The sequence below is a fragment of the Syngnathoides biaculeatus genome, chromosome 20 (assembly GCF_019802595.1).
Source record: "Syngnathoides biaculeatus isolate LvHL_M chromosome 20, ASM1980259v1, whole genome shotgun sequence".
Taxonomy (NCBI): Eukaryota; Metazoa; Chordata; class Actinopteri; order Syngnathiformes; family Syngnathidae; genus Syngnathoides; species Syngnathoides biaculeatus.
The window spans coordinates 1,357,827-1,429,915 of NC_084659.1; the positions used below are offsets into that span (position 1 = coordinate 1,357,827).

The following is a 72,089-nucleotide window of genomic DNA, read 5'->3' on the forward strand; positions in this document are numbered from 1 at the left end:
CAGTAAAATGCAATGCCTGGGAGATCCATGAGGGAACACCAAGACCCCATCACCTTCATTGACACCGGGAGTGCTCTGCTGCATTACTGAGAACCACAAGAAAGCGCCAGGGCACGATCACCTTGACTACCACTGGGGAGGTCTTTGGCGCAGCACCTTGAGCTGTGGCACGGCAGTAGAAGAGTAAAATGCTGGGAGCTAAGTGAGAAGCCACTTTGAAGGAAAAGTTGAATGAAGCGCATGTCCACACTTGTATTACTGTTATTTGCTTTGTTTGAACTACCTTTATATTTTTTGGTCTACTGATTTGTCAGTACTACAACCATTCCAAGTGCCAAACAGACTGGACAGATGGTCAAATTTTGTTAGCACATTATCTTTTATGTATTGTTTTTGAAGCGGTTTCTCTCTAGTATCAAATTATTTTTCTTTTCGGGTAGTTGTGGTCAAAGAATCTATTCTCTGCAGAGAGTACAACAGGCTGGCCTGTGGCTGAAATGTACACTGACGTTATGAGGACCACTTCTGTTAACAACAGGACAGCCTTCTTTGCACCCTCCTGTTTCATAGCCTTGACAGAAACTAATTACCTGCATATATTTTGTCAATGTAGGTCAGTGGTGTAAAACATTTATTTTTTTGGGTCACAGGCCACATTTGGTTAATGCTTGTAATAGTGCAACGTTATGATTAATGATAATTGAAAATTACGGGACAGATTTTTAACAAAAATCGTGGAGGTTAATACACATTTTCCCCGCATCCTCATAAAAGCAGGCTGCATCCTGATCTGGCCCTGGGCCTTGAGTTATGACACCAGTGCTTTGGGTGGTGTAATTTCAACAGTTAATGTCTATCCACAAGGACCATTAACTGTTTGTTGAGGGAACTCAGCTGTTGCTGTTGTTGCCACTGGTGTTGTTGATGGTCATCTGGACTGGTCATCTTGGTCTCGTGGCAAGATAACAGCTACATAACAGGCATCATCTTGGTTGAGTCTCAAGATGACGTCTCTTGCATGGGCGTCGTCTTGGTCATTGCCGTGGCTGTTTGGGTTGACCGCTGGCTTTCTGCGATCTGCATGTGAGGGTTGCGCCACACGCTGAGAGCCAACGTATTACTGCACTTTCGGTTGATGGGGCCGTTTTTTTCTTAGGCATGCATTGGTTTATCTTTAGGTCAATAATCTGAACATGCTGTCTTGGATTGGTTCTTTTCCTCTATTACACACCACGAAGACTAATTGTACTAAAACTTTGGCAGAGTATTACTATGAGGCTTCCAGAGGTGGTGTCTTCTCCCCCCCCCCCCCCCCTTGCATCTGGCTCAGCCTATTATGCCTTGTTTGTAGATTTTCCTTCACAGTGTCAGGTTGACGCTGTCGCGAAGACTAATATAAGTGTTTGGCAAAGTGTTACTGTCAGGCTTCCAGGTTTGCTATCCCCTACCCTTGTGCATCCGGCTCTGGCGCTTATACCCTGGCTGTTAGGTTTCATTGATGATGGCAGGATGAGTCTGTCACGAAGACTTCTTCCTCTTTTTTTTCTCTCAGTATGCCAATTGTACTAAATGTTTGGCAGAGTGTTACTGGCAGGCTTCCAGGTTTGCTGTCCCCTGCCCTTGTGAATCCGGCTCAGGCGATTATGCCTTGGCTGTCAGGATGTGTTTGTCATGAAGACTAATCATACTAAATGTAGGTTAGCATCATTGAGGATCAATGCTTTGGGATACTTTACATTTATGATTTTAGACACACAGCAGAACCTCCATCTCCACAAAGGCTGTCCGTTCTTGTAGAAAACTTCATTACTAGTCATATTTTTCTCTTTGAGCGACCTCTGTCTAAAGCATTTCCAATATACTTGTTCCAATACAATTGGGTTTTGACCATGCGCCTGTGGACATCAACAAGCACACTGAACTACGGCAACCCAAACTAAGACAAACTTTCTCTCCGTCATTAGCATAGCCCGCACGGCAGAAATCAGATGTACAGTATGTTATGAGGGCTCCACGAGACATATGCAAGCACCAAAAGAGGCACATAGGTGGGCGAGTCATAGGGTTCGTGACTGCTGCTGTAAACCTTTCAGTAAGCAGTCGTTAATGTCCCTGCCAGCATTTTTTGGCGAGTTGGATGTCTTTGCCTAATGTTTTGGGTTGTGGAAGACTGTCCTTTGTTGTAAAATCTGAGCAGAGGGTCTCAAATGTCGTGACTCTGCTAAGGCGTCCAGGCAGTGTTCATCTGCGTTCTCCCTAGGTGGGCTCTGTTTATTTTGTGGAGTTCATCTCGGAGAATATTGATGAATGCTGTCGCTTTTACAGCCAGCTCAACATTCACTACCTGACAAAATGTCCAAAATCTGCTTCTGTAAATACTTCATCTTTGCCATAGCTCGAGATGAGGGGAGCTGTTGTCATCACTGGTGCCATCGTGGTTCCCCAGTCCCATGACGCCCCTCTAGTGTGTTGGGCTGTAGAAGGCGATACTGTTGGTCTTGAGGCTGGCCCTGAAGTGCTTATCAAAGGGCGTAAGCGGGTTCGCGAATAACTGTTGTGCCAAGGCGAGCTCGCACTTAAAACACTTCTGGCTGTCTGCGTAATGCTGCAGTGCCTGGCGGTGGTGCATCAATCCGCAAGTCACGAACATGCCACCGACCGGTTGTTTTGGATGTCTGTGTGTGGTAAACGTGGCAAGAGTTCTTGTAAATCTGTGGAAATTTTACAAGACCTCTGTCATGAAATACTTGGCGCAGAGCCTGGTCAACCTCAAGCCGCGTGGTCCTAAGGTTTGACTGGACTTAATGCATCTCCAAACAGGTCAAGAACTGTCCACGCAATTAGACCAAGTTCATGACTCCATACCTGACTATTACTATGTGACTGTTGGGGTTAATCTGGTTCTGTAAATTTTTTTTTTTTTTTTTTTTCCATAGCTCGAGAGGGGGCGAGCCGGTGTCAACACTGGCGGTGTCGTTGTTCACCAGTCCAATGATGCCCCTCTCGTGTTAGGCTGTAGAAGGCGATACGGTTGGTCTCGGGGATGGCCCTCAAGTACTTATCGAAGGGTGTAAGCGGGTTCCCGAAAAACAGTTGTTCCATCAGTGATGAAAGTCCTCCGGATTTTCCCGGATCCGGATTTTCAAGTTTTCACAAATTCCTCCGGTAAATTGAGGAAAGTTTTCCTAAAATTAATCCGTATATGAGTAGACAACATTGAATGAACATACGTTTGAATTTTTCACAAGCGTGGCCACGTTGAGGCACTCACACGAGTAACAATAACGCCCCTCGCATTCTCAAGAAATGGCTTATTTTGTGTAGTCTTGGCATTAATTTACGTGTTTATTTCATAAATGTTAACTAAACAAGTGTTCTCCAAACCAACCGGTATTCACCCTGCAACAGGAAATGCAAGTTAACCGTACTGAGCATGTAAGGAAGTTAGGCCGAACGCTCATGTTCAGAGCTGTTTCACGTACTGCAAGCGCATTTACGTCGAAAGTCAACATCATGAGCCATGTCAAGGGAAATTCAATTACACCAGTGGTTCTTTGTGTCGATCGCGAGGCAGTGTGACGACGTACCCCCCCAAAAAAGAAAAGACGTTTGACTATCACCCACCTCATCGCTTGATTCAAGTGTGGCCAATACGTCGAGCACATGCACATAAAGGCGCGTTCTAGCAAGCCGGGCTATTCACAGCAATCGCAGTGATGTGTGCCCCCCCCCCCCCACACACACACACACACACACACACAACAACACATCACAATTGGCGACAGGAATGTTTGTTCCAATGTATCAGTAGCTTGTTGCCACAAACGCTGATTATGTTGAACTAAACTTTCAGCATTTTCAAAACATTGCGGGTATAGACTGTTCGTGTTTATTCCTTGACAGGCCAGTGCATTTAACTTTTCTTCAGGTAAAGTTTGTCAGATCAATAATTTTTATTGATGAAAAATTTTAAATTCCGTTTTATAACATGTTCTACTAATATCAGTTGAAATTAGAATGATCATTTATGAGTTTTAAATTTTAGTTTTCTATTTTAGTTGTGTATTTTTTATTTTTGTTTTACAGTTGTGTTATATTAATCCAGTAAATTATTTTAAAGCCATCCCTAATCACACCCGCAACTTTATCTTTATCTGTGAGCATGACTGACCACACCTGTATAAATGCAACCAACTATTAGTATTACTAGATCTATAGCTAAGATAGTGAGCAATGTGGTTGAGTGTATAAGTACAACGCAACGTAACAAGTTTGGGACTTAATCGTTAATAGTGATTACTACAGATCAACTTTTTTTTAACATGTTTTGCTTTACGGTGGAGAAATTCTAGGATATATTTCCGTGTATATTCTATATCTATACGATAATATGTGTAATGTGGGGAAAATGACATCTTTTTACTGAATCGTTCACTTAATTCATTTGTCTTGCAGTGATTTAAAGTCCTCCTGTTTTTCCCGGAATTCCGGATTTTTAAATTTTCATGAAAATTCCTCCTGAAAAATTAGGATAAAAAGCCTAAAATTAATCCGGATATTAGTTGACAACATTGAGGGAACATGCGTTTGAGTTAGTTGTTTTGCTTTCACGAGCGTAGCCATGTTGAGGCACTAACACTCGTAACAGTAACGCCCCTCCCCTCGCATTCTCTCAAGACGTAGCTTATTTTGTGTGGTCTTGACATTAATTTTCGTGTTTATTTCATAAACAACTAAACGAGCCTCCTCCGAAACAACTGGTATTCACCCGCAAACAGGAAATTTAAGTTAACCGTACTGAGCATGTACAGAAGCGCATGTTCATAATTGCTTCACGTAATGCAAGCGCATATACATCGAAAGTCATCAACATCATGAGCCATGTCAAAGGAAATTCAGTTACACCAGGGGTTCTCTTTGCGTCGATCGCGAGGCAGTGTGACGGCGCTTCCCCCCTCCCCCTTCCCAAAAAAAAAGAGACACTCAAGACTATCATCCACCTCGTCGCTTGATTTGGGTGTGGCCAATCCATTGAACACATGCACATAAAGGCGCGTTCTAGCAAGCCGGCCTCCTATTTACGCCAGTCCCATGGTGCGTGCCCCCCCCCCCCCCCCCCCCCCCCCACACAACAACAATACCTCAGGCTTGCCGACAAAAATGTTTGTTTGTTCCAATGTATTGCTAGCTTGTTGCCACGAACGCCGATTATGTCTAACTAAACTTTCAGCATTTTCAAAACATTGCGAGTATAGACCGTTCGTGTTTATTCCTTGACAGGCCAATGCATTCAGCTTTTCTTCAGATAGTTTCAAATTAAGAATTTTTATTGATGAAAAATTTTAAATCAATTTTACGTCATGTTTTACTAATATCAGTTGAAATTGGAAATTATCTTTTCTGAGTTATAAATTTAATTTTCTATTTTAGTTCTGTATTTGTTTATTTTTAATTTACAGTTTTGTTATATTAATCCAGTAAGTTATTTTAAGGCAATCCATAATCACACCCGCAACTTTATCTGTGAGCATGATTGACCATACCCGTATATTTTTCAAATGTGAGTGACTGTGTGTGTGTGTGTGTGTGTGTGTGTGTGTGTATATATATATATATATATATATATATATATATATAAAAGGCAACTGATTATACTATTAGTATTACTAGATCTATATCTATGATAGTGAGCAATGTGGTCGAGTGTATCAGTACAACGCGATGTAAGTAGTACTTAAACGTTAATAGTAATTACTACAGATCAACTTCTTTAACATGTTTTGCTGAACGGTGTAGAAATTCTAGGATATATTTTTGTGTATATTCTACATCTATACTATAATGTGGGGAAAAAGGACAATTTTAGATGTCTTTTTACTGAATAGTTCACTTAATTCATTTGTCTTGAGATAAACTGGCATATTTTAAAAATTCTGGGCTTGGCCCTTGGGGAACTTCTGCCCTTTTTTTTTTTTTTTTTTTTTTTTTTTTTTGTCAGGACTTGGAAATTTTATTATTAATTTTTGTCTGAGTTTTGTCCACAGATATCGCCAGAATGCACCACAGCCATCCATTTTTTCAAAAATATCCTGGGGGGGGCATGCCCCCGGACCCCCTTCATGCTTGCATTTGTATTTTCAGGAATTTTCACAACATTCCACTTTCATCTCTCGTCTTGAGATAAGATGGCACATTTTAATGACGAATTTGATTTCGTGCTATCCAGTGATTGGCGAATGGGGGACAAAAAAATCTGGGCTAGCCCAGTTATTTTTTTTTTTTGGTCAGGACTTAGAAATTTTACTTTCAATTTTTGTCTGAATTTTGTTCACAGATATTGCCAGAATGCACCACAGCCATCCATTTTTTCAAAAGTTTCCGGGGGGGGCGGACCCCCCTTGCAGGACTTAACACATTCAGTGCTTGCATTTATATTTTCAGGAATTTTCAAGAAAGTCCACTTTCATCTCTACATGCTGCATCGACAGTTAATGTCCATCCACAAGGGCCATTAGCTGTTTGTTGACGGAGCTCAGCTCTTGTTGTTGCTACTGGTGTTGTTGATGGTCATCTGTTTGAGCATAAATGATCTAATCACACCCTAACGGAAGTCTACCATCATGCATGTAGTCAAAGCAGCTGTGTGGATTTTGTCTGATAAATGCGTGCGTCCATGGGGGTTTGTGATGGTTTCCATGTGTTAACTCTAGAGTTGTGATAGGTTAGTATTTGCCTTTGCGACTGCCCCTGTGTTAGGACAGCTATGTAGGGCTGGTCATCTTGGTCTTGTGGCAAGATGACAGCTACATAACAGGCATCATCTTGGTCAAGTCTCTAGATGACTCCTACGTAAGAGGCGTTGTCTTGGTCATTGTTCCTACATACTGCATCGACAGTTAACGTCCATCCACAAGGACCATTAGCTGTTTGTTGAGGGAGCTCAGCTTTTGTTGGGACTGGTGTGGTTGATGGTCATCTGTTTGAGCATAAATGATCTAACAACACCCTGGTGAAAGTCTACCATCAAGCTATACGTGCAGTCAGAGCAGCTGTGTGGATTTTGTCTAATAAATGCGTGCATCCATCGGTGTTTGTGATGGTTTGCACGTGTTAACTCTAGAGTTGTGATAGGTTAGTAATTGCCTATGCGACTGCCCCTGTGTGAGGACAGCTACGATGACCGCTACATAACAGGTAACATCTTGGTCAAGTCTCTAGATGACTCCTACGTAGGAGGCGTCGTCTTGGTCATTGTTCCTACATACTGCATTGACAGTTAATGTCCATCCACAAGGACCATTAGCTGTTTGTTCAGGGAGCTCAGCTGTTGCTTTTGTTGCTACTGGTGTTGTTAATGGTCATTTGTTTGAGCAAAAATGATCTCACCACACCCTGGCAAAAGTCCAACATAAGGCTATTCGTGCAGTCACAGTAGCGGTGTGTATTTTGTGTCTGATAAATGCGTGCGTCCATTTTGGTTTGCGTGTATTAACTCTAGAGTTGTGATAGGTTAGTATTTGCCTATGCGACTGCCCCTGTTTGCGGACAGTTATGTAGGACTGGTCATCTTGGTCTTGTGGCAAGATGACAGCAACGTAACAGGTATCATCTTGATCGAGTCTCAAGATGACTCCTCTTACGTAGGTGTCGTCTTGGTCATTACCGTGGTTGTTTGGGTTGACCGCTGGTTTTCTTGCGATCCATGTGGGTGAGCGTTGCACCACATAAGGAGAGCCAACATATTACTGCACTTTCGATTGAATGGGCCCTGTTTTCTTAGGCATGCATTGCTTAATCTTTGTGACAAGCATGCATTGGTTTATTTTTACGTCATGAATCTGAACATGCTGTCTTGGATTGGTTCTTTTCCTCTATCACACATCACGAAGACTAATCGTACTATATATATATATATATATTAGCAGGTTCCATTTTTCATACATTTCGTAACCATTCAGGGTCTCAGCTCCTGGGTTACGGTTAGAAGTTAGGATAAGGTTTTTGAATTAAAAATAATGAAATAAATAATGTACTAAAATATATGCTTAAATATAAAAAAATAGGAATGGGATGGGAAAACAAAGTTAAGGGTTTAAAAAGTTTTAAATTTAGGAAAGCAGGGAATTTCTTGATTACCATGGAAAGAAATGTTGCCTTTTCCATGTCTTGGAAAGTCCAGTAAATAAAAAATATTTGGCTTGGGTCAGGGAATGTCATGGGATTTTCAGTCAATCCAATATTAGTCATGGAATTTTGTATATAATACTTGGAAAGTCATGGAAAATTCATGGAATTTTGATTCTCTGGAAGTTTATGAAACCTGGGAAGGGGTTTAGGGAAGGTGATAGTATAAGTAGGATTTAGGGGAAACTAAAGATTGGGTGAGAGGCCTAGGGTTAGGGTTTAAAAGAAATGTTAAGTTTGGGGAAGGTGATAGTATAACTAGGATTTAGGGGAAACTAAAGATGGAATATGAGGCCTAGGGTTAGGGCTTTAAAAGAAGTTTTGAGTTTAGGAAGGAGTTTGGGGAAGGTGATAGTTTAACTAGGATGCAGGAGAAACTAAGGGTGAGGTGAAGGGAAACGAGCACTTCCTCTTCTGGAGTGTTAAATAATCCCTCTCAGGGATTGGGGTGGCGGCGTGCACAGTCCGCCACCCACCTTGCTCCTCTCTCCTTTGTTGTTGGCGGTCTGTTTGGGCACACCGGCCATAACTGCCAACTGTCCACTCGCCACTCATTTCAGAAAAAGTCCCGAAAGTGAATGTGGAAAACAAATTTTTATTGTTGCAGTTGGTTATTTTTTAGCTTGAATAAATAAAAGTACAAACTAGATTAAAAAAAAAAAAAAAATCAAAGCGGTGGCGTCAGTTGGTGTGCCCTTTGCAACATTTTTGACCTATGTTCGGTCTTCCTCAGGCTGAAGCACACTCAAAAATTCTAATCAAAAACATTAAAAAATTAGTAAGTGAACAAAAACATCCAAAATCAAAACAAATTTGCACTCACATGCGACTTAGTGTTTCCCACCTGGAATTATGTCGGTTTGACAATCAAACTCATTCCAAAGACAAGAAGAAACATCCATCCATTATCTCCCGCTTTTCTGGGTAGGTCGCTGGGGAAGTAGCTTCAGCAGGGATACCCAGACTTCCCTTTCCCCAGCCACTTCTTCCAGCTCTTCCGGAGGGATCCCGAGGTGTTCCAGTGTCAGCCGAGACGGTCTCTCAAGCGTGTCCTGGATCGTCCTCGGGGTCTCTTTCCGGTGGGACATGCCCGGGACACCTCACCAGGGAGGCGTCCAGGAGGCATCTAAATCAGATGCCCCAGCCACTTGATCTGGCTCCTCTCAATGCGGAGGAGTAGCGGCTCGACACTGAGCCCCTCCCGGATGACCAAGCTTCTCACCCTATCTCTAATGGAGAGCCCGGACGCTCTGCGGAGGAAACCCATTTGGCCACTTGTATCGGGGATCTTGTTCTTTCGGTCAGGACCCACAGCTCATGCCCATTGGTGAGGGTAGGAATATAGATCGACTGGTAAAATGAGAGCTTCACCTTTCGACTTAGCTCCCACTTTACCACAACAGACCAATACAAAGTCCGCATCACTGAATACGCTTCACCGATCTGTCTGTCTGTCTCCCGCTCCATTCGTGCCTCACTCGTGAACAGGACCCAAGATACTTTAACTCCTCCACTTGGGGAAGGATCTCATCCCAGACCTGGAGAGGGCACGCCACCATTTTCCGACTGAGGACCATAGTCTCTAATTTGGAGGTGCTGATTCTCATCCCAGCTGCTTCATACTCTGATGCGAATCGCTCCAGTGAGAGCTGGAGATCACGGCTTGATGAGGCCAACAGAACCACATCATCCACAAAGAGCAGAGATGCGATGCCGAGGCCACCAAACCGGACACCCTCTATGCCTTGTCTGCGCCAAGAAATTCTGTGCCTAAAAGTTATGAACAAAATTGGTGACAAAGGGCAGCCTTGGTGGAGTCCAACTCTCACCGGAAACTAGTCCGATTTATTGCCGGCAATGCAGACCAAACTCTGACAGCGGTCGTGCAGGGACCGAAAAGCTCGTATCAGGGGATTCGGTACCCCATACTCCTGAGGAACTCCCTATAGAACTCCCTGAAGGACATGGTCGAATGCACCCTTGAGGATCCTGCCGAGGGTGTAGAGCTGGTCCACTGTTCCACAGCCAGGACAAAAACCACATTGCTCTTCCTGAATCAGAGACTCGATTTCCCAATGGACTCTCCTCTCCAGTACCCCTGTGTATGCCTTACCAGGGAGGCTGAGGTGTGATCCCTCTCGCGTTGGAACACACCCTCTGGTCACCCTTCTTGAAAAGGGGGACAACCACCCTAGTCTGCCAATCCAGTGGCTCTGTCCCAGACATGTGATGTTGCAGAGGCGTGTCAGCCAGGACAGGCCCACAACATCGAGAGCCTTTAGGAACTCTTATCTCATCCACTCCCGGGGCTCTCCACCAAGGAGCTTTTTAACTACTTCGGTGACCTCAACCCCAGAGATAAAAGAGCCCGGCTCAGAGGACTGAGACTCAGCTTCCTCGTGGGAAGGCATGTTGGTGGAATTGAGGAGGTCTTCGAAGTATTCTCCCCACTGACTCACAACATCCCTAGTTGAGGTCAGTGATGCCTTGTCCCAACTATGTACAGTCTTGACAGTGCACTGCTTCCCCTTCCTGAGATGCTGGACGGTGGACCAGAATGTTAGGTCCAAAGCACAGACTTCTCGCTCAATGTGGACTCAGAGGCTCCGGCACCAGGATAAAATGATGAGAAAGAGGCAGAGTTGTTTTTTACCAAACTGCAGTTTGGGGGAAGAAGAACATATCCTCCACGCCCGCCCGTAAGACTCTCTCCGAGTTTCCCCAAAACCACACATTTTATTGAGCTTCACACATAGGGTGGGGAAGAGCAGGTTTCACAAGACAAGTAAAGTTGTTTTGCAGAGACAGTTAATCTTCTCAAGGCCGGGTGTCCTCTGATTAGACACAGTTCTTCCTGTTACAAAAACCCACAAGAATGCAGCTATCATAAATTTGCAGTCACTTTGAGCTCTTAAGCTTACAAGAATGCAGCTATCATAAGTTTGCGGTCACTTTGAGCTCTTAAACTTCCCATAGACAAACAGTACACACACGCATCTTTGCACAGTAACAGAGTTATTAAGAGATTTATGACACATGAGGTGATACATTTCACAGGCCTCTGTGAAATGTGTAAGCTTATCTTACACAGAATTTCCTCGAAGCAGTCCTGAAGTTGTTCTCCATGGCCTCATCGAACTCCTCCCTTGCCTGGGTTTTTGCCTCAGTGACCACCAAAGGTGGATTCCGCTTGGCCAGCCGATACCTATCAGCTGCCTCAGGAGTCCCATTGCCCAGAAATGCCTGATAGGACTCCTTCTTCAGCTTGACAGCATCCCTCACTCTTGGTGTCAACCAACGTGATCGTGGGTTGCCGCCACAACAGGCACCGACCACCTTATGGCCACAGCTCCAGTCGGCCGCCCCAGCAATGGAGGCGCGGAACATCGTCCACTTGGATTCAATGTTCCCCGCCTCCTCTGGAACGTGAGCAAAGTTCTTTCAGAGGTGGGAGTTGAAATTCCTTCTGACAGGGAAATCTGCCAGCCGTTCCCAGCAGACCCTCACAATACATTTGGGCCTGCCACGTCGGACTGGCATCTTCCCCCACCATCAGAGCCAACTCGCCACCAAGTTATGGTCAGTTGACAGCTCCGCCCCTCTCTTCACCTGAATGTCCAAAACGTGGTCGCAAGTCCGATGACATGACCACAGTCGATCATCGAACTCCAACCTAGTTTGTCCTGGTGCCAAGTAGACATGTGAATACCCTTATGCCTGTTTTTTATGGACAATCCGTGATGAGCACAGAAGTCCAGAAACAAAACAGCACTCGAGTTCTGATCGGGGAGGCCCTACTTCCCAATCATGCCCTTCCAGGTCTCACTGGCATTGTCCACGTGGACATTGAAGTCCCCCAGCAGAATGATGAAGTCGCCAGAGGGTGCGCTCTCCAGCACTCCCTCTAAGGACTCCAAAAAGGGTGGGTAATCTGCACTGCTGTTTAGTGCATAAGTTCAAACAAAACTCAGGACCCATCCCCTTACCTGCAGGCGGAGAGGCTACCCTCTCATCCACTGGGGTAACCCCCAACGTACAAGAGCCGGGGGGCAATAAATATACCCACACCTGCTCAGCGTCTCTCCCTGTGGGTAACTCCAGAGTGGAACAGAGTCCAACCCCTTTCAAGAGGAGTGGTCCCAGAGCCCAAGTGGTGCGTAGAGGAAAGTCCGACTATATCTAGTTGGAACTTCTCGACCTTACGCACCAACACGGGCTCCTTCCCTCCCAAAGAGGTGACATTCCATGTCCCTAGAGCTAGTTTCTGTAGTAGGGGATCGGATCGCCAAGTTCACCGCCTTTGGCCACCGTCCAGCTCACATTGCATCTGAATCTTATCGCCCCTCTCACAGGTGGTGAGCCCATGGGAAGGGGGGACCCATGTTACCCTTTTGGGCTGTTCCTGGCCGAGCGCCATGGGCAGGCCTGGCCACCAGGCGCTCGCCTTCGAGCCCCACCTCCAGTCCTGGCTCCAGAGGGGGTCCCCGGTGACCTGCGTCCGGGCAAAGGAAACCAATATCCAATATTTGTAGTCATCATAGGGGTTTTGGAGTTGTGCTTTGTCTGGTCCCTCACCTAGGACCTGTTTGCTATGGGTGACCCTAGCAGGGGCATGAAGCGCTGCCATTTTTGCTAATTGTTTGTCTGAGTTTAGCACACGTGGGGTGACATAACTTCAGGAGGTGTGGTTAAGTGCCCTGTATGGAGGGGTCAATTATAGCCTCCCCCTGGTGAAATTGGTTAGGGTTAGACTGTGGAGGATGAACCCTCCCTCGCCGCTGGTTATAGGTGCTTAGCCAGCCGTTGGAGCGGAAGACAGGTGAACTGACCCTCTGACCAAAGGCCCCCCCCCACAAAAAAAAAAAAATTCCACCTCCGCTCTCCTTGTCCATCGTGTTGTCCATCATGAGCCGGTCTCCTTTCGTATTGTGCCATTGTTCATAAAAAAATAAGTTCGAGCCCAAAATTGTATTTGTATCATTCAAAAACAAACAGTTCAGTGGGTGTGTGTGCCCATCGCGACGTTTCGATCCCTTTTGGACCTCTCTCAAGCAGAGCGCACGAAAGATAAAAAAAGCAGAGTAGAGCAAAAAAGTAACAGGTAACTTACAGCACTCGGAAGTCGTGTCTAACCGACAGTCCAGTAGTTGAAAAAAAGGAAATAGAATTGTCCATTTGTTATAAGAAAAGTAATCCGAGTCTGCAGGTGTGTTTCGGTCACCAGCTCCCTCCATTATGGCTCTTCTCTGTGACGATTCGGTCCTTTTCTTACTGTTTCTCTCTCTCAGGGTGACTAGTCATGTTAAAAAAAAAAAATGCATCTTAATTGTATTTTTTGTTTAGGCCATGAGGTTGTTTGGTGGCCAGTTTGTAAATCCATTCTTTGCATTTTGTTCCTTTTTGAGTCCAGTCCAAGTTTTTTTGTTGTCCTGCCATTCTTAATAAGTCATAGCCATGTTTTATGAAATGTTGGAATAAGGGTGTGTCTATTTCTTTATCATTTTTTATATTGTACTGTGTTGTGTAATCCGTAGAGACTGAGCTTTTTGCTTCACCTACATATTTTATTCCACATTTAATGCAAAAAAGTAAATAAACACTTTTCTGATCTGGGTGGAAAGGTTTGTTGAATTTGAATAATGGTTCCATCTTGTTTTTTGAATAAATTTTAAACTAATAAATTGTTTACCAATTAATAATCGTCTTTGTGTGGTTAATTTGGGTAATTTAGCCTTGACTAGTAGATCCTGTAAATTTTATTTCACTATATGCTGAGATTATTCTCAAATTTGGTACCACGTTATTGTTTAAGTGTTTCTTGATAGTTTTGTTTCAATTTATTTTTGTAGCATTCTTCCTGTCGAGTAGTTGATAAGGGGTACAAAACTCTTTTTGATGTTTTTTGTGCTGGAATGTTTTCAGGTAGTTTCTAAGGTATGTTTTACTATAACCTCTTGTACTCAATGAACTTAAATAGGATTTTAATAGTTTCTTGGAAGTCTTCTTGTCTCGTACAGATTCTGTGAAAACGAAGGATTTGTGATTTAACTATACCTTTGTAGTAGTTCTAAATCAGGCCTCTCTGGGTTTGGGTACGTTTCAAAAATTTGTTTTACACAGTCTATGCCAGTCTGTATGGATATATTTGTGTATAGATTATTGATGTCCATTGAAAAAAAATATATTTAAGGTGATTTTAATATTTTTTTACAATTTCTACAAAATGATATGTCTCTAACAAAAGAAGGGTGTTTTCTGGCCAATGGATTTAAATAGTAATCTAGATATTCCGCGGTAAAATATGTCTTGCTCATGCAGTCAGAAACAATAGGTCTGCCAGGTGGAATTTCAAATGGGATCATCCATGTATCAGGACTTATGTATTTTTGGAAGAATATAAAATCATCTTTCAATTCAGTGGATCCAATCAGGTATTGTTTTTGCCATTTATAAATGTTTTGTTTTTTAAGTTTTCTACTATTTCTTTGATCATCGGTATTGTTTCCCTATATATTGGTTTGTCCAATTTTTTTTTTTTTAAATTCCGCTTCATTTAATTGCCTTTCTACTTCCGTAATGTATTGTTCTCTCCTGAGAATCACGATTGCTGAACCTTTGTCAGATGGTTTGACTGTGTTTTGCTTTGAGATTTCTAAGGGCTTTTATTTCTTCCTTTGAGATATTGATTTTTCTGTGTTATGTGTGTAATGTGTTTTTATGGTTTCTTGATCTTTTTGTATTCATCCTTTCATTTGAATTGGTATTTTTTTCCAAAGGAGGTGTCCAAGTTGAGGGTTGGGTGAAGTGGGTGTCTATCTGTGTCAATGGGATCATTAAAGTAAGTTCTCAACATTAATTTACATTTAATTTGAATTGCATTTTTTGTTCCTTGTTTATGCTAACTGAAGGAATAAAGGATAGACCCCTCCTTAAGTTTGTTTTATACTGGAGTTAATTTAAAGTTTTTTGCGAAGACTATTATCTTGGGCCGTTATTGATTGTTGTTGAACCCTCTCCGTATTGGGATTTGGACGGTTTAAAAGTTTAACTGTTGGACCCAGTGTTCTAGTATTGTTCCAGCAGTTTCATTTGTCCAGTGGATTTGGTCTTCCTTATCTACATGAAATTGGTGTTGAGGTATAGGAGGAATGATAAAATGCTGCGGCTCATTGCCTCGAGTACTTTGATCCACACGTCCCGCCTCTGGATGGCAACAGCTGTGGTCACACGAGCCGGGGCGGTCACGGTTGCCGTGCTACTCATAATAGCCTTGCCCAGTTTCTCCGTGACCGCCCTCCCTGGCTTCTCCCGGGCTGAGAATCCTCTCCACATACAGTCTTGGAGGATCATGCTGTTAGGGTTTGTTTCCAAAGCAGAACCGAACAGATCCAAATCATTGGACGCCCCCCAGATATCGTCTTCAGGCAAGAAGAGCAGCTCCGAGGCCCGGTCGAGTGGGTACCCTGAGCCGAAACCCAGGAGGTCCTCCTCCGGCTCCCCAGGAAAGTGTAGCTCTGGTCGGGAGAGGAGTGGAGTGGGCAGTAACTCAAATTTTTCAAATATGGACCATGAAGACCCATACTTCCAACACTATGTATTTTGTCCAATGTTTTAGTGATGGAAACATGAAATCTGCAAATAATTGATTGAAATAAGACTGGAATTTGGAGTAGTAGAATGTCAATTCTATTTATGATCTTTAATAAATGACATTTGTTAAAACAATGAATATGACTCAATTTGCTTGTACAGTATATTAAATCCATTTTCCCCTTTAAAAGAAATGAATGTCTTTCAACCATTGAGAACCTTCTATTAACAAAATGGTCTCAACTCCAAGCAAATGTGGCCCGACCCAAATGGCCAAAGTGAAAAACTGCAAAGCTGAGTGACTGTGGAGGATCACGAGAAGCTCCAATATCAGATAGTGATGACATGATGTCACACTCTCCTCATTGATGACGACATGAAAAAAGTCTAAATATGATATAACATGTCACAGTGACGTCAATGATGGAAATTTTCTCTGTGAGGGAGAACTTAAAAAAAAGCAAATGAAATGAGAAGACTTATTGAAGAGAAACTTCTTCTTCCCTGCTCAGTTTGTGGTCAGATTCTCTCCTCTATATAGTTCTGATAAACACAACATGGGGTGTTTGGCCCACACACACTCACATACAGTATAGACTTGTATCACATATTGTTTTCAAGTATCTGTTTGTGCATCATCCTGTGTTGTGTATTGTTTTGTATTGTGGGTTTTTTTTTTATAAGGCTGGATTGTCAGATTGTCCCTGATCATCTTGTCTCGATCGTGCCTTGTATCAACTCTAGATCGTCTTTGAATCAATTTGTATCGTCTTATACCATCAGGTTTGCTTGAATCAACTTTTATTGCTGGGTAGTCTTGTACTTTACATTGATTTATTATCATTATAGTGGTGTGTATTGTTCTAGATTGAGTTGTTTTGTCAGATTCTCTTGTAAAGTTTTTATTGTCTTGCATATTCTTGTTGGTGCGTTTTCTTCTAATGTTTGATTGTCTGGTACTGTCACTGGATTGTGTTGTTTTGCCTTGATGCTGCTGTATTTCTATTTATAGTTGCTGCATTTTATATCTCCCTCTCAGATACAGAAGAGCCGACAGAGGTTACGGAGGTCCAATTTCGTGATCATCTGGGCACCACAGAGTGGTTCAAATGAGGGATCAGTGAAGGGAAGCATAGATGAATTTTTTTTTTTTTTTTATTGTGATCTCTTTTAGTCTTCTGTAATCGATACGTAGACCGGTCATAAGGAGGGGCACATGAGAATGTAATAGTCCCATCGCTTTTTTTTCCTCACACACACGCACACACACACGCATGCACAAACACACAAAAGTTTCAGAATTTTCGTGTGAAAATAATTGCCCAGGTCTGCACTAACTCTATGATGAATTTTTATGTTTCTAGAATTGTTAGCTGTTACCATTGAAATAAAAATGCAACGGACATTGTTATGATTTGGGAAACACCTGAACTGGGCTGCAGGTCTTTGATAATGAGACATTAAATGCAGTCAGCATTCAATTAAATTTTGCCTCTCATATAGGCCCAAGATAATAAAAGTAAATAAAATCTTACAAAGTTATAACCAGCAATAAAATTGACTGCATTCATTTAGTCTAATCAAGTTTATTTGCAATATTTTTTTGAATGGTGTTATACATAATCCTTAAAACTTCAATTGTTAAGTTAAAATATCTTTTAAGTATAGGCGACACAGTGGCTCAGTTGTAGAGCGTTGGCCCCAAGGGCAGGGGGTTCAAATTCCAGCCACCTGTGTGGAGTTTGCATGTTCTCCCTGTTCCTGCATGTGGTTTCTCCAGGTATTCAGGTTTCCTCTCATCTCCCCAAAACATGCATTAAATGGAGACTCTAAATTGCCCCTATAGGTGTGATTGTGAGCGCAACTGTTGCTCAACCCCATGTGCCCTGTGATTGGCTGGCAACCAGATCTGGGTGTACCCCGCCTCCTGCCTATTGATAGCTACAATAGGCCCCAGCAATCCTATGACCCTTGTGAGGATAATCGGCTTAGAAAGTGGAGAGATGTATCATGTTTGTTAAGTTGTCTAGGGGCATAATTCTTCCTTTGGATGCAAGAGGTACTGGATTCCAATCCAACGCAAAACCTGATATAACTTAGATAACCATTATCAATTGTCATGTGGTCCAACATGTGGCAAAAAGATCAATCCATTGGCTTGTTGGTCTTTTTGAGTGCTTATCATTTTTTCCTGTTACAAGTCCCCAACACCCACCCCCCACCGCAAAAAAAGGAATAAAATGAGAACCCCCCCCCACCTGCAGCCCCGAGAGAACATCTCTATATAACATTATATATAAATGATAATCTAATTTTATCCTTATAAAATACTGACATAAATACATCCATCCATTCATTTTCTTTGCCGCGTATCCACACGAGGGCCATGGGGTGTGCTGGAGCCTATCGCAGCTGTCAACGGGGAGGAGGCGGGGTACATACTGAACTGGTTGCCAGCGAATCGCAGGGCACATGGAGACAAACAGTCACACTCACAAACCCACTTAGGGGCAATTTAAAGTGTCCAATTAATGTTGCATCTCTTTGGAATGTGGGAGGAAACTGGAGTGGCCGGAAAAAACCCACGCAGGCATGGGGAGAACATGCAAACTCCACACAAGCCGGTCCGGGATTGAACCTGGACTTCGCAAAAGGGATGGAATTGGCAGTGGTGAACACTTATTTCCAGAAGAGACAGGAACATAGCATGACCTACAAGAGCGGAAGTAGCAGCACGCAGGTGGATTACATTTTGTGCAGATGATGTAATTTCAAGGAGGTTACTGATTGTAAGGTTGTGGTGGAAGAGAGTGTAGCTCAACAGCATAGGATGGTGGTGTGTAGGATGACTGGTTGCGCGTAGGAAGATTAAGAAGACAAAGGTGGAGCAGAGAATCAGGTGGTGGAAGTTGAGGAAGGAAGAATGCCGTGAGGCCTTTCGGAAAGAGGTGGGACAGGCTCTTGATGGACAGGAAGAGCTCCCGGAAGACTGGAACACTACTGCCAAGGTACTCAGAGAGGCAGGCAGGAGAGTACTTGGGGTACCTTCTGGTAGGAAAGGGGAGAAGGAGACTTGGTGGTGGAACCCCAAAATACAATAAGTCATCCAAGGAAAGAGATTAGCGAAGAAGAAATGGGACATGGAGAGGACTGAGGAAAGGCGGAAGGAATCCATTGAGATGCGACGTACAGCAAATTTAGAGGTGGCGAAGGCCAGAGGCAAGAGGGATATGACGACATGTACACCAGGTTGGATACGAAAGAGGGAGAAAAGGGTCTCTACAGGTTGGCCAGACAGAGGAATAGAAATGGAAAGGATGTGCAGAAAGTAAAGGTGATTAAGGATAGCGATGGAAATGTATTGACTGGTGCCAGTAGTGTGCTAAATAGATGGAAAGAATACTTTGAGAAGTTGATGAATGAAGAAAATGAGAGAGAAGGGAGAGTTGTAGAGGCAACTGTGAAGGACAAGGAAGTGGCAATGATTACTAAGGGGGAAGTCAGAAAGACACTCCAAAGGATGAAAAATGGAAAGGCAGTTGGTCCTGATGACATACCGGTAGAGGTATGGAAGCAATTTGGAGAGATGGGTGTGGTGTTTTTGACCAATTTATTCAACAGAATACTAGCGGGCGAAAAGATGCCTGAAGAATGGAGGAAAAGTGTTCTAGTTCCCATTTTTAAGAACAAAGGGGATGTTCAGAGCTGTGGGAACTATAGAGGAATAAAGTTGATGAGCCACACAATGAAGTTATGGGAAAGAGTAGTGGAGGCTAGACTCAGGACAGAAGTAAGTATCTGCGAGCAACAGTATGGTTTCATGCCTAGAAAGAGTACCACAGATGAATTATTTGCCTTGAGGATGCTCGTGGAAAAGTACAGAGAAGGTCAGAAGGAGCAACATTGTGTCTTTGTGGATCTAGAGAAAGCCCATGACAGAGTACCAAGAGAGGAACTGTGGTACTGCATGCGCAAGTCCTGTGTGGCATAGGAATATGTTAGAATGGTACAGGACATGTACAGTATGAGGGCAACAGAACAGCGGTGAGGTGTGCCGTTGGGGTGTCAGAAGAATTTAAGGTGGAGGTAGGACTGCATTAGGGATCCGCACTAAGCCCCTTCCTGTTTGCAGTAGTAATGGATAGGCTGACAGATGAGGTTAGACTGGAATCCCCTTGGACTATGATGTTTGCAGATGATATTGTGATCTGCCGTGAAAACAGAGAGCAGGCGGAGGAACAATTAGATAGATGGAGGCATGCACTGGAAAGGAGAAATAAATAAAGATTGGCCGAAGTAAAACAGAATATATGTGCATGAATGTGAAGAGCGGAGGAGGAGGAGTGAAGCTCCAGGGAGAAGAGATAGCGAGAGTGGATGACTTCAAATACTTGGGGTCAACAATACAGAGCAATGGAGAGTGTGGTAAAGAAGTGGGGTGGAACAGTTGGCAGAAGGTGTCTGGTCTTCTATGCAACAGAAGAGTCTCCACTAGGATGAAGGGCAAAGTTTATAAAAGTGGATGTCACTGAAATGAAGATGCTGAGGTTCTCGCTTGGACTGAACAGGTTGGATAGGATTAGAAACAAGCTCATTAGAGGGACAGCAAAAGTTGGATGTTTTGGAGACAAGGTTAGAGAGAGCAGACTTCAATGGTTTGGACATGTTCAGAGACAAGAGGGTGAATATATTGGTAGAAGGGTGCTGAGGATGGAGCTGCCAGGCAAAAGAGCGAGACGAAGACCAAAAAAAAGGTTGATGGATGTTGTGAGGGAGGGCATGAGGACAGTGGGTGTTAGAGAAAATAAACGAGATTTGCTTGGAAGGAAAAAGATGAAATGCTGTGGCAACCCCCTAACGGGACAAGCCGAAAGGAAAAGAAGCCCACAGGAGGCTTTTTGAATAGAGTTTGTGCACATGAAATCATAGTTTGCACAGCGCCATATTGCCGGTCAAACCGAGTTGCTCTGCACTGCGTCAGTCGTTGAACCAAAGCAGATTTTTCAAATTGCCGGAGACCTGTTGTGCTATTGGCTGTCACTGTCACGACCTATCGGAACGGAGGTAGGACCCAAATGCAGGAGTACACGGGAGACGCAGAGGTAATTCGGGAAAAACGTTTATTGTTCCACGGTCGGGGATCGGGCAGGCAGTCAGGTGCAGCAGCGGTAGTCAAGACGTCGAGCGTAGAGAGCAGGTCAGTGGGCAGGCAGGAGTCGGTACACGGGAGATCGATCAAGGAAGGCAGAAGTGTCAAAGGAGTCAGGCTTACGGGGTTGGTCGGTACACACGGGAATACGATCAGAGATACGGGAATGGTGGAATGGGGCATGAACCGCAACGATATGGCGCCGGACCAGTCGTCCCCATGGTCCTATATACACTGGGGCCAATCAGCCAGGATGACACGCAGGTGTGTGCCTCCCAATCAGCGCGACCGCGTGGGCACCCGCACAGTCAGGACTGGACCGGCAGGATCATGACAGTCACAACGGGCGAGACAGATATTCAAAGAGATCATTCTATGGAATTCCAGCTGAAAAGACGAGAAAAGATCGATGTCAATTAAACTTGATGGATGGTGCCAAACGAAATACACACGCCTGTGTAGCGATTATTTCATTTAAGGTAGGAATTATTCTTCTCGATCTTGAATTATCAAGAAGTACTTATCATGCCAAGTTGACTCATTTGAGAACAATGCGTATTGCAAAAAAATGATGTGATGTCTATCACAGAGAGGTTTACGGACGTTACTGTGTGGCAACAATATGCTTGCGTGTATGGAGCAGACGACTCCCTGTCCTCATTTTTTTCCCAATCATAGCTAATGAATGTGAGTTTAAATATTGGTATTTGTATTGAAAAACATTTGAATGGGCCCAACACTATGTGGGATTTATTCTTGATTGAGAACAGATCCAGCAACCAAGTATTTGTATGCGTCCAGACTTTCATACGTTTTTACGCTTTTCTGTGTAAATCTCGATGACTTACTCATGCGATACATAGATACAGTTGTCCAAGACAAGCGGGAGCCAATTAACAGTCCAACTTCTTATCGCCGAAAACATCGACTTCGGCATTAAATATGGTTCCTCTATGCCAAGTGTGTCTCATTTTTCCATGTACCTTCATTTATTATCACCTTCTAAATGTTTAACGCTATCGGACAAAACTGTGGGTGACATATTTTCGTTTCCTCTCAACTTAACTTGCAACAATGCTCTGTTTGACCATCAATATAGCGATGTCACATGATTTTATGACATACGTGCACGAGCTCAATAGACAAAGACGTATTGAAGATAAATGTGGTAGATAAAATGCGCAGACATAGAGTTTTGTTAATTAGTATGTCATGACTTTTGATATCAAACATTAACATGTAAGAAAAGCTTCTTGACGACTACAATTCTCACCGGCAAACTTGTTTCTGAGCCCAATACTTCAAGAATTTCAAACTGAGCAGGAAAATGGTTTCTCAACAGTGTGTTTTCTCATGAGTCATTTGCTCGTACTCGCAAAAGTTTTCTCACGCAGAACATTTCCATTGATTTTTATCAGTGTGACATCACGTTTGAACTTTTTTTTTTTTTTTATCATATCATCATCAGAGTGAGGAGAAAATGACCTAATGTCATCACTATCTGATAGTGGAGTGAAGAGGCCGTCTGCTTGTGATCCTCCACAGTGCCCAAATTTGAAATTTTTCAGATTTGCCCTGTCGCTTGGGTCCTTTCTTGTTTTGTTTTGGGGTGGGGGGTTCCAATGGATAAAAGACATTTTAATTCTTTTTAATGGGGAAAATGGATTTGACGTATAAGCAAATGGAGCCAGCCTCACTGCTGGATGTACATTTTATTCACAATCACAAATAGATTTTACCACCAAATGTCAGATTCTTCCCAATCTGTTTCAAACAATCACTTTATTGATTTTGACACCAAGCATGCATGTTCAAGAAAATTTATAGTAACAGAACATTTTGTCATCAACAAAGTCAAAGATGGAAAAAGCACTGTTATAGCTGGTCTGGGAAAAGGAATGTACCATCTTATGAAATGGCAGTAATTCGTCATTTTATACATCATTGCTCTCAGATGGAATTCCCTCACCTTCAAAATTAAAACGTTTCAAGAAATTAGATGAAAAAAAAACACCTTCTTAAGCTCAGCTTTCTAAACACCACTTTGTTAAAGTTGGTTGTAAAGTTGTATCATATATTGTTGCATCACATGAGCAACAGCTAATACTCCAAAATGATCTTTCCTCACACATTTACTGTGCTTATTTGTTTCAAACAAATTTATGGAATGGAATGGATCAGGATGTCATAAAATGACACAAACACTGCAGGGTAAGGATCCCATCCTCGCAAGCCTCGCAAAAAAAAATGTCATCACTAAAATATATTGCAGACATTTCTTCTCAAGGTAACGTAATATTGTGAAAAGGAGCCGGCTGCACATAGAGAAAAACAGCCCCAATCACGATCACACCCAGGGGCAATTTAGAGTGCCCAATTAATGTTGCATGTTTTGGGGATGTGGGAGGAAACCGGAGTGCCCGGAGAAAACCCACGCAGGCACGGTGAGAACATGTAAACTCCACACTGGTGGTGGCAGGATCAAACCCCGGTCCTCAGAACTGTGAGGCCAGCGCTTTACCAACTGATCCACCCTTCCACCTACACACCATCCTGGAACAGAAGTCTATATTTTTCAAGTTCAACTCATCACATTCTTTTTCACTCACTTCTATTAGCAGTGTTTTAGATCCCGAGGTCTTTGAACTTGGGACCTCTCTCACCCTAAGCAAGAATGTTGCCCCCCGACCAACGAACCACAAGATGACACCTTTGCTTTCATGTTGCATGCAACTTTTGAGCACCTTCCAAGTGAAAATGATGAACACAAATAAATGTTTTCTTTATTGTAAATGGATCAATATCTTTCTTTTGTACCTTCTTCAATATTTATAAGGTTACATTAGACTATCTCTTATGTACAATGTTACTTCAAGATGTACTGTGGAGGCTACGGGTGAGGAGGTTTGCAGTTTATTTTTATTTTTCCTGTGGGGGCTTGTAACAGAAAACCACTGAGAATCACTGCACAAGACCAAGGAGCCAAAGTATCAACCTTTTTGGCAAATAGTATACCACATAACAATTGGAAATTGTCAAGGAAGACCTTTTGTCAGAGGTCGTCTGAGATTTTAACCCAGGACCTTGCGCATCCTAAGGGAAAATTATACCTCTAGAACATGGGTGTCAAACTCATTTTTCTCGTGGGCCACATTGTAGTTCCACCTTCCCTCAAAGGGCTGTTTTGACTATGAAACAATAAAAATATTGAATCGTCTCATCCACATGATCAATTTATGAACTAGTTTTGGAATCAGAAAACAAGGGTAATGTGTTTTTCAACTGGTAACACAAAAATGCTTGTAATATCTCAACTTCATTTATGATAATGTCAATTTGAAATTTTGGTACAGATTTCGCAAGAATCGTGTAAATTGACACTATAGATTTGGCTCTGCGGGCCACATAAAATCATCGCCCCCGGGCCTTGAGTTTGACACCTATGCTCAACGAGGCACAAAAGTTGACTGACCAGGAGCAGGTAAAATTTGTGAAATTGGAAAAAGATGGGGGAGAAAAATAGATTTTTGGTTATAATGCGATTTCTGTGGAAGAAGAAATATTACACAAAATTCTTCTCTTCTCCTTAGTTGCATGCCTGATGGTTGAGGTCTGCATGATGGGACTTGAGATGTGAGGTGGGGAGCCTAAGATATGAGGTTTGCAGCCAGACTCTCTCGAATGCAAGAGGACCAAGAAAGAGAGAAAGAAAAGATGCAAACTGGGCATGTGGGGAGCTGTTTGCCAGGGCATTTCAGTTTTAGTTATTGGTAGGTTTTTTAGAATATAGATTCTACTGTGTGGCACGGTGGTTCAGCTGTATAAGAGTTGGCCTCACAGTTCTGAAGTCCTGGGTTCAATCCCGGATCTGCCTGTGTGGTGTTTGCATGATCGCCCTATATCTTCATGGATTTTCTCTGGGGATTCCGGTTTCCTCCCACACCCCAAAAACATGCAACATTAATTTGAGACTAAATTGTCCCCAGGTGTATTATGTAGCACTAGATGTTAATGTACTTCTGTTCATACATATTTCGGCTCCGATGAGGCTCTGTGGGATGTCCAAATAAGTGATGGCACCCTGCGGGTTATTAAGTGGGCTTCCTTCCATCATCAAGTGTTTTGCTGATAGGCCCACGACACTCTCGAGAGGGTTCAGCAGTGAATCCCAGCGTCCCAGGTTCTCCTCCTAGGTGCCATGAACTCTCCTGAAGGCCCAAATGGGGTCTTTCCTCTTTATCCACAGCCACTGGCTGGTCTTTATCACCGCCTTGGAAAGATCTCTGACAGCCTCCCGATGGGCCTTCCCTCGGACTCCCAACTCTCTGAGGAGCCTGGATGTTGAGGAGGCCATAAACCCTCTGCAGCCAACTTCCAACAGGTGTACCTCTGCTCTCCAGCCTTGCTGTTGCAAAGTTGCACTAAAAAACACGCAACATTAATTGGACACTTGAAATTTTCCCAAGGTGTGATTGTGAGTGCGACTGTTTGTCTCTAGATGCTGCGATTGCCTGGCAACCAGTTCAGAGTGTACTCCGCCTCCTGCCCATTGACAGCTGGGATATACTCAAGCACTCGCATAACGCTTGTGAGGATAAGTGGCAAAGAAAATAGATGGATGGATGGATAGAATGGTGTGTAGAGAACCTAGAATGAGAAAAATCAGACATTTGGGTTCGCACTTGTATGAAATGGATTCCCTCAGTAAAATAAAATTTGCCACAGCTGACAGAGGGCAAAGAAAATGGATGCACGGAAGTACTAAAAGCTTTCCCATACAGAAAATTTCCATTGTTTGATGTCAGTGTGACATGTCAAATCCCCTTCAAACTTTTTATCATCTCTTCGTCAGTGGGGAGAGTGTGACATCATATCGTCACTCATTGTGGAGCTCAGAGGCCGTCTGCTGGTGACCCTCCACAGTGCCCCAGATTTGGAGATTTTTTCATTTGGGCCATTTTCCTTGGTCCGCATTTTCATGAAGTTGAGAGCATTTTGTTCATGGAAGCTTTCCACTGGGTGAAAGACATTAATTTTTAATGGGGAAAATGCCTTTGATATACTGGACAAGCAAATAGTCATACTCACTGCTTTAACAAGCCATTTATGAAAGATCGCAAATACATTTGACAGTCTACTACACCAGATTCCAATCAATCATTTGCTTATTTGATGTTGACATCACTAAAACATTGGACAAAATGCATACAGTGTTGAAAGTATGGTTCTTCATGCTTTATACTTTTTTTGTTGTTGTTTTTGTTTTGTGTGGTGGCTCGAGAACTTATCTGGACATTAAAAAAGAAAACATCTTGGTTGAGTTTAAAAACTCGGCTTTGTTCACATTGGCATGAGAGTATATCATACTTTGCTGTCATCTATCATTCCACCACATGAACAACAGTTGGTACCCAAAAAACATGTCAATCACTTATTTAGTATGTGAACAAATCAATTTATTTGGGTGTCATCATTAAAATCACAAAAACACGGCGGGCGAGTGCCACATCCTCTCAGGCCTCATACGTGAACCCAAAAACAGTCAACAATCATCACCAAAATTTATGCAGACACCTCGACTCTTGGCAACTTCAACCTCTGAAAATATTACAACAATCAGCCGGATATTTCAGATTATATGGATCAAATAAGATCAGCTGCAGTTTCGGGACATGAAGTGAAACAACGCGTTTGATCCTCGTCGTGGGTCATCCGACGTTATGACAGCCAGCCAAAGTATTTCTGTCACAAAATGAGACCGACAGAAAGGTCTTTGTGATCTTATGTAGTACATACACGCACACACAAACACAATATATTTGTGATGCAGTCAATTAAAAATTGTTTGTTTATGTTATGTGGAAATCAATCTGCTAGAATTACTCTTTTACCTTTTTGAATTATTGAAGACATGTTTGTCTTCTTTACTCGATGAGGCATTTCACTGGTCTTTTTTTTAAATAAATGCTCCAACAGATTTCTCTGTCACTATTGTCACTCAAAACTACCCTCCCCCAAAAAAAGAAGTTAACCATACAACTTTCAATATGGAAAGAATTACACCAAGGAAAACATAAATGACACAAAGTCATTGGCTCCTCCTCGCTGTGACAGGCTGACATATCCAAAATATAACTCGGACAAAATCTGGCTGAAAAGCAAATATTTCATCACTATCACATTATCACAACTACTGGACTACACAACTAAAACTGTTGCTTGCATGATGACTGTCAGCAGGACCACCAAACCACCTTGTTAGTTTGCATTGCCCATGGGTTCAGGTGGAGTTACAAGTGGGCAGGTGTGCAAAGCAAAACAAACAGCGAAACATGGAATATTTTCAGGCAGCACAATGTTGCAACTTGTTCGACTGTTGGCATCACAGTTCTTGGTACCGAGGTTCAAAGTAGGTGCAGTCATTATATTCTCTTAATACATTTGAGGTTCCTGCTTGGAAACAAGGTTGCTCGCCTGCTTTCCGCAAAGAAGAGAAAAAAATTATAGTTTGGGGCGTACCACGTAATCGGTCTCTCTCATAACGTAACAAAAGATCCGGGGGGTATGAAATGTGTCGATGTGCGCGTCGCCCAGCCAACAATGTCTCACTCAGCCTGCAAAATAGCTCGGCTCCACCCCCTCCTTATATAGCACGGTGGGCCGAAACTCAGCCACACCGGCTGAGGCACCGGGTTCAGCGGTCACATCTTCTGCGAAGGCTGCGCGTCGGGCTTTGCAACGGGGGCGGCTCTGAAGAACCCAGCCGAGAGTGCGTTACTCAGTCGCGTGCGAGCATGAAGCGCGCCGGCTCGACCTTGAACACAAAGCGGCACCGCTCGGCTCCGTCATAAGCCACACCGGCCAGCTGCGATGAGCCGCGATGGCTCATTTCCGCCGCGGAAGTGGATCGGACGGGACGCGGTTTGGCCGTGATGGCATATCATCCGAATATGGCTCGAAACAATAGTGTAATATTGCTCTGAGGGCTCGAAACAATAGTGAAATATTGCCCCGGTAACTTCACTGGTGTTGCCCTTTTCGAAAAGAGCTTCCGTGTCAGAGGGGGGGTTACAAAAATGCGAATATCTCTGTTGTTTGGCTTCCATAGTAGCAGGCACTGCACGTTTTCAAAGGCGGAAGTGACGATGACGTCAAGGACAGATGACGCGACTAATATGGCGACCACTTGGATGCCGAGGGACACTCAATTGCGCAACTTTGTGCATGGATTACGCACTCTCAACTCACTTTTTTTTCATATAGACATTGAAGTGAATACTGTTATATGTATTTTTCATTACAATATCTATTTTAGAATGTTTATAGGGATGTCACCCCCACTTTAAGGCACCGTGAGGCAAGTGAGTTTTCTTTTCCTAAGATGATGAGGGGGAAACCGCGCCCCCAAGCCATTTGACTGGTCCCTGCAACGCCCTCTTCTTCTCTTGTTTGCTTCTGCACTACACACGACACCATCGGTCACTGAGGGAAATGCATCCCCGACGGATGCTTAACACCTGCTGACACTGTGAAACAAGGGGAAAAGGTACAAGTTTTTACACTGCAAGCAGCCAGAAAGTGGGAACACCAATTGTCAACGTTTGGAGGTAAGGACTATAATTCTTCTTTTTCTTTTCTTTCGGCTTGTACCTTTCGGGGTCGCCACAGCGTAAGGACTACACTTAATGCTGTAATAATAACGTTCAAATAGATACGTTTACATTGTGATAGCTAATTAACTGCATGCACTTTTCTATGCATGTCCGTTTGTGAAAATGCATGTTTTCTTCTGAAACCAAATATGGTTTCCTTGCAGGATTCAGGGATTATTGTGCCATGATTGAAGTGTGTTTGAACTATGATTTAATTGTGTTTGATGGGCTATGGATGGTCGAAGAGATAGATGCTTAAACTATTGAGGTAAAGTTCGTGTTGTAACTTTAGATATTCTTTTTTCTTCTTCTAGAAACTGTTACCTGAGGGCTATGAACATTTATTCTGCACATATGAAAAGATTGCTGAAGGACAATTTAGGGCCCAAATTAAATTAAGAATTACTACCGAAGACGAGGTACACAAATGGCTGGAAGATTTCCAATTATCCTCCCTGCTGACATGGAGGAAGTCTACTATTACTGTAAAATAAGCCAAATATATATATATATATATATATATATATATATATATATATATATATATATTTTTTTTTTTTTCCCGGCAAATTTTATTATTAGTATTAGGATTAGTAGTAGTAATAGTAGTAACAGCAGTGGTATTATAGCACCTTGCATGACAGCAAACACAACTCAAAGTGCAGCAGCATTAATGCGTTTAGGGGTGTGATAATCATAATATCCATTGTTTTGGAATAACGCGGATAATCAATGTGATTTTCTTTCAGCCACCGAAGGTGGCGCACTCGAGGTAAAAGCGAGGGACTTTGCAGGGACCAATCAAATGGCAAGGGGGCGCGGTTTTCCACTGATCATTTTAGGAAAAGAAAACTTGCGTACTGTACTGTGTCAATTCTGCACTAAATTTCAGCTTTAACACTATTATTTAAGTCATTCGTTCATGTTGATGTAATTGTAAATTATATGGCGTAGCCCTTACCAAGCAATAGATTCTTTTTTTTTGTTTTTTAAATTGGGGCACGTACTGTACTGTGTTGTCATGTCAATTCAGCACTAAATTGCTGCTTTAACACTATTATTTAAGTAAAGCAATGGATACTGTTTTTGTTTTTAATTGGGGTGGTCGATAAGTGAAATTCCCGCAATTCTTGGCAGCTGAACAACAACTAAACCAACACCAACCTTTAATGCATTGACAAAAAAAAAAAGGATAAACAAACGTTTTTCTTAAATAAACGTTTCAAGACCGTCTTGACGGGGTTAGGGTCTTGTGGTGATTTAGTTGTCTCACCCACAGCCGCCGGAGTTTGTGTCGGGGTCAGGGAACGCAAATTCTTTAGCGTGTTTGGTGAAGTGTTGTTCAACATTGACCAGGCTGTGGATTGATTTCCTGGGTGGATTCCTCTCTTAATGTACCTCTCCCTGGAGTCTAAAGATAGGCTTTTATCTTGAAGGGGCAGCAGCGGTAATCTGTTGCCTTAAATATTTGTGGCGCAAGGGAACCTTGGCAATAGATGGCTTTTTTCTTCTCACCATGCGGTAGGATACTCCATCGGCTTTCGGAAATCTTCCTGAATTTGGACCGAATCTTGTGAATACTCGACGGGGGACGACCCTGATCACTACTTTAGTGGACCAAAACGTCATTCATGCAATCTTCGTGTACGGTTGGAGTCGTCTCGGCGTAGCTTAGCTTGCTAACGAAGAGACGCGTTTGTAATCAACACGTCTTCTCTCATCAAAAATCAAGCCTGAAGTAAAGTCTTCTTCTTGTCGCCACCGGCTGCTAAGGATTGACAAGAGTGACAGTTAAGTGTGCTTAGAAAAACACATGCCAACAACGAAATTCTTTCGAATTTTTCTGAGCGTAAAATGTTCTCGATTGTCGGAGAAATTCGGTTAGCGCGTCTGCCACACAGTTCTGAGAACTAGGGTTCAAATCCCTTCCTCGGCAGTTTAGCGTTTGCATGTTCTCCTCGTGTCTGTGTAGATTTTCTCCTAAAAACTCGATTTAACACGATCAGCGAGTTAAAAAAAAGCCGATCAAAAGATGTAGAGATGACTATATTTAAATGACCTGTTCATTTACTATACATTATACAGTATGTTTGTGGACGTATTCAATCATAAAATATATATTAACAATAAAAAATACATCTTTAACGAGTTTATGCCAGTGGGGTAAAGTTACCGACAGAACTAATTAATGGTCTTATATTTGATTGCAGTACAATACAATACAGCAATTAAAGCATCTACTTTTACAGGACATTCTTTTTTGTTGGTGTGTCGCGATATTTTTAAATTGTAAAATATCTGCCTTGACTCAAAAAGGTTTGGATTCACTGCTCTGTATTCCGAAGGTCAAATCAACATTACAATAAGAAAGAAATAATGGGTGCTAACATACATTAAGCTTCTAGAAGCTTATATATATATACTTTTGTACTGGCGAAAAATCCCTTTTTTTTTTTCTCCATCGTGTTAGCCAAAATGCCAGCTCGTTGTGTTGCTGGATTTTGCTTGAACACTCGCGAGGATGGATTCATTCTTCACACTCTTCCAAAACACCCAGTTTGTTGTGAAAAATGGATTGCACAGGTGTAAAGGATGAGAGCTTTGTGGCTTCTAAAATACAGGTCTGCATGTATCGGGCTATTAAAAAAATAATAGTTGTGGGGGACTAATTTGTTGCACAGTTTATAGCATATGTTATGTGTGAATTTAGAATAAATCCCTTTGGTCAAACCGGCAACATATAACAAAGCAATTGTATTGCGTTTAAGACAATTTAATCACACAGAGACACACATACAATGCAATACAACACAAAACAAAATAGAAGTACATAGACAGTTTAGAACTGTGTAACACAAGATAACGAGATGTACTGTATAGTCACCAACTTCTCCGAAAGCACCAATCATAAAAAGCTCAGTCCACGTCCGGCGACGTAATCCTTCTCTAAGAACGTAACAAAAGAGCCGCGTCATAATAACTTAATATCGTACATAAATCAGGGGAGCTCAATGTGTCGGTGTGCGCTGCCACGGCATTGTTACCATTCGTCGTTCAGAGTTTACCCCGCCTCCTGTGCGAACATAGTTGGGATAATCTCTGGCAGTCCTGGGACCTTTGTGAGGATAAGCGGCTCAGAAATTGGATCGATGGATTCTGAGTGCTTTTGTTTGTTTCATCACAAACTGTCCTCCGAGAGTACAAGAAAAAAATAGCTTCCTTTTGTTGACTTTTTGTGCTTTGCCATTTTCACCAATGTACTGTGTTTAAAGCCCAAGGGTCATCCCTGTAAACATTCTAAAATAGGTATTGTAATGAAAAATACATATAACATTATTCAGTTCAATGTCTACACGAAAAATAAATGTGAGCAGAGAGCGCGTGATCCATGCTCAAAGTTGCAGAAGTATCATTCTACGATATCCAAGTGGTCGCCATATTGGCTGCGTCTTCCGTCCGTGACGTCACCCGTACATTCGCCAATGAAAACACGAGGTGCACCCTAACTATGGGAGACAAACACCCCTTCTGACACAGAAGCTCTTTTCGAAAAGGAGAACACCACACAAACGAGTGAAGTTACCGGGGCAATATTACACTATTGTTTCGAGCCCTCGGGGTAATATTACACTATTATTTCGAGCCATACTCAGATGATATGCGATCACGGCCAAACCGCATCCCCGTCCGATCCACTTCCGCGCCGGAGATGAGCCATCGCGGTTCATCGCAGCCGGCCGGTGTGTCTTATGACGGAGCTAAGCCGTCCTGCTTTAGGGGGGTGTTCACAGATGCTGCAGTACTGAGCAACACAGTCGAGCCGGGGCACTTTATGCGCTCACACGGCTGAGTGAGGCATTCTCGGCTGGGTTCTTCAGAGCCGGCCCCATCCCCAAAGCCCGACACGCAGCGTTCGCAGAAGCAGTGACCGCCGAACGCGGCGCCTCAGCCGGTGTGGCTGATTTTCTGCGCCGTGGTGGCATATAATGAAGCCGAGCCGTGCTGCTTTTAGGGGTATGTTCAAAGCCGCCGCACTACTTGTTGGACACCGTCGAGCCGCGGCGCATTACTGCATACCTGTTATTTGGAACCCACGAAGCTCTCGTCCTCTGCAGCCGTGCAATCCATTTTCACAACGAACCAGGTCTCTTGCAAACTTATGAAGGGTAATTCCATTCTCCCGAGTGTTCAAGCAATGTCAAGGAATGCAATGAGCCGGCATTTTGGCTAACACGAAGGACCAACAAGCTCCCTTCCCGGAGGTAAAAGTAATGAAAACAAACGAGTCCACTAGGGTTCACCTCTGTCCTGTACGTCACTTCCTGCTTCTTCTCGAAAGCAAATCCCAGAGAGGATTTTCATGGCGGGATTTACAAAAAATTGTATACATCAAAATCATGTTTTGTGGTGGTGGGGGGAAAAAACGCATGGGCCCATATTGGCGGGCGACTTTTCATTAATAACATACTAAAAATCATCCATTTCATGGCAGTAACCCTTTAACCTACAATGTCCAAACCTGAATCTTGATAGAATTAAGATGTCTGATTTTGTCTTGGTTTTCTTATCCCTCTTATGTAGTGCAGAAAGTGTTGTGAAAATGTGTGCAAGGACTGGAGAGTACGAGGAAAAAGTTTGTGGACCAAAAAAAGAGGAGGAGCCACAAGGTGAACTACTGGATGCTGTGTTCAATCTGCAGCCTCGAATTGTTCTACGCAGAGCAGGTTGGTTCACTTGTTGTGTCCATTCTAATTTGAATGATATTCTTATTTGTCAGTTACATCCTGCCCTGTGACTGACTGTGGGCCACCTTTAGCTCAAAGTCAGATGGGACACACACTATATGTATATGTATATGTGTGTGTATGTATATATATATATATATATATATATATATATATATATATATATATATATATATATATATTCTTCTTTTCCTTTCGGCTTGTCCCGTTAGGGGTCGCCACAGCATGTCATCTTTTGCCATCTTAGCCTATCTCCTGCATCTTCCTCTCTAACCTCAACTGCCCTCATGTCTTCCCTCACCACATCCATAAACCTTCGCTTTGGTCTTCCTCTTGCTCTTTTGCCTGGGAGCTCCATCCTCAGCATCCTTCTACCAATATACTCACTCTCTCGCCTTTGAACATGTCCAAACCATCGAAGTCTGCTCTCTCGAATCTTGTCTCCAAAACATCCAGCTTTGGCTGTCCCTCTAATGAGCTCATTTCTAATCCTATCCAACCTGGTCACTCCGAGCGAGAACCTCAACATCTTCATTTCTGCCACCTCCAGTTCAGCTTCCTGTTGTTTCTTCAGTGCCACCGTCTCTAATCCGTACATCATGGCCGGCCTCACCACTGTTTTGTAAACTTTGCCCTTCATCCTAGCAGACACTCTTCTGTCACATAACACACCAGACACCTTTCGCCAGCTGTTCCAACCTGCTTGGACCCGTTTCTTCACTTCCTGACCACACTCTCCATTGCTCTGTATTGTTGACCCCAAGTATTTGAAGTTGTCCACCCTCGCTATCTCTTCTCCCTGTAGCCTCACTCTTCCCCCTCCACTTTTCTCATTCACGCACATATAGTCTGTTTTACTTCGGCTAATCTTCATTCCTCTCCTTTCCAATGCGTGCCTCCATCTTTCTAATTGTTCCTCTGCATGCTCCCTGCTTTCACTGCATATCACAATATCATCTGCGAACATCATGGTCCAAGGGGATTCCAGTCTAACCTCATCTGTCAGCCTATCCATTACCACTGCAAACAGGAAGGGGCTCAGAGCTGATCCCTGATGCAGTCCCACCTCCACCTTAAATTCCTCTGTCACACCTAAGGCACACCTCACCATTGTTCTGCTGCCATCATACATGTCCTGTACTATTTTAACATACTTCTCTGCCACACCAGACTTACGCATGCAGTACCACAGTTCCTCTCTTGGTACTCTGTCATAGGCTTTCTCTAGATCCACAAAGACACAATGTAGCTCCTTCTGACCTTCTCTGTACTTTTCCACGAGCATCCTCAAGGCAAATAATGCATCTGTGGTACTCTTTCTAGGCATGAAACCATACTGTTGCTCGCAGATACTTACTTCTGTCCTGAGTCTAGCCTCCACTACTCTTTCCCATAACTTCATTGTGTGGCTCATCAACTTTATTCCTCTATAGTTCCCACAGCTCTGAATATCCCCTTTGTTCTTAAAAATGGGAACTACAACACTTTTCCTCCATTCTTCAGGCATCTTTTCGCCCGCTAGTATTCTGTTGAATAAGTTGGTCAAAAACTCCACAGCCATCTCTCCAAATTGCTTCCATACCTCTACCGGTATGTCATCAGGACCAACTGCCTTTCCATTTTTCATCCTTTGTAGTGCCTTTCTGACTTCCCCCTTAGTAATCATTTCCACTTCCTGGTCCTTCACTCTTGCCTCTTCAACTCTTCCTTCTCTCTCATTTTCTTCATTCATCAACTTCTCAAAGTATTCTTTCCATCTATTTAGTACACTACCGGCACCAGTCAACACATTTCCATCTCTATCCTTAATCACCCTTACCTGCTGCACATCCTTCCCATCTCTATCCCTCTGTCTGGCCAACCTGTAGAGATCCTTTTCTCCTTCTTTCGTGTCCAACCTGGTGTACATGTTTTCATATGCCTCTTGTTTAGCCTTTGCCACCTCTACCTTTGCCCTACGTCGCATCTCGATGTACTCCTTTCGCCTCTCCTCAGTCCTCTCAGTATCCCACTTCTTCTTCGCTAATCTCTTTCCTTGTATGACTCCCTGTATTTTGGGGTTCCACCACCAAGTCTCCTTCTCCCCTTTCCTACCAGATGACACACCAAGTACTCTCCTGCCTGTCTCTCTGATCACCTTGGCTGTCGTCGTCCAGTCTTCCGGGAGCTTCGGTTGTCCATCGAGAGCCTGTCTCACCTCTTTCCGGAAGGCCGCACAACATTCTTCCTTTCTCAGCTTCCACCACATGGTTCTCTGCTCTACCTTTGTCTTCTTAATCTTCCTACCCACCACCAGAATCATCCTACACACTACCATCCTATGCTGTCGAGCTACACTCTCCCCTACCACTACTTTACAGTCAGTAACCTCCTTCAGATTACATCGTCTGCACAAAATATAATCTACCTGCGTGGTTCTACCTCCGCTCTTGTAGGTCACTATATGTTCCTCCCTCTTCTGGAAATAAGTGTTCACTACAGCCATCTCCATCCTTTTTGCAAAGTCCACCACCATCTGCCCTTCAAAGTTCCTTTCATGGATGCCGTACTTACCCATCACTTCTTCATCGCCCCTGTTTCCTTTACCAATATGTCCATTACAATCTGCACCAATCACAACTCTCTCGCTGTCTGGGATGCTCAGAACTACTTCATCTAGTTCCTTCCAGAATTTCTCTTTCAACTCTAGGTCACATCCTACCTGTGGTGCATAGCCGCTAACCACATTATACATAACACCCTCAATTTCAAATTTTAGTCTCATCACTCGATCTGATACTCTTTTCACCTCCAAGACATTCTTAGCCAGCTCTTCCTTTAAAATAACCCCTACTCCATTTCTCTTCCCATCTACTCCGTGGTAGAATAATTTAAACCCTGCTCCCAAACTTCTACCCTTACTACCTTTCCACCTGCTCTCTTGGATGCACAGAATATCAACCTTTCTCCTAATCATCATGTCAACCAACTCCTGTGCTTTTCCTGTCATAGTCCCAACATTCAAAGTCCCTACACTCAGTTGTAGGCTCTGTGCATTCCTCTTTTTCTTCTGACGCTGGATCCGGTTTCCTCCTCTTCTTTGTCTTCGACCCACAGTAGCTGAATTTCCACCGACGCCCTGCAGGTTAGCAGTGCCGGGGGCGGGCGTTGTTAACCCGGGCCACGACCGATCCGGTATGGGATTCTTTAGATGAACGCTCATATTTGTTTGGCACAGTTTTTACGCCGGATGCCCTTCCTGACGCAACCCTCTGCATTTATCCGGGCTTGGGACCGGCCTACAGATTGCACTGGTTTGTGCCCCCATAGAGCTGCATTTGTATGTATATACGTATGTATATACGTGTATGTGTGTATGTATATACGTGTGTGTATGTGTGTATGTATATACGTGTGTGTATGTGTGTATGTATATACGTGTGTGTATGTGTGTATGTATATACGTGTGTGTATGTATATACGTGTGTGTATGTATATACGTGTGTGTATATATACATGTGTGTATGTGTGTATGTATATACGTGTGTGTATATATACATATGTGTGTATACATATGTGTGTGTGTGTGATTGCTGCATGTGTCAGAGGGCCGCACCGTTTATAATGACATAATTCTAAACTTGGTCCCATTATAAAATGCATTAAATTTTATATTTTGAATAGCTTGTAATGGTAATTGGAATAAAAGTATTTTGTCAATATTGATAGAAATAGGTCAAATGAGTTATATGTCAAATAAGGTAATACTCCTGTAGAAGTAATCCACAAAACTGGGCAGATCGGCTCTGGCACTTGCGGAACCCTTGTGAGGATAAGCAGCTCAAAATTGGATAAATGGATTCTGCATCATGGGTAAAGATTGACGTCCCTCCTAACCAATGGGATGCCAGGGAGATGCTACGTGATAGCCAATAGAAGAGCAGCTCCATTGCGCCACACAAACCAAGATAGAGGATGTTTATGTTCGTTGGAGTTTGGGGAATCCAGCGCCCATTGCTTTCGTATACTGAATTTCCTTCGTAACTAGTGACAATATATCTAATATCAACCGGAACACATATGTTTGCACGAAGGTATGCCCTATATTTGATTTTCAATACATGTCTCGTATAAATGAATTTGAAGTTCTTCGCTAGCTTAACACTGCTGCGTGTGAACGATTGACACACTTCTTCTTTGTTGAGCGATACTTAGCGATGATCGGACTGCACAAACGTGTCGCTTTCTTGCTGGCTCGCGCCCGAAGCTTAACCAGACTGTGTTTGCACGAAGATATGCCCTAAATTTGATTTTTAAAACACGTCTCATATAAATGAATGAGACGTTCTCCGCTAGCATAACACCGCTACGTGTGAATGATTGACACACTTATTCTTTGTTGGGCGATATTTAGCGATGATTGGACTGCACAAACGTATCGATTTCTTGCTGGCTCGCGGCCGAAGCTTAACCAGACTGTTTGCGCGAAGATATGCCCTAAATTTTATTTTTAATACACGTCTCGTATAAATGAATGAGACGTTCTCCACTTGCATAACATTGCTACGTGTGAATGATTGAATGAAATCAGAAGCGTGGCGTCTCTTTCAGTTAAGAATATATTGTATTTAGAATCTATAATATATCGTTGATTTGAATGAAATCAGAAGCATAGAGTCTGTCTCAGTTCAGATTGTATTGTATTTGCCATTTTTACTGTTTGTCTTACGTGAGCGCACGTGGCGTGACGTCACTTCAGGAGGCGTGGTTAAGTGCCCTGTACGGAGGGGTAATTGCAATGTTTAGGCATAATTGATGTTAATTGAACATAAATCAATAAAAGATAATAATGAATATGATACTAAGGGTAAGTAAAATTGAGTATATAATAGTAATAAAAATGAAATAATGTTAAAAGTATTCAAAAGCATTAGATTACGGGGAAAGTATAACATTTTGATTGAGCCTTTGTGTGGTGATCAAGTCCTGTGAAGCTCAAAGCCTAATTTAGTAACAGTGATGAAAGTCCTCTGGATTTTCCCGGAATTCCGGATTTTTAAATTTTCATGAAAATTGCTCCAGAAAATTGAGGAAAAATTGCCTAAAATTAATCTGGATATTAGTTGACGACATTGAACGAACATGCGTTTGAGTTAGTTGTTTTGCTTTCACGAGCGTAGCCATGTTGAGGCACTATCACTAGTAACAATAATGCCCCTCCCCTCGCATTCTCTCAACACGTCGCCTATTTTGTGTGGTCTTGACATTAATTTACGTGTTTATTTCATAAACGTTGTTAACTAAACGAGCTTGCTCCGAAACAACCGGTGTTCACCTGGAAACACGAAATGCAAGTGAACCGTACCGAGCATGTACGAAAGCGCATGTTCAGAACTGCATCACGAAATGCGAGTGCATTTACGTCGAAAGTCATCAACATCATGAGCCATGTCAAAGGAAATTCAGTTAAACCAGGGGTTCTCATTGCGTCGATCGCGAGGCAGTGTGACGGCGTAAAAAAAAAAAAAAGACTATCTTCCACCTCGTCGCTTCATTCTGGTGTGGTCAATACGTTGAGCGCCCCCTATTTACGGCAGTCTCGTGATGCGTCCCCCCGCCCCCCCCTAACAATACGTCACGATTGCCAGCAGGAATGTTTGTTCCAATGTTGCCACGGACGCCGATTATGTTGAACTAAACTTTCAGCATTTTCAAAACATTGCGAGTATAGATCGTTCGTGTTTATTCCTTGACAGGCCAGTGCATTCAACTTTTCTTCAGATAGTTTGTCAGATCAAGAATTTTTATTGATGAAAAATTTTAAATACCGTTTTATATCATGTTCTACTTGTATCAGTTGAAATTGGAAATGATCATTTCTGAGTTAAAAAAATTTAGTTTTGCATTTGTTTATTTTATTTTTAATTTACAGTTATGTTGTATTAATCCAGTCAATTATTTTAAGGCCATCCCTAATCACACCCGCAACTTTATCTGCGTACATTTTTCAAGTGTGAGTGACTGTGTGTAAGTAAGTAAGTTTCTTAGGCTTGTCCTGTTAGGGGTCACCACAGCGTGTCATCTCAGATGAAACGCTCATATTTATTTGGCACAGTTTTTATCCCGGATGCCCTTCCTCTATATATATCTCATATATATCTCTGGCCCTTGGGGAACTTCTTTTTTTTTGGTCAGGACTTGGAAATTTTACTTTCAATTTTTGCCTGAATGGATCACAGCCATCCATTTTTTTGAAACATTTCGAGGGGGGCATGCCCCCAGACCCCCCTGTTGCTCGCATCTGTATTTTCAGGAATTTTCACCAAAGTCCACTTTCATCTCTATAACAAGGAATTTTAGGGTTAAGGAATAATTGCACAGCCAACTAACCCTTCTTCAGCGTCCACGTAATATTGATGACGTTACCCTGCAATTACCTTATTATAGCAGTCTTTTTACCCGTGCCCAATTAAAGAGGAAAAAATAAAATCTTTTTTCCTTTTGGCTTGTCCCATTAGGGCTCGCCCCAGCGTGTCATCTTTTTCCATCATATCTCATGAATCCTCCTCTCTAACACCCACTGTCCTCATTTCATCCCTCACAACATCCATCAACCTTTTCATTGGTCTTCCTCTCGCTCTTTTGCCTGGCAGCTCCACCCTCAGCACCCTTCTATCAACATATTCACTCTCTCGCCTCTGAACATATCCAAACCATCGAAGTCTGCTCTCACCTTGTCTCCAAAACATCCAACTTTGGCTGTCCCTCTAACGACCTCGTTTCTAATCCTATCCAACCTGTTCACTCGCAGCAAGAACCTCAGCATCTTCATTTCTGCCACATCCAGTTCTGCTTCCCGTTGTTTCTTCAGTGCCACCATCTGTAATCAGTACATCATGGGCAGCCTCACCACTGTTTTATAAACTTTGCCCTTCATCCTAGTGGAGACTCTTCTGTTGCATAGAACAACAGACACCTTCTGCCAACTGTTCCATCCTGCTTGGACCCATTTCTTCACTTCTGTACCACACTCTCTATTGTTGACCAAGTATTTGAAGTCATCCACCTTCGCTATCTCTTCTCCCTTAAGCTTCACTCCTCCTCCTCCGCCCCTCACATTCATGCACATATATTCTATTTTACTTTGGCTAATCTTCATTCTTCTCCTTTCCAGTGCGTGCCTTCATCCATTACTACCGCAAACAGGAAGGGGCTCAGCTCGGCTCCCTGATGCAGTCCCACCTCCACCTTAAATTCTTCTGACACACCAACCTCACATTTCACCACTGTTCTGCTGCCATCATACATGTCCTGTACTGTTCTAACATATTCCTATGCCATGCCAGACTTGCGCATGCAGTACCACAGTTCCTCTCTTGGTACTCTGTCATAGGCTTTCTCTAGGTCTACAAAGACACAATGTAGCTCCTTCTGACCTTCTCTGTACTTTTCCATGAACATCCTCAAGGAAAATAATGCATCTGTGGTACTCTTTCTAGGCGTGAGACCATACTGTTGCTCCCAGATACTTACTTCTGTCCTGAGTCTAGCTTCCACTACTCTTTCCCGTAACTTTATTGTGTGGCTCATCATCTTTATTCTTCTGTAGTTTCCACAGCTCAGAACATTGCCTTTTTTTCTTGAAAATGGGACCTAGCACATTTTTCCGCCATTCTTCTGGCATCTTCTCTCTTGCTCGTATTCTATTGAATTCAGGCTGCAGATGGACAAAAATAAGCAATCAAATAAACAAACTCAGCATACAAGATACATAATTCACACACTATGTTAAAGTCAGATAAAAGCTATCAAATAAACGCAATCAGCACATAAGGTACACAAATCACATACTACCTGTGTGAAAATATAATGGATATGACTTTTCAAAGGATATGTGGATGTAAGGGATTAGGTAAAATTGTTAGCGCACTAGGCTAAACATGGGCCGAGCAGCTTCTACGCGAACGATACGGCTCGTATTTGGGTACTAACATAAGACTTGTTAAATTTCCTATAGCATGGCAACCCATTTGACACTGTTTTTTCGTAACTAGAGACGTTCGTCATTCCACCAAATTTAAATATATAGTTCAAATAAGTCCTATGCCACATAAGAAAAGGCTCCTGCAGAAGTAATACTCATAAACAATAATCCCTTCATTTTACCTCTAAAATGAGAATCATCCAGTCTGTCTTTGTCTTGAACAAGGTGCGTTGAAATCTGGCTGAATGTCTAAGGTGGTTCGGCGAATGACAACTGAGACATGGTCATCGATGCTAGAGAATCTGTGTTTGGATTTATTGAGCTTCATCAGTGAGAATATTGTGTCACTTATTGTATGCAAATTAGACTTTATATCGGGATTTTGGGGGCCGATCACTGATCAGCAAGTTTGGAAAAATGATACCTGTTCCAATCACAATGAGTCTATTTAAATAACCTGTTCATTTACTGGATATACTTGTGTACTTGATTGCTCGAAAATATATATTGACAACAAATAATCTTTGTTCATCTATTTATACTCGTGAGGTAAAGTGACAGACGAAATTTAATGGTCTCCTTGTAGATGGCAATAAATACATGCAGCAATTGATCTATCTACTTTTTTATGACATTTTTATTTGTTGGTGTGCTGTGAGATTTTCCATTTGTGAAATATGTTCCCTTGCTCCATAAAATTTTGGAAATGACTGCTCTTGTCGGGTCACATATTCTAATCAGTCAAGCAAACATTACATGACAGAAGTTTTGGGTGCTCCCTTGTTGTCATTAAATTACTTTGTTGAAATAAAATTACTTCACCCTTAACAAAACTTAAAAGCATGTTTTTAAAGAATGGCAGCATGTTTACGCACAACCGTTAGCGCAACAACTCCCTTGCCTGGCTGCATAACGTGTTGCATCCTTGCTCTGTTCTTAAAAGTACACGAACATACCTCAAGCAAGCCTGCCACGCACTTCCTCTCCTGTTCTGAGCACCAGTGACCATCAACACACCTTTTTCCATAACCCAGTCTAACAGAGTGCAAGATTGAAAGAACAAATTTGTTGTGTATCCCGTACTGGGGATTACAGTCCATGTCTGTCTCAGACGTTTTTCTTTTTGTTTTCAATAAGTTTGTCCGTCAAATATTTACAAATTTACTTCAAGACATGCAAGAATGACTATAAATGGCATTAATTCATTACACAGATTTTTGTGTGTGCGTGTGTGTAATTTATTTATTTATTTATTTTTTTTAAGCAATGTACGATTGTGCATTGTGTTCTGTATCCTGATTCGCGAGGGAAACTGCACATTCTGGATTCACATTGGCTCAGGGACTGTAGACCATTGTTGACTGCCACAAGTACCGGACTGCCAAACGAGGGCAGGCTGCTTGCCCCACACAGTTTTGCTGTACCCCTTGTTTTGCTGCGTGGTGGTGATCGCAGCGCAAAAAAAAAAAGTGTTAATGTGCCCTGTCATTCGAAAAAAGACAAAAATGAGCAACGTGAATGTGCGTGGTTTTGAAATACGGGCCCTTATGTGCACAAAGCTGAGTTGCTAAGTTGTTTTTTTTTCCTCCCCCATATTTTAAGGCTTTTAAATCCCTAACTACACACTTTAAAACTTTTCTCAGATAGGCATTAATATTTTCTCATATTTCTTGTTTATTCATTCATCCATTTTCTTCCACTTCTCCAGCTTGGTTTGTGGGGGAAGTAGCTTTAGCAGGGATACCCAGACTTCCTTTTCCCCAGCCACTTCTTCCAGCTCTTCCGGAGGGATCCCGAGGCATTCCCAGGCCACCTGAGAGACATAGCCTCTCCAGCATGTCCTGGGTTCTCTGTCCCGGTGGGACATGCCCGAAACACCTCACCAGGGTAACGTCCGGGAGTCATCCGGATCAGATGCCCCAGCCACCTCATCTGGTTCCTCTCAATGCGGAGGAGCAGTGGCACGACACTGAGCCTCTCCCGGATAGGGGCGCAATGAGTATACCCACACCTGCTCGGCGCCTCTCACTGTGGGCAACTCCAGAGTGGAACAGAGTCCAACCCCTCTCAAGAGGACTGGTGCCAGAGCCCAAGTGGTGCGTAGAGGAGAGTCCGTCTATATCTAGTTAGAACTTCTTGACTTCATGCACCTACTCAGACTCCTCCTCTGCCAAAGAGATGACATTCCATGTCCCTTGAGCTAGTTTTCTGTGGCCGGCGATCGGATTGCCAAGGTACCTGATTTTGGCCACTGCCCAGCTCACATCGCCTCCAACGCCTATGACCCCTCTGACAGGTGGTGAGCCCATGGGAAGGGAGACCCATGTTACCCTTTCAGGCTGTGCCCGGCCGAGCCCCATTGGTGCAGGCCTGGCCACCAGGTGCTCGCCTTGGAGCCCCACCTCCTGGCCTGGTTCAGGCAAGGGAGACAGAGATCCAATATTTGAACTTGTCATAGGGGTTTTGGAGTCATACTTTGTTTGGTCCCTGACCTAGAATCTTTTCGCCATGGCTTTTTCCATCGCTTTTAAGATCAGTGGGACACACAAACCCCTCCACCACAATAAGGTGACTGCTCGATTAAACACTCTCAAATTCAAACCTTCGTCGTTTAAAAAAAAAAAAAAAAAGGACACAAATGTATTCTAGAATGAAACCCAAGATTAAAAAACATAAAATAAATAATTTATAATAAAGTAAATATTTGAGAAATAAATATGTCAACATCACTGCATCCGTTTTCCTCCATTTTATACAGGATAAGCGTTTTCTTGCGACTCAAGCGTAAAGATACAGGTCGTGATTGGTGCTTATTTTTTTTTTTTTTTCCATTTTTTTTTTTTTCTTTGCCGCAATTGGACAATCAGAAGACGTGGTGCCTGCCCTTCATTATCACTTCTTGGCTTAGAGACCATGATGTGTTTCATGCATGCTGTCGGCATAGCGGGGGTGGCCCCCTGCGCGGCGGTCTAATACTTTGAGTGGTTGACAATGATTTACAGTCCCTGAGCCAATCGAAATGCATTACGCGATGCGCGGTTTCCCTGAGCGAATCAGGATGCAGAACCCAATGCCCATTCATTGTGTATTTAAAAAAAAAAAAAAAAAGCCTCCCACACTGTAAAAAAATTACACACAGAAAATAATTGTTATAGCAAGGCCACGTAAAGTGAACCCGGTGGTAGCAAGGGAACAGTAATAGATGTAGCCATTGAACATGTTGACAAAAACTGCAGACTTGAAAAGTTGTTCAAATCTTGAATCAAAAGGCGTTGCTTTAGCTACTTTTTGTACCTCCCACGGAGGAGCAGTCGTCTACCCTAATTACCACGGGATGGCAGGTGTGTCCCCCACAGTTCTCAAAAATAATCGAAGCTTGCATGTCGGTTTGTGAGAAAACAAAGAATGCCAAGGACACATACGGAAGCTGTTTTATTTCTCAAACACCTGCAACAAGGTGCTTCAGTGGAAAAAGACTACAGCAGAGCCACGCTAGGAGGAAAAGGAATGGTCCGTCATTGTTATTTTTTTGTGTCCATCCTCACAGATTAGGCATTAAAATAAAATTTGTAATTTCTCAAAATTATATTATTATATTTTTCTTTTGAGAGGAAAATGCTGATACTCGGTCCTGGACAGAGCAGGAAAAAAATGGGTGGAGGAACGCAAAGTCAAGTATCACACCAACTTGAACAAAATGATGAAGCAGCAGGATTATCTTTTTTTGTCCCCTAAAAACTGGTCAAATTTCACCTGACATTGACTTGATAGAAAATATGAGCGAATACTACCACTGTGAGTGAATTGCTTTTTCCACTCTAGCTATGCAGGGATTTTGATTTCCACTTCTGCCACTGATAATACACCAAGATGGCTCAATTTTTCTGATGGGGAAAATGGGACGTTTTAAGAGCAATTAATAATTGACAATACTGATCGATGGTGTTGAAAATGATTGACAATTTCATTGTACTGAGCAAAATAAGATCATTTTTAAATGAATTACGGACGTGTAAACTCTTGCATTTCAGTTCTGATTTTGTTTTTTTTAAATTGGTGGCTAAAACCATTTGTCCTATATCACTACATAAGTCATTCTAACAGTGGCTATCTTCTGTAATTGTGTTACTTTCAACTAATAGATTGTGCAGGTAAATTTACAGTTGCAATAAAATATTTGAAACAAATTCGATCTGACCGTTTTCTGTTTCTCATTTGTCCTGCAGAGATCAGTGAAAATCTTCTTCCAGGGCGGCAGCAATTAGTGTCCCGTCACATCAAAGAGGAAGAGGAGGGTGAAGAGGTTCAATGCATCAAAGAGGAGGAGGAAGAGTTTTTACACTTGAAAGAGGAAGAGCAGGAGGAAATCATCCAGGTTCCCTCCACTGGTGTCCATTTGAAGAGTGAAGATGAAGGTCAAAGTGAGGAGAGACAAGGGGTAGAGCCTCCAAGCAGGAACAGCTCAAGTAATAGAGAGTGCAACAGTGGAGGATTACAAACAGACCGTCATGATGATGATAATGATGCACAGTCGGAAAGTGATTTGACATGTCTCAGTGCCAACAAAAGGTGGAAATGTTCTCAGTGTAGGAAAGCTTTTTCTTCTATGAGCAATTTGAAACGACATATGAAAATACACACAGGTGAGAAGCCTTTTGCATGTTTAGTTTGTGGTCAAAGATTCTCACGGAAGGGAACATTAAAAAGACACACAAGAACACACACCGGTGAAAAACCTTTTTCCTGCTCAGTTTGTGGTCAAGGATTCACACAGAAGGGAGATTTAAAAATACACACAAGAACCCACACTGGAGAGAAACCTTTTTCCTGCTCAGTTTGTGGCCGAAGATTTGTTCAGAAGGGAAACTTAAAAAGTCACAAAACAATACACACTGGTGAGAAACCTTTTTCCTGCTCTGTTTGTGGTCGAAGATTCTCTCAGAAGAAAACCTTAAAAATACACACAAAAAAACACACGGGTGAGAAGCCGTTTTCATGTTCAGTTTGTGGCCAAAGATTTATTCAGAAAGGACACCTAAATAGTCACGAAAGAACGCACACTGGTGAGAAACCTTTTTCTTGCTTAGTTTGTGGCCAAAGATTTATTCAGAAGGGACACTTAAATAGTCACAAAAGAAGGCACACTGGTGAGAAACCTTTTTCCTGCCAAGTTTGTGGTCAAAGATTCTCTTATAAATATCAGGCTCAGACACACAAGTGTGCTGGTGTGAATAGAAGTGACCAAAAAGGTTGTAATGCATATGTGAAGATCTAAAAAAGTACCATTTATTGGAAAAAAAAAAAAAAAAAAATTTTAGGTCAACATTAGGGGTGAGCATTATACTAGACACATTTTACTCGAGACATTACTGTAGTTACTATGTTACTGCTTTGGAATCTCAACAATCTGTGTATGAGCTTGCATTGTTTTTTTTTTTGTTTTTTAAAATTTCCTGAAAAGTTTTAATTTTGAAGTTGAGATTACACTTAACAGCTACAAAATATAAATTTTGACTAATTACGAACACTTTCTAGGATAGTGCCTACATTTTCCCATACCAGCAATGACAGTAGTTTTTCATTCTCAGTTTTTGTGATGAAAATGTTGCATTTGAAATTGAGTTAATTCTTTCCAAATTGCTCTATGTACTGATGTTTTGAACCTGTTTGTGAAATTTGGATCCTGGAGACCATTACTTACTTTGAGCGTTGTCGTCTTTTCCTTTCAGCTTGTCCCGTTAGGAGTTGCCACAGTGTGTCATCTTTTTCCATTTAAGCCTATCTCGTGTATCATCCTCTCTAACACCCACTGTCCTCATGTCCTCCCTCTCAACATCTATCAACCTTTTCTTTGGTCTTCCTTTCGCTCTTTTGCCTGGCAGCTCCACCCTCAGCACTCTTCTACCAATATACTCACTCCCTCGCCTCTGAACATGTCCAAACCATCGATGTCTGCTCTCTCGAATCTTGTCTCCAAAACATCCAACTATGGCTGTCCCTCTAATCAGCTCATTTCTAATCCTATCCAACCTGCTCACTCCAAGTGAGAACCTCAGCATCTTCATTTCTGCTCCCTCCAGTTCTGCTTCCTGTTGTTTTTTCAGTGCCACCGTCTCTAATCCGTACATCATGGCCGGCCTCACCACTGTTTTATAAACTTTGCACTTCATCCTAGCAGAGACTCTTCTGTCACATAGCACACCAGACACCTTCCGCTAGCTGTTCCAACATGCTTGGACCTGTTTCTTAACTTCCTTACCACAGTCACCATTGCTCTGGATTGTTGACCCAAAATATTTGAAGTCGTCCACCCTCGCCATCTCTTCTCCCTGTAGCTTCACTCTTCCCCCTACAACCCTCTCATTCGCACACACATATTTTGTTTTACTTGGGCTAATCTTCACTCCTCTCCTTTTCAGTGCATGTCTCCATTTTTCTTATTGTTTCTCCACCTGCTCCCTGCTTAAACTGCATATCACAATATCTGCGAACATCATGGTCCAAGGGGATTCCAGTCTAACCTCAGCTGTCAGCCTATTCATTACCACTGCAAACAAGAAGCGGCTCAGAGCTGATCCCTGATGCAGTCCCACCTCCACCTTAAATTCCTCTGTCACACCTAAGGGACATCTCACCATTATTCTGCTGCCATCATAACATGTCCTGTACTATTCTAATATTGCTCTGCCACACCAGACTTATGCATGCAGTACCACAGTTCCTCTCTTGGTACTCTGTCATAGGCTTTCTTTAGATCCACAAAGACACAATGTAGCTCCTTCTGACATTCTCTGTACCTTTCCACTAGCATCCTCAAGTCAAATAATGCATCTGTGGTACTCTTTCTTGGCATCAAGCCAGACTGTTGCTCCCAGATACTTACTTCTGTCCTGAGTCTAGCCACCACTAGTCTTTCCTATAACTTCATTGTCTGGGTCATTATCTTTATTCCTCTGTAGTTTCCACAGCTCTGAACTTCGCCTTTGTTCTTAAAAATGGGGACTTAGCACACTTTTCCGCCATTCTTCTGGCATCTTCTCTCCTGCTAGTCTTCTTCTTCTTTTCCTTTCGGCTTGTCCCGTTAGGGGTCGCCACAGCGTGTCATCTTTTGCCATCTTAGCCTATCTCCTGCGTCTTCCTCTCTAACCCCAACTGCCCTCATGTCTTCCCTCACCACATCCATAAACCTTCTCTTTGGTCTTCCTCTCGCTCTTTTGCCTGGGAGCTCCATCCTCAGCATCCTTCTACCAATATACTCACTCTCTCGCCTCTGGGCATGTCCAAACCATCGAAGTCTGCTCTCTCGAATCTTGTCTCCAAAACATCCAGCTTTGTCTGTCCCTCTAATGAGCTCATTTCTAATCCTATCCAACCTGGTCACTCCGAGCGAGAACCTCAACATCTTCATTTCTGCCACCTCCAGTTCTGCTTCCTGTTGTTTCTTCAGTGCCACCGTCTCTAATCCGTACATCATGGCCGGCCTCACCACTGTTTTGTAAACTTTGCCCTTCATCCTAGCAGACACTCTTCTGTCACATAACACACCAGACACCTTTCGCCAGCTGTTCCTACCTGCTTGGACCCGTTTCTTCACTTCCTGACCACACTCTCCATTGCTCTGTATTGTTGACCCCAAGTATTTGAAGTCCTCCACCCTCGCTATCTCTTCTCCTTGTAGCCTCACTCTTCCCCCTCCACTTTTCTCATTCACGCACATATATTCTGTTTTACTTCGGCTAATCTTCATTCCTTTCCAGTGCATGTCTCCATCTTTCTAATTGTTCCTCTGCATGCTCCCTGCTTTCACTGCATAACACTATATCATCTGCGAACATCATGGTCCAAGGGGATTCCAGTCTAACCTCATCTGTCAGCCTATCCATTACCACTGCAAACAGGAGGGGCTCAGAGCTGATCCCTGATGCAGTCCCACCTCCACCTTAAATTCCTCTGTCACACCTAAGGCACACCTCACCATTGTTCTGCTGCCATCATACATGTCCTGTACTATTTTAACATACTTCTCTGCCACACCAGACTTACGCATGCAGTACCACAGTTCCTCTCTTGGTACTCTGTCATAGGGTTTCTCTAGATCCACAAAGACACAATGTAGTTCCTTCTGACCTTTTCTGTACTTTTCCACGAGCATCCTCAAGGCAAATAATATAATAAATAATAATCTCCTGCTAGTATTCGTTTGAATAACTTGGTCAAAAACTCCTCAGCCACCTCTCCAAGTTGCTTCCATACAGTGATGAAAGTCCTCCGGATTTTCCTGGAATTCCGGATTTTTAAATTTTCATGAAAATTGCTCTGGAAAATTAAGGAAAAATTGCCTAAAATTAATCCGATATTAGTTGACGACATTGAACGAACATGCGTTTGAGTTCGTTGTTTTGCTTTCACGAGCGTAGCCATGTTGAGGCACTGTCACTAGTAACAATAACGCCCCTCTTCTCGCATTCTCTCAAGAAGTCAAGTATTTTGTGTGTTTTTGACATTAATTTCCGTGTTTGTTTTGTAAACGTTAACTCAACGAGCCTGCTCCGGCACAACAGGTATTCACCCGGAAACAGGAAATGCAAGTTAACCGTACTGAGCATGTATGAAAGCGCATGTCACATAATGTGAGCGCATTTATGTCGAAAGTCATCAACATCATGAGCCATGTCAAAGGAAATTTAGTTACACCAGGGGTGCTCATTGCGTCGATCGCGATGCAGTGTGACGGCGTAAAAAAACAAACAAAAAAAGACTATCATCCATCTCGTCGCTTGATTCAGGTGTGGCCAATACCTCGAGCGCATTCACATAAAGGCGCATTCTCGCAAGCCGGCCTCCTATTTACGGCAGTACCGTGGTGTGTCTCCCCCCACAACAATACGTCACGATTGCCGACAGTTTACAATGTATCGCTGGCTTGTTGCCACGAACACCGATTATGTTGAAGTAAACTTTCAGCATTTTCAAAACATTGCTGGGATAGACCGTTCTTGTTTATTCCGTGACAGGCCAGTGCATTTAACTTTTCTTCAGATAAAGTTTGTCAGATCAAGAATTTTTATTGTTGAAAAAGTTTGAATACCGTTTTATATCATGTTGTACTTATATCAGTTGAAATTGGAAATTATCATTTCTGAGTTAAAAATTTTTGTTTTCTATTTTAGTTATGTATTTATTTAATTTTTAATTTACAATTATGTTGTATTAATCCAGTCAATTATTTTAAGGCCATCCCTAATCACACCCGCAACTTTATCCGCGTACATTTTTCAAATGTGAGTGACTGTGTGTAAGTAAGTAAGTTTCTTTAGGCTTGTCCCGTTAGAGGTCACCACAGCGTGTCATCTCAGATGAAACGCTCATATTTGTTTGGCACAGTTTTTATCCCGGATGCCCTTCCTCTATATATATCTCAAAATATTAAAGGCAACTGATTATACAATTGGTACTACTAGATCTATGTCTAAGATAGTGAGCAATGTGGTCGACAGTTTCAGTACAAAGCGACGTAACAAGTTTGAGACTTTAACGTTAATAGTAATTACCACAGATCAACTCCTTTGACATGTTTTGCTGTACAGTGTATAGAAATTCTAGGATATATTTTCGTGTAGATTTCTATGTCTATACTATCATATGTATAATGTGTGGAAAAGGACAATTTTAAATGTCTTTTTACTGAATAGTTCACTTAATTCATTTGTCTCGAGATAAGATGGTATATTTTAATGGCAAATGTGATTTTGTGCTATCCAGTGATAGGGGGATGGGGGGCAAAAAAATCTGGGCATGGCCCTTGGGGAACTTCTGCCCAATTTCATTTTATTTTTTGGTCAGGACTTATAAATTTTACTTTCAATTTTTGTCTGAATTTTGTTCACAGATATCACCAGAATGCACCACAGCTATCCATTTTTTTCAAACATTTCCAGAGGGGGGCATCCCTCCGGACCCCCCTATTGGACGCATTTGCATTTTCAGGAATTTTCACCAAAGTCCACTTTCATCTCTATTCCATACCTCCACCATGATGTCATCAGGATCAACTGCCTTTCGATTTTTCATCCTTTGTAATGCCTTTCTAACTTCCCCCCTTAGTAATCATTACCACCACTTTGTCCTTCACACTTGCCTCTTCTATTCTTCCTTCTCTCATTTTCTTTATTCATCAACTTCTTGAAGTATTCTTTCCATCTATTTAGCACACAACTGGCACCAGTCAACACATTTTCATCTCTGTCCTTAAAGTGCCACTGTCATGAAATGCATGATTTTTAGTATGTTGTTAATGAAAAAAACGGCAGCCGACATGGACCCATCTGTTTTTTCACCACAAAACATGATTTTGACATATATATCTTTTTGTAACTCCCGCCATGAACATCCTCTTGAGGGATTTGTTTTTGAGAAGAAGCAGGAAGTCACATATATGGCAGGACCGCCCTCAAGTGGACTCGTTTGTTTCTATTAGTTTTACCTCCGGGAAGGTAGCTCGTCATTCCTTCGTGTTCGCCAAAATGCCGTCTCATTGCATTGCTGGACATTGCTTGAACACTCGGGAGGATGGATTTACCTTTAAGTTTGCAAGAGACCCAGTTCTTTGTGAAAAATGGATTGCATGGGTGCAAAAGCTCAAGTTTTGTGGGTTCCAAATTGCAGGTTGGTGTGTATACAGCTACTAAATCGTTGGGGGGGAGGGGAGGGCTTGTGTAATCCATAAATCAGGGTGGCTAAATATGTCAATGGGCGCATCGGAAGGTTTCCATGCAGCAGCCGCTTAAGGACGGCCACCACAGGCCTTGTGGATTGCTACCGGCCTTGTCGACAAGGCCGAGCCGGCTGATCCTGCCACAGTTTTTGTCGGGGTGGCTCGTAGGCGCTGTGGCTCATGTCCACCGCGGAAGTGGGCGTTTGTCTCCGCTGCACGGAGCTGGATAGGGCGGGGATGTGGTTTGGCCTGTGAGCTGCATGTCATCTAAATATGGCTCGAAACAATAGGCTAATAATGCCCCAGAAACTTCACTCGGTTGTGAGATGTTTTCTTCAACAAAAGGTTCCGTGTCTGAAGGGGTGTGTCCTACAGTAGGGGCCACAGCATGTTTTCAATGCCAAATGTCCGGGGTGACGTCACGGACAGTAGATTCATTCAATATGGCGACCACTTTGATGTTGACTGAGACTTCCGCATCTTTGCTCATATTTATTTTTCCGTGTAGACATTGAAGTGAATATTCTTGGTTATTTTTCGTTTCAATATCTATGTTAGAATGTTTATAGGGATGACACTAGACCTTTAATCACCCTTACCTGCTGCACATTCTTCTTGTCTCTATCCCTCTGTCTGGCCAACCTGTAGAGATCCTTTGCCACCTCTACTTTTGTCCTACGTCGCATCGCAATGTATTCCTTTCACCTCTCCTCAGTCCCTCTCATTGTCCCACATCTTCTCGCACATCTCTTTCCTTGTATGACTTCCTGTATTTTGGGGTTCCACCACCAAGTCTCCTTCTCACCTCACAGTCACATTAAGTACTCTCCTGCCTGTCTCTCTGATCACTTTGGCTGTGGTAGTCCAGTCTTCTGGGAGCTCTTCCTGTCTGTTTAGAGTCTCTCACCTCTTTCTGAAAGGCCACACAACATTCTTCCTTTGTCAACTTCCACCACCTGATTCTCTGCTCTACCTTTTTGTCTTCTTGATCTTCCTACTCACCACCATCCTATGCTGTCGAGCTACACTCTCCCCTACCACTACCTTACAGTCAGTAACCTTCTTCAGATTCCATCGTCTGAACAAAATTTAATCCACCTTCGTGCTTCTACTTTGACACTTGTGGGTCACTCTATGTTCCTGCCTCTTCTGAAAATAAGTGTTCACTCTAGCCATTTCCATCCTTTTTGCAAAGTCCACCACCATCTGTCCCTCAAAGTTCCTTTCCTGGGTGCCTTACTTACCATCACGTCTTCATCGCCCCATTACAATCTGGACCAATCACATTCTCTCTCTCGCGCTCTCTCTCTCTCTCTGTCTGTCTGTCTGTCTGGGATGCTCAGAACTACTTCTAGTTCCTTCCAGAATTTCTCTGTCAACTCTAGGTCACATCCTATCTGTGGAGCAGAGCCGCTACTCACATTATACATAACACCTTCAATTTCAAATATCAGTCTCATCACTCGATCTGATACTCTTTTCACCTCCAAGACATTCTTAGCCAACTCTTCCTTTAAAATAATCCCTACTCCATTTCTCTTCCCATCTACTCCATGGTAGAATAATTTAAACCCTGCTCCTAAACTTTGAGCCTTTCTACCTTTCCACCTGCTCTCATCATGTCAACCAACTCCTGAGCTTTTCCTGTCATAGTCCCAACATTCAAATTCCCTACACTTAGTTGTAGGCTCTGTGGATTCCTCTTCTTCTGACGACGACGAATCCGGTTTCCTCCTCTTCTTTGTCTTTGACCCACAGTAGCTGAATTTCCACCGACGCCCTGGAGCTAGGCGGCATTAACCCGGGTCACGACCGATCCGGGATGGGATTCTTTAGATGAACACTCATTTGTTTGGCAAAGTTATTACTCCGGATGCCCTTCCTGACGCAACCCTCTGCATTTATCCAGGCTTGGTACTGGCCTACAGATTGCACTGGCTTGTTCCCCCATAGGGCTGCATTGCAGTAGATCCAGTCAATTTCCATAATAAAATACACTGCTACAAAAATGCTATAATTTGGTCATTATTTCACCTTGGTTGGGTTATGACTGAGGTTAATGTAATTATTTTAAACCCAGCGTATTGATGTACGTCACTGTCGGCCAAAGATTTGCTTTCATTTTGAAGGGACGATTGGTTTGACTTCAGTAGATTCAGTAGATTCGATCAGCTTCAATTAGTCTTCCTGAATTTTGACCCAATGTTGTGCATTATCGACATGGGATACCCCGTGATCTCTGCTTTAGTGGAGTAAAACATTACCTGTGCAATCTTCGTGTCCAGTTGGAGTTGTTACGTGCACGAGAGAGAGAGAGAGAGAGAGAGAGAGAGAGAGAGAGAGAGAGAGAGAAATCTCCATTTTTCTGAGTCGTTGTTATAATTAGCGTAATCTGGATTTTAAATCTGACAGCACAGTGGGCACTGGTTATCTTGTCTGTCACACAGTTCTGAGGACTTGGGTTGAAATACTGGCCCCGCCAGTGTAGAGTTTGCATGTTCTCCCCGTGCCTGTGGGTTTTCTGTGGTCTTTCCGGTTTCCTCTTTTAAAAAAAAAAAAAAAACGTCAAGATGAAACAATTAGTTTTTGCTGTTTTAATATCTATCCATTTATTACATATACTTGTGTATTTAATTGCTCAAAATATACTTACAATAAACAGTGCATTTTTATCTTTATGCCTGTGAGGCAAAGTGGCATACAGAACAAATTAATAGTCTTTAATTTGATGGCAATAAGTACATACAGCAATTAATGGAGGTAATTTTTGTGACATTCTTGTTTGTTGGTGTGTCCTAAGAGTTTTCAATAAAAGCTTCCTAAAAAGTTTTGGATTTACTGCTCTGTATTTTTTAGGTGGAGTCAACATTATGAGAGAAATAATTTACTGTAATTCAATTTAATTACTTGTAACTTCCCCACATTTAAATTTAAGTTAGTTTCTCGGCAGTGTCGTCTTTCCCTTGTCGCTGACACTTTTCTTTTTTTCAACAACCATCAGATATTTATAGTACATTATCAAAAGACAGAAAAATTAAATATGAGTCTTTACAATGATTTGATTGGTTTTGATGACATAATTGATGAAGACATCTACCCATGCTCCGCTTTGCTGTCGTGCTCAGTATATCTGCTTCTGAAATTATTTTTTATATGGTAGTATTTCTATTTTTTTTTCGTCTTTTGATTCAGTACTTTCAATATCTGATGGTCAATAAAGTTGGCACAATGGAAAAGATGAGGCGGCAAAGAGAGAGCACACAATGCATAGATCAGAATGTAAGACAAATTTGCTCTTGACTCATTGCACTGTCAGACTACTGCAATAAAATCTTGTATTCCCATACAACCGCATTTTTTTTTTAACCTGGTCAACTGAAATGTGACTTGATTATAGTCGTTAACGTGGCGAGAGCAACAAGTGTTGATTGCCCCCAACTGTAAAGCCTAATAAATTGTACTATATGAAAATAAACTGGCTTTTGGATCCAGATACACTGTCCAAGACTGCAATGAGGAGTAAATGTCTTTTGTAGAGCCGATCAAGCATGTCATTAAGATCGGCAAATTATGAAATAAAAACTGATTGGCAGAAAATCGGCCATTTCTGATCAGGGTGATCCAGTTGGGGTAAAGTCTACTAAAGGCACGCATGGTAGGTTCATTGAAGACTCTAAATTGCCCATAGATGTGAATGTGAGTGCGAATGGTTGTTTATGTGCCCTGCAATTGGCAAAATTTTCAGGGTGTACAATGCTGGGATAGGCTCCAGTACTCCCGTCACCTTTGTCAGGATAAGTGAGTCAGAAAACGAATGGATGTACTGTTTCACTCATTCGAATCTGAATCTTGATAAGATTAAGATGTCTGATTTTCACTTGATTTTCTCATCGCTCTTATCTAGCGCAGAAAGTGTTGTGATCAGTGTGTGAAAATGCGTGCAAGAACGACAGGAAAGTACAAGGAAGAAGTTAGTGAACCAATAAAGGAGGAGGAGCCACCATGTCAACTACTGGATGCTGTGTTCAATCTACAGCCTCAATTGTCCTACGCAGAGCAGTTTGGTTCATTTGTTGCATGCATTCTAATTTGAATGATGTTCTTATGTACGGGCCCCGTTTGATGACGTGTTTTATGTAACATTATTAACATACCGCCCTGCAACTGACTGGTGATGAATTGTCTAGTTTGCATTCACTTGAAAAGAGTCAAGTATCATGCCTATAAATGTTCTAAAATAGATATTGTAATGAAAAATACATATAACATTAGTCATTTTAATGTCTATATGAAAAAATAAATGAGTGGAGAGAGCGTCATCCATGCTTAAAGTTGCGGAAGTCTCATTCGACAGTCAAGTGGTAGCCATATTGGCTGCATCTTCTGTCCGTGATGTCACACTGGGACATTAACCATTGAAAACATGCTGTGCCACCAACTATGGGAGACAAACAACAGACATATTCAGATTTTTCCGACGCCCCTTCTGGCACAGAAGCTCTTTTCGAAGAAGAGAACATCTCACAACTGAGTGAAGTGACCGGGGCAGTATTACCTTATTGTTTCGAGGCATATTCAAATGATATGCGGATCACGGTGGCAGCGATGATCAATGGCGGCCGCGGCTGTGAGCGACAATGACAGCGCAGCCAAACGGCCTCCTCTCTGATCCACCACCGCAGCGGTGATAAACTCCACCCGCGAGCGACGACAGCAGTGCGGCCAAACCGTCTCCCCGTCCGATCCACCTCTGCAGCGGTCATAAATAGCTCAATCTAATACTTAGGGTGGGTGAAAATTAGCCAATTAGCCAATTGGGATGCACCATGCGATGCGCAATGCCTTTTCATACACTAAAAAAAATTAAATCCTGCTACACTGTAAAAAAATTACACACACGCACAAAATAATTGTAATAGCAAGGTGTAAAGTGAACCAGATTGTAGCAAGAGAACACTAAAAATGTAGTCATTGAAAATGTTGACAAAGGCTGCGGAGTTTTGAAAATTTGTACAAATCTTGAATCGAAACAGGTTGCTCCATCTACTTAATCTACCTACCATGGAGGAGCGGTCACCTACCCTAAGTAGGAGTCCCACGCAGTTCTCAAACATAATCGAAGCTTGCTTGTCTGTTTGAGAATAATCTTGCTCCAAAGAAAACAAAGTTTGGTGACAACAGACCAGAGTTGTTTTTCACTCGCAAACACACACTTGCCAGAAGGTGCGTCACCTGAAGAAGGTGCTACAGCAGAGCTGTGCCACGAGGGAAAGGAATGGCCAGTCACTATTAATCATCTCTTTTGTGTCCAACGTCATAGATTGATCATTAAAGTAAACCTCATAATTCCCAAATATTTTCATATTTTTCTTTTTAGAGGAAAACGTTTCTTCCTGGTTCGAGATAAAGCAGAACAAAATGGATGGAGGGGTGTTTAGATATTTATTTCTCACAAATGTTTTGGCCTCAAACAAGTTTTTGATCTTTGGTTTCATTCTCGAGGACGAGTGAAACAAGAAACGTGAGAAAACGTCAATGCCTGTCTCAGAAAAGTTTATAGTCTGTGGTTAAAGAAAAATTCCGGTGGTTTGGAGTAACAATGTATCCAATAGGTCATGTAATATGTACTCTATCTTGATAATAGTAGTAATGATAATGTGGCGTTAAATCCTCTCTCATTTAATAGTGTTTTGAGAAGATTTTTGTCGACAATTACAAATTTTCAGGTGCGCTCCCATTTTTGCGAGTCACATAACCTACGTGCACGGATGTGATGTGTTATGTGCCGTTCCAAACGCTCGATTACATGGGACACCATTATGCCCAGCACTAATTTCTCGGATTTATCCTTATCTGATGAAGAAATAGTATTGATCGGGAAGGTGGAGGAATACTTCCATACAGATTTGAACCTGTGGCTGTAAATCATGTTGAATATTCTGATGGTTCTTTGGGCGGAACCAATCTTTGAGTTACGCTGAGCGGCGGACCCATGAGCTCGCTCCCCGAGTTCCTGGAGCTCGCTTGCTGGGGAGGGAGCTCAAGGAGGAGATCTTTTATTTCCTCAAAATTTTGAACACTGTTGACATGGTTGAATGAAAGAAGCATGTCGTTCTTCGCGAAAAAAATTTTCATCCCCACAAATTGTTTGACCATTCTCAACTAGAAAAACAGGATTATATTGTGCAAAAATGGCTCTACGGTGGAGCAGCTGGAAAGTGTTGGCCTCACAGTGCTGAGGACCCGTGTTCAATACCAGCCCTCCCTGTGTGGAGTTTGCATCTTCTCCCCGTGCCTGCATGGGTTTCACTCTGGTTACCTCCTGCATTCCAAAAACATGCAACGTTAATTAGGCACTCTAAATTGCCCCTAGGTGTGATTGTGAGTGTGGTTCTTTGTCTCTGTGCCCTGCAATGGGCTGGCAACCAGTTCAGGGTGTACCCTGCCTCTTGTCCATTCAAAGCTGGGATAGGTTCCAGCACAGCCGCGACCCTCGTGAGAGGATAAGCGGCTCAGAAAGTTGATAAATGGATACAAACCGTTTATTTGTGCAGGGTTTTTAATTTGAATAAAACACTACATAGCATTAAAACAAGAAGTATTACATCCTAGTTACTCAGAGAATAAGAGACCTGTTTTCAACTTATCAAAAAAAAAATCGTGCACCATGAAATAGAATGAAATGAACCTGTGGTTTATCTGTACATTTTTACAGATAAACTACTATATTAATTACAGATGTTGCAGGAAGGATCTTCTGCATAAGAGGTTGACGTCGAACCAGCAGATGCTGAATCTCCATCTTTGGTACATTCCAAAGGTTGCCAGACTGATGAAGTGCTTGTTCATGAGAAAGGATATATATCTTTCCGACAGCAGAGAGAATACTGCAACATGTATTTCAATCTCAGGTGGCCTCAAGATGATCAAAATAAAATACCAAATAAGCTTTCAATTAAAATGTTATGAGAAAAACATATTTATACACAATATAATCATACAGTTCAATAAAAATGCTATGATTTTAGTTCTGTGGTGTATGTTTACATAAAGTGCAGGTGACATCCCTATAAACATTCTAAAATAGATATTGTAATGAAAAATACATATAACAGTATTCACTTCAATGTCTATAAGAAAAAAAGAGTGAGCGGAGAGCGCGTCATCCATGCACAAAGTTGCGCAATTGAGTGTCCCTCGACATCCAAGTGGTCGCCATATTAGTTGCGTCATCTGTCCTTGACGTCATCGTCACTTCCGCCGTTGAAAATGCGCAGTGCATGCTAGTAAGGAAGCTGAACAACAGAGATATTCGGATTTTTCCAACGCCCCTTCTGACACGGAAGCTCTTTTCAAAAAGAACACCACACAACCAAGTGAAGTTACCGGGGCAATAGTACACTATTGTTTTGAGCACCAGGGCATTATTACACTATTGTTTCGAGCCATATTCAGATGATATGCCGTCAGGGGCAAACCGCATTCCGTCCGATCCACTTCCGCGGCGGAGATGAGCCATTGCGGCTCATCACAGCCGGCCGGTGTGGCTTATGACAGAGCCGAGCGGTGCTGCTTTAGTCACAGTCGAGCCAGGGCGCTTTATGCGCGCAAGCGACTGAGTCATGCATTCTCGGCTGGGTTCTTCAGAGCCGCCCCCGTCGCAAAGCCCGACGCGCAGCCTTCATGGAAGGTGTGGCTGAGTTTCGACATGCCGTGCTTTATAAGGAGGGGGTGGAGCCGAGCTATGTTGCAGGCTGAGTGAGACATTGTTGGCTGGGCGACGCGCACATCGACACATTTCATATGCGGATCTTTTGCTACGTTATGAAAGAGACCGATTACGTGGTCCGCCCTAAACTATTTTTTTTAGTAGCTGTATACACACATACCTGTTATTTGGAACCCATGAAGCTCTTGTCCTTTGCACCCGTGCAATCCATTTTTCACAACGAACAAAGTCTCTTTCAAACTTATGAAGGGTGATTCCATTCTCCCGAGTGTTCAAGCAATGTCCACCAATGCAATGAGACGGCATTTTGTCTAACACGAAGGAACAACAAGCTACTTTCATGGAGGTGAAACTAATGGAAACAAATGAGTCCATGAGGGGGCGCCACTGTCCTTTACGTCACTTCCTGCTTCTTCTCGACAACAAATTCCTGAGAGGATTTTCATGGCTGGGAGTTACAAAAAGCTGTTTTGTGGTGAAAAAACACATGGGACAATATTGGCTGTGGGTTTTTCATTAATAATATACCAAAAATCATCCGTTTGACGACACTTGAGCTTTAATAAACAAACATATACATCAACATTTATACAAAGACAAAAAATTCACACTGTTGACCATTTAAATCCTGTGTCCTCCTGGCCATCTGCCACAAATCTTACACACACAGCAGGAGGGAAGTGGCAACCATTTATTTTCTACCTATTTTCTAGAATTGCCCAACACCATCTCACAAACTGACTATAACCAGTATAGACCGAAAAATAAGAAAATATACTCATATGACAATTTTTCAGAATGGGACTTTGTTTGAAGATCCATTGATTGGACAAATGCTTCTTTTAGCAGGAACAATAATAATGTAAAAAAATTATTTCTTTCAAAAAATCTGACTGTAAATGGCAAAAAAAATATCTATTTGAAGAAATATTAATTTTTAAAAGAGCTCCTGTGTTGTGTAAAATCCAGCCAATACTGTTACCTTGTAAATGGCAAAAAAAAAAAAAAAATGTCTGATTTGGAGAAATATTATTTTTTAAAATAGCTCTTACTTATTTTGTGGAAAATCCAGCCAATACTGTTACCTGAATTCAAGATCGCCAACCTCCTGTACTCATGAGTTCAGACAGCTGGCTATAAATCCTCGGTGCTTTGTCATGCACTGCAGTGCATAGTCTGGATAATCTGCCATCTTCTGGTGAATATGTTGACTCTCATAGCAACAACAACTTCTGTTGTTTCCATGGATATGCAGCATTTACATGCAAACCTGTGGCTATAAAAAAAAAAAAATCTGTTCACATTCACAAATTTCTACAGCTCAAAGAGCCACATCAGTCCAGTACACAGAACCATCCAGTCCATTTACATTTCTATTTTAAGCATTTAGTGCCCAAACAAAACCACAAGATACCGGTTTACAGCTTTCAGTATAAAGTTTAGCGTTTTCTCTCATAACATCTTGTGAAAATTGTGGCTAAAATAGGGGATGGACTGGTCTGGGTACTCTCTGGTTATGGCATCAGTTTAACACGTGAAATTATATTTATGGTAAAGCAAGATATCACCAGCTATTGCTCTCACATTAACATTGCAACATTTTATTTCATTCATTAAAATCCTTATTTGTGAAAATATACGAATTTAGACTGTGGACTACGTTATCATCTTCTGTTTGGTTTGGTGCGATAATAAACAGGCCTTGTACATGCAAATTATTGACACAAATCGTGCTGCAAATAGTTTCTCACACAAGCACAGGCAGATACATCATGCTGTACAATGAACAGCTGGGTGGTCGCGTACCTATTTACTAAATACACGGAGTTTGCATAGTTTTAAAACAAGACATTTTCGTGCATATGCATTATACATTCAGGATATCGAAGCTTTTACTATTTATCAGTTTAAACCAAACAAGAACTTCACAAATGCTACCAGTCCGTTTCCAACACGGGGCATAGCCTGCTCCCTGCGTGCTTGGCACCATCTTCATGGCCAGCTATTTCATCTGCATTTGAACGTGTATGGTGTTTAACTGTCTCAAATTGATAACCTTTAATGCCTTTATAAATCTTGTATTCTTCACCGTCTTCGTGGGACCCTTCAGAATACATAATAATAATAATAATATGTTTTGCATTTTTGTAGTGAGTAGATCTTGGTCATTTATTCCATCATTGGTGATTCTAAAAAAACTAAAATAAATAAAAGAAGTCACCCCCCAGCCAATCGTGAGAGGCTGGATGCTTGAGAAGTAGATCTTGGGGTGAAAAAGTCTGGGCACCCCTAATCTAAAATAGCGTGTGACTCATTATATTTTCAGTGTATTAACGTGCCTTCTGTACAAATGTCTGTATTTCTTTTAGTGATAATTGGAGACAGTTTTCTTGAATTCATGCATGAGGCTTCTCAGGATGGGTTACCTCCTCGCCAGTTTTTTTTGGGGTCATTTTAATGCTCTGTACCCACTGGATCCACAAGATCGCTTTACCTCCTGTCCATCACTTGAGTTTGCTCACATGACTCATTTGGGCACATTCATCGGCGCTGTAAACTCTGCAAGGGGCGGGGCTTCCTCTCTGTGATGCGCCAACATTCCTTCCTGAACTAGTTCAGCTGTCCCAGCCTTAAGCGTTCGGGCGAAGGAGGCAGATTTAGGAATGCCCGCATCATCCGTGTCATTTGCACTGCCCTGCATGGATTCTCAGATATCTGCACAGACTGCATTGACTTGCGATGCAATCATGCTGTGTATCAAATGCGCAATATGGTCACTTAGCATAATGAAGACATCCATCTCCATCCCAATCCATAAATTTGTTTATTTATGCACAGTAAATTTACGATTGAACATAATTTTGGAGCGCTAGCTGTTGTTCATGTGTTGCAACGATACATGACCAACCGTTTTTGGAAACTCAAGCAAGCTGTATTTTTTCTTTTTTAATTTCCTGAAAAGTTATCATTTTGAAGGTGATGAAAAAGGGGCGTTCGAAAGGCAATTAGTTATGTACCAATTGCTCCAAAGTGTATTAATTTTGTCCAATGTTTTATTTGTCAGTATCAAATAAGTGAATAATTGAAACACTGGAAAAAACCTGACTTTTCAAGGGTCAAACACAGCTCGTGTTAAAACAACTAATTGTGGAAACACTTTTGACAAAGAAAAATAATGAGTACCGCAGTTTTCGGCAAGAATGGACAGAGGAATTCAACTTGGTGGAGAGAGAAGGTTCTGCTGTCTGTCTAAATTATGAAAAAATTGCAAAAATGAAATACTCAAATATAAACTGCCACTTTGACATGTGCCATACTATGTTTGCATCAAAATATACTGCTGGGGCAACAGGAAGAAAGAATGTGAAGAGCTACTTTCCAGAGTCCAAGTTAGTCAATCGCAAATCCATGTTTGGACCCAACAAGGTGAATGGAACTCAGATAGCTTTGCTGGCGCTTTAGCAATTGTGAGAAATGGAAAGCCATTCACGGTTGGGGTATTTGCCAAAGCATTCGGACTTGATGTTGCCAATAAATATTTTGACAACTTCTCATAAAGACATGCCCTTGTCAGCAACAACTGTTCACCATCGATCATCATGATGGCAAATCAAATTGAATTACAGTGAAGAAAATAAATATTTGAACACCCTGCTATATTGCAAATTCTCCCACTTAGAAATCATGGAGGGGTCTGACATTTTTATCGTAGGTGCATATCCATTGTGAGAGAGATAATCTAAAAAGAAAAATCCAGAAATCACAATGTATGATTTTTTAACAATTTATTAGTGTGATACAACTGCAAATAAGTATTTGAACACCTGAGAAAACCAATGTTAATATTTGGTACAGTAGACTTCATTTGCAGTTACAGAGGTCAAGCCTTTCCTGTAGTTGTTCACCAGGTTTGCACACACTGGCAGGAGGGATTTTGGCCCACTCTTCCACACAGATATTCTCACGATCAGACAGGTTTCTGGGCTGTCGCTGAGACTTAGGAGTTTCAGCTCCCTCCAAATATTTTATATTGGTTTTAGTTCTGGAGACTGGCGAGGCCATGCCAGAACCTTGATATGCTTCTCACGGAGCCAATTCTTGGTTTTCCTGGCGATGTGTTTCGGGTCATTGTCATGTTAAAAGACCAAGCCACGACCCATCTTCAATGATTTGACTGAGGGAAAGAGGTTGTTCCACAAAATTTCACAATACATGGCCCCGCTAATCCTCTCCTTAATACAGTGCAATCCTCCTGTCCCATGTGCAGAAAAACACCCCCAAAGCATGATGCTACCACCCCCATGCTTCACAGTAGGGATGGTGTTCTTGGGATTGAACTCATCATTGATCTTCCTCCAAACACGGTTAGTGGAATTATGACCAAAGAGTTCCATTTTGGTCTCATCTGACCTCAAAACTTTCTCCCATGACTCCTCTGTATCATCCAAATGGTGATTGGCAAACTTAAGACGTGCCTTGACATGTGCTGGTTTAAGCAGGGGAACCTTCCGTGCACTGCATGATTTCAAACCATGACGTCTTAGTGTATTACCAACAGTCACCTTGGAAACGCTGGTCCCAGCTCTTTCCAGGTCATCGACCAAGTCCTGTCGTTTAGTTCTGGGCTGATTCCTCACCTTTCTAAGGATTATTGAGACCCCACGAGGTGATATCTTGCATGGGGCTCCACTCTGATTGAAATTGACCGTCATGTTTAGCTTCTTCCATTTCAGCATGATTGCTCCAACAGTGGACCTTTTCTCTCCAAGCTGCTTGGCAATTTCTCCGTAGTCCTTTCCAGCCGTGTGGAGTTGTGTAATTTTATGTCTGGCGTCTTTGGACAGCTCTTTGGCTTTGGCCATGTTACAAGTTTGAGTCTTACTGATTGTATGGGGTGGACAGGTGTCTTTATGCAGCTTACGACCTCACACAGGTGCATCTGGTTCAGGATAATACATGGAGTGGAAGTACACTTTTAAAGGCGGACTAACAGGTCTTTGAGGGTCAGAATTCTAGCTGATACACAGGTGTTCAAATGCTCATTTGCAGCTGTATCACATAAATAAATCGTTAAAAAATCATGCATTGTAATTTCTGGATTTTTTTTTTTTAGATTATCTCTCTGTCAAGTAAGTTACCATGCCACAAATAGCAATGGAGCGACTTGATAGTAATTGGCTTGTGTGGCTCGGGTTCATGTGTTGAGCTGAGCCATAGAACCAAGTCTCCAATTGAATACCAGATGTCGCCAAACCAAATTATACTTGATTGGGTCACCAGCACGGCAAAGATCTCTCTGATAAACGTAGCCTTCCCACTTAGCGTCTCACCGCATTGCATACATATACCAAAGTCAGTAACCATAAAAACCCAATTATTTTCATATCTTTGTATTCATATCTTGTTTTTGACACAAAGACATAAACAGGGTGCATTTCAGCAGCTGTTCACACCCTGCGTTTTTCAACGGTTTTTCAACGGCAGAGCACACATCCCTGCAAGTGACAAACAGGATGCTTGCACATCACTGGGTTTCTGAACAGGAAACCTGTGACACCCTTGAGTTACCACACAGGATGTTTGCAAGCAACTGATCTTATTTTTTACTGTTTTTCCATTAAACCTTTAGTCAAGAATATGATGCTTTGAAACTGCTTTGTGAAAAGAATATAACCTGTGTATGACTGTCTCTCTCAGACAAGGCAACACACGATGAGCAACCAACTAAAATAAGCCTGAGAATGCATGAGAGAATTGTATTCACAAGAATGTTCATACATTTATGCTATTGTTTGTGGTTATATTTACAGGATGCACCTGTTGGTTAAAGGGGAAGTGACAGTTGAGTTTGCGGGCGCCTTGCCCTAATTTGAGTGAGTTAAGAGGGGCGGGACAAGTCAACCCAGGGATGGCCTGATAGGATAACCAAGGGGGCCCTTCTTACTGGGCGTATGTACAGCCAAAACCTTCCAGAATGTTCCACCAAAAAGCTATAGAAACCTTGGATACGGCAGTCCGAGGCTCTTTGTGTGTTTCATGCTGACAAAGAGATGGGCCTTTCTATGCGGAGTAATAGTCGTGTGGCAAGCTGGCGGGGAGAAGTCTTCGAACAACTTGGGATGCTTAATTTTTACTTCTTCAATTATGATTGGACACGAGTAAAACAACTACTATGATAAGGTAATGGCAGGATAGTACCAGCGATATTACGTGGTTACCTAAGAAGGGCAAGTTGGCTTGATGATTTATCCTTAACCCTAAAATTCCTTATTACTAAATTAGGCTTCGCGCTTCGTAGGACTTGATCACCCATAACAGGCTCACTCAAAAATGTCTACTTTCCTGAATTTCTAATGCTTTTGAATGTTTTTTTTTTACTTCATTTTTATTACTTGTTACAACTTTTATCATTTATCTCATCCCACTTACCATCAGTATCATCATTTTAATCATTTTTCCTTTTTTGTGTTTTATGATCAATTCACATCAAATTTGGCCTTAACATTGTAACCGTACCCCGCGACTGGCGGGAGTAACTGTCGAGTAATGAATATTATCTGAACAATTTTTTATCATTTTATTAAATACTTAAAACTTCCATTTTCATCTATCTTCGTCATTCTTACATTGAGTCGTCTCATTATTACCATTCAACCTCATTAAATATCGATCGTCAACGGCATAAGCATCATCTAGTCGTAAAATTCTATTTTAATCACTCATTGATAATCTCCGGTTTAAGATAGAACAAATCCGTACGATCTTGACAAGGATTGTTAAATTTACTAGGTCAATGACAAGTGCAATCGATTCATAAGAGATGAAGCTCCTGTAAAAGCGGAGCGATCACTTTGTCACCCTTTTACTCTGTAAGGTTACTCGTTAAGGGCTGATAAGTAAGGGCAGAACGGATTGGCTCTGCAAAACTAAAGGCACTTAGGCGAATTCATCTCGACACCGACTGAAGAAGCTCCCGTCCCTCTGCACGCACGCCGTTAGAGTCGGCTGAGGTAAAGGAGTAGCTTAACCTTTCAACTGGAGAGTCGGTCAGGACATTTCTCCCGATTAGTCCTGTGGATAAGCGGAATCTCACATCTCTCACAGTGGACATGCACCCACGATGAAAATTTCAAAACCCTCCATGATTTCTAAGTGGGAGAACTTGCAACATAGCAGGGTGTTCAAATACTTATTTTCTTCACTGTAAGAGGTTAAAAAAATAAAATGTCATCTTCTCAAGTGGTTTTAAATGTTTCCCAATTATCTCACATAATGGTGCTGTGTTGACATTTCACCATTGCTTGGAGAGTATGAATATTTCAAGACTTCCGAATCAATTCATTTTATCTACACTTGCACACATCTGTTCAGCTAATTTAGATGATTAAAAATATCAGCCAGATATGGCAGTTTGGACACCACCCATCAATTACATGCAGTTTTGGATAATCCTTATTTGTCAGAAACAGTTTTATTTCACCCAGCAATTCATAAACAGGCAAGTACCTTGCCACGGGACCACCACCAGACCTCAAATATTTCATAAATAATAAAAATAATAATAATTCTTCAAATACTTATTTTCTTCACTGTACGTTCACGATTAACGGATTCAAACACCTGCATGAAGCTTAATATAATGACGTATGAAGCATCAGAAGTCACATTAGTATGAAGAAGTACTTTTGTCGTCATTGGTTAGCAACAACTGATCACCAATGGTGATGGATTACGACAGTGAGGAGAAGGCTAACCACAAAAAGGTCCTCCAGACAGGCAAGCAGATGGCTGAGCAGCAGGATGTAGCAAAACAACAGCAATATATGAGTTCATCTTTCCTTCTCCCAAAAGTCAAACTTGCATTCAGTTTGTTCCTCCTCATTTAATTTTTATTTGTAGGTTTACAGTCGGTTAACATTAGCATTAACATTAACATAACATTAACAGTGTCTGCTAGGATGAAGGGCAAAGTTTACAAAACAGTGGTGAGGCCAGCCATGATGTACGGATTAGAGACGGTGGCACTGAAGAAACAACAGGGAGCAGAACTGGAGGTGGCAGAAATGAAGATGTTGAGGTTCTCGCTCGGAGTGAGCAGGTTGGATAGGATTAGAAATGAGCTCATTAGAGGGACAGCCAAAGTTGGATGTTTTGGAGACAAGATTTGATAGAGAAGACTTCGATGGTTTGGACATGTTCAGAGGCGAGAGAGTGAGTATATTGGTGGTAGGGTGCTGAGGATGGAACTGCCAGGCAAAAGAGCTAAGATGGAAAAAGATGACATGCTGTGGCAACCCCTAATGGGACAAGCCGAAAGGAAAAGAAGAAGAAGAACAGTCAATTAACATGAAAAAATGTTTTTTAGTTCAACTTGATTTTTCTACTGTTAATCAAAGTTATTTACTGCAACACACTGTGACATTGATTGGCTTTTACAATGTATGATAATGGGATGTTCTTGTTAAGTGTTTTTGTTCCTCTATACATATATATATTTAAAAAAAATCATACACATGCCTGCAACTACTCTCGGGCTTAGGTTTGATGCACAATTATGCAAATGTTCAAAAAGGTGAATGTAGGCGCCCACGCTCGTCCATGCGAGATGGTTGTGAGGTTGCAAAACACTAAACTTACACCATGGCACAGGTGTCAAACTCAAGGATTGAGGCCCAGATATGTTCACGGCATCACTTTGTAAGGCCCACTAAATTAAATTGTGTCTTGGTCTGTTTCTTGATACTTGAGTTGATTCTTTTCTTTTGCACTTAAAATCTGTACCAAAATTGCACTTTTTCTTCACTCTTCATTTTTTTTCATCAAATCATTTCTTAACTAAATTGTAACAGTAGTTTCACACTTAAATATTTACATGGAATAGTTTTCCATTAATTTTAAAATGAATTAGTCCTTGACAATATACACTACTGAAGAAAAATTAGTGATGTTAGGGTTTTAAATGGTTAAATTTCAGAACGAATGTGAAATAAATTTTGATCTTCAAACCCGGAGGAACTTTATTTGACCTTTACCAAACATTTAAATTCACATGTACAACTTTTCAACTTTTTGCACTAATAGTTGGCTTTAACACAACATGTGTGTCATCAAATAGCCCAATACATTTCCTAGTTAAATTAAAACATGTATTTTAAAAAATCCCAGCATCATTTTTGTAACATTTTGACCTCATGAGACTAAACCACCCCTCTTAATTCCTCAAGAGTTATTTGACATTTCAAGTGTCGCAAAGAAGTCATCAGCAGGTTGCAAATGGAAGAGTCACAGAAAGGCATGAGTTTATGTGCTTGGTAATGTCTGTGAATTAAACACATTGTGAATTTTTGCTCTTCAGCTCCTCGTGAGAGCAAAAAGTGCTGACACATTGAAAAGTTAAAAATTCTCAAGTTTAGAATAGATCAAACAAAGTTCACCGTCTAGGTTCTTTATCCTGATTTTCCACCTGAATACTGAATGTCCCTAACTTTTAGTAAGTTGTGAATGTAAATACGGCATAACTATAAATTTCAGGGGCGGTTGTATATTTGCAGTAATATGATGAGGTGAGAATGCTGACATGATTTTCACTGTGGTAACGGCCCAAGAGGGAAACCAAAACTACGACTTGGCCCTTGACAAAAACAAAATTGACACCAATGCTCTATGGCAAAATTACATTGTTCGCAACATGACAGCAAGACGGTGATGAGGTCACCGCATCTGAAGGCACCAGGTAAGCCGCTCGCTTGCGTCTAGGCAAACATGGTGAGGGAGAGCCACTGCAGGAAACAGGAAACGGCGACATGTGAGCAACCAGAAGTGAGCAATCGTTTAGTACATTTCCTGTTACCTGGGAGAAATTGAGTTCGATGACTCCTTTTGCGTCTGTGTCCATGATCTTGAATGTTCCTGTCAAAGCAACGAGCGCAGAGAGGTCATTGTGGCATGGGGTGAGGGGGTGGGGGGTCGGTTGGAGTCATGGACAACACTTACTGAACATGGACTCCAGGCGGATGAGACATATGACGAAGTTATCAAAGTCGACAGTCATGTTTTCCTCAGTGTATCGCAGGATGATGAGCTGGAACAGGTGATTGGTCATCTTGAAACCTGTTGCAAGTCGGCAAAACTTCGCACAGTTGTGACAACTAAGCGTGCATACGCATTCGGCCAGGCAATGTACCTGCGGACTCCAGTGCCGTCCTCATCTCGTAAGAGCTCATGCTTCCCGACTTGTCTAAGTCATAGTTCCTGAATAATGTCTGTCCACGAGCAGGAGAATCCATTTAATTCCACAGTGAACCGTGTGCGCTTGTGTGTGAGAAAGTTTACCAGGTAGCGTTTAATCTTCTCCCACAGCACGTGGCACTCGACCAAGCCCAGCTTGCGACAAGCTCCTTGACACGAAAAGATTTCACGTCATCGAGGTTCCATATTTGGAAGGGTCCGATAAAGCGTGACTCACCCGGACTCGGCAGGTTTCTCAGAGAAAACCCGCAGGATGAAATCGGCCTCCTTGTGGGGCTTGAAGGTGGACGGAACGATAACATACTCGCTGGCTGGGAGACGCAGTCGCGAGCTGACCTCCCTCAACTCGGTGAAGCATTCGGAGCGAGCGCTTATGGTGTGCGTCTTGAAGAATTTCTGCTTCAAGTGAACCCGTGTCTGACCTTTAGCCTGAGAGGGAAGTCGGTTACCACAAGCATTCTGCCTTGAAGGCAAAAAAAAACCTGACTGGAAAGCTCATACCTCCTCAGGAACCTGCAAATAGAAGAATTGATGAGATGACAGAGCAGGAAGTACGCACGGAAGCTTTGTGGGTGAACACCGACCTCATAGATGGCAAAGCCGATGCTCTCTGCTTTTTTTCCTTCCCGTCGCATCTTCCTGCGGTCCTTCTGCATGAGCGCCACAAGGAAGCTGCAATCCGAAAGGCTGGCCACATCGGGGTGCTGCAGCACCAACTTGAACTGCGGATTCAGCCAAAAGGTTTCTAGACAGGAGAGGTCAAAAGTCAGGGTTGCCTTTTAAACCCCCACATTCCTCAAGCTGTTTCCTACCCTGATAGTTCCGGCAGCCTCCGGCAGTGCTGCCCCGTCTCCACTCGCCAGAATACAGCGACGAGCTCCACGTTGTCATCTGGCTGTTCTGGAGGGCATCGGCTGTCAGGTTGCAGATATTCAGACGGCTGAACTGACACAGGAAGTCGCTGAAGGACAACCTGTGGTGGGGGCGGTGCCATGAGACTGAATTTCATAAAAGCAATCAGAAGCGCACTCACCAGAATTCGCCGTCCTTCCTGTGGTTATGTAGCCGAGCGTGGACGTCACGGTCCACACTGGTCCATTCTGGAGAACTGTACAGAAAATAATAATAATTCAAGAGAATGGAATCCACCAGCGGGGAAAACTTTGGAACGTCTGCTTACATAATCACATGACATAATAGAGCCCTTCACTTCCCCCATTCCCAGACTCTCAGTTGAGCCTGAGGTTTTGCATGTTTACATGAGGCATCACATTTTCCAACATGGGATGTGTGTGTGTCTCACTTGTCACTCCAAGCACCGGTCCACTCTACCTCACCCCAGGGGTTCCTGATGCGGACCAGCTTGGTCACGTTTCCACAGAAGATCACCTAAGGGACACAGTGGATTGTGGTCAGATTGACCAGAAAGACACACAGCCATTGCCCACATGAAGCTCTGTCACCTCATCCAAGCCTGTGACGGAGTAGGCGTGGCCCTTTACCAGCTTCTTTTTGGTGATCGACTCCTTGTCTCTGGTGGCCTGACGTTAAAAACAACAGAGGCGGGAGGAGGTCACAGATGTGCAAGTCAGAAACCCTCAAGTCTGACACAAGTTACTGTGGCAAAAAACAAGCAAGTGAAACTTTTACTTAGGGTTAATCATGTCATAAGTTATAAATCAAGCTCAAGTCTTACCTTGTGAATCCTAAGCAAGTTCCAAGTTACTGTGGCAAAAAGGTAAGGTGTAAACTTGAGCCCCATTAAATTTCAATCAGGTCACGCCATGACAGCGAATCCCCACTATTTGTGGGGGGGAGTACAAATTAAATGAAACCCTCAAAAAGGTTTGCAATGGCCACAAAGAGCTGGCAGAGCATTATGTCGAAGTAAAACTCCTAACATCACTTTGACATGGTGGCTTGGCATCAAGAGGCCACCAAAGCAAGACTCTTATGGCATAGAACAAATGTTAAAGTGCCACTGACACCTAAAACATGAAATTTAGTACGTTGTTAACCAAAATAATCAGCCAGAATGGAATCATCCATTTGTTATCTTGCCATATATTGATTTTTTTTACCCTCCCGCCTGCGATTTTGCCAAAATGCCTGCTC

General features: G+C 42.3%; 2 protein-coding genes and 1 long non-coding RNA gene across 8 annotated transcripts in view; 2 read left to right on the forward strand and 1 right to left on the reverse strand.

The window, feature by feature from the left end:
* The window catches only part of LOC133493298 (uncharacterized), a 10,277-nt gene extending 8,037 nt beyond the window's left edge, over positions 1 to 2,240 (forward strand). For both annotated transcript variants that reach the window (XR_009792924.1, XR_009792923.1), the window contains exon 4: positions 4 to 2,240. This is a non-coding gene — a long non-coding RNA (uncharacterized LOC133493298). The remainder of the gene's footprint in view (positions 1 to 3) is intronic.
* A 27,701-nt stretch (positions 2,241 to 29,941) lies between these two features.
* LOC133493294 (gastrula zinc finger protein XlCGF8.2DB-like) lies at positions 29,942 to 46,983 on the forward strand. Of its 5 annotated transcripts, none has more exons than XM_061806517.1 (4): positions 29,942 to 30,219; positions 30,308 to 30,370; positions 33,157 to 33,299; positions 45,510 to 46,983. In XM_061806517.1, the coding sequence occupies exons 3-4, from the start codon at positions 33,176 to 33,178 to the stop codon at positions 46,556 to 46,558; spliced, it is 1,173 nt and encodes a 390-aa protein (XP_061662501.1). In that variant the 5' UTR covers positions 29,942 to 30,219; positions 30,308 to 30,370; positions 33,157 to 33,175; the 3' UTR covers positions 46,559 to 46,983. The 5 variants fall into 5 exon arrangements, with proteins under 5 accessions (XP_061662501.1, XP_061662500.1, XP_061662499.1 ...); XM_061806516.1 differs by having other exon boundaries at positions 30,308 to 30,365; positions 33,162 to 33,299; XM_061806515.1 differs by having other exon boundaries at positions 29,943 to 30,219; positions 30,308 to 30,365.
* Positions 46,984 to 68,628: 21,645 nt separating this feature from the next.
* Positions 68,629 to 71,736, reverse strand: LOC133493938 (calpain-1 catalytic subunit-like). The gene is made up of 13 exons (XM_061807945.1): positions 71,671 to 71,736; positions 71,438 to 71,515; positions 71,278 to 71,363; positions 71,008 to 71,082; positions 70,787 to 70,947; positions 70,559 to 70,719; positions 70,476 to 70,487; positions 70,192 to 70,403; positions 70,059 to 70,119; positions 69,910 to 69,988; positions 69,720 to 69,836; positions 69,577 to 69,635; positions 68,629 to 69,505 (listed from the first exon to the last, which is right to left on the reverse strand). The coding sequence occupies exons 1-13, from the start codon at positions 71,734 to 71,736 to the stop codon at positions 69,479 to 69,481; spliced, it is 1,194 nt and encodes a 397-aa protein (XP_061663929.1). The 3' UTR covers positions 68,629 to 69,478.
* Between the last annotated feature and the right edge of the window lie 353 nt (positions 71,737 to 72,089).

Excerpts from the sequence above, each read along its gene's own strand:
- LOC133493294 (XM_061806517.1), top strand. The coding sequence starts at position 33,176 with ATGTGTGCAAGGACTGGAGAGTACGAGGAAAAAGTTTGTGGACCAAAA. Across the intron at positions 33,300-45,509 it reads AATTGTTCTACGCAGAGCAG|AGATCAGTGAAAATCTTCTT; the intron begins GTTGGTTCACTT and ends TTTGTCCTGCAG.
- LOC133493938 (XM_061807945.1), bottom strand. The coding sequence starts at position 71,736 with ATGGGGCTCAAGTTTACACCTTACCTTTTTGCCACAGTAACTTGGAAC. Across the intron at positions 71,083-71,277 it reads ACCGGTGCTTGGAGTGACAA|TTCTCCAGAATGGACCAGTG; the intron begins GTGAGACACACA and ends TTTTCTGTACAG. Across the intron at positions 69,837-69,909 it reads GACGGCACTGGAGTCCGCAG|GTTTCAAGATGACCAATCAC; the intron begins GTACATTGCCTG and ends GACTTGCAACAG.